At 40.2% G+C, this 69,025-nt stretch overlaps 1 protein-coding gene across 5 annotated transcripts; it reads left to right on the forward strand.

The window, feature by feature from the left end:
• The first annotated feature begins 35,703 nt into the window (after positions 1-35,703).
• Positions 35,704-48,750, forward strand: LOC110607328 (sister chromatid cohesion 1 protein 4). 5 transcript variants are annotated; one of them, XM_021746414.2, is made up of 15 exons: positions 35,705-36,681; positions 37,274-37,535; positions 38,019-38,116; positions 38,222-38,271; positions 38,611-38,660; positions 39,806-39,917; positions 40,090-40,969; positions 41,069-41,506; positions 41,612-41,756; positions 42,661-42,797; positions 43,391-44,478; positions 44,820-44,853; positions 47,128-47,236; positions 47,889-48,018; positions 48,360-48,750. In XM_021746414.2, exons 1-15 carry the CDS (start codon positions 36,558-36,560, stop codon positions 48,456-48,458), a joined length of 3,756 nt encoding a protein of 1,251 aa, XP_021602106.1. In that variant the 5' UTR covers positions 35,705-36,557; the 3' UTR covers positions 48,459-48,750. The 5 variants fall into 5 exon arrangements, 4 of the variants coding, with proteins under 4 accessions (XP_021602106.1, XP_043805887.1, XP_043805888.1 ...); XM_043949952.1 differs by lacking the exon at positions 35,705-36,681 and having other exon boundaries at positions 37,292-37,338; positions 37,430-37,535; XR_006348318.1 differs by lacking the exon at positions 44,820-44,853 and having other exon boundaries at positions 35,704-36,681.
• Positions 48,751-69,025: the final 20,275 nt, after the last annotated feature.

The following is a 69,025-nucleotide window of genomic DNA, read 5'->3' on the forward strand; positions in this document are numbered from 1 at the left end:
TCATACGTTGAGTTGGTTTACATGAACATCATAAAACAGCTAAGATCATGTATTCAAAGGGATAACAATACTCTATGGTCAAGCACACCTCTAACATCCATAAGCCTCATTACATTACATGTCTATACTGTACTTTTACATAACATCATATTCATTTATCATGTCCACACTAGCTATTATATAGACAAGACTTCATTACTCTTGCTGACCTCCTAGTCTACTCTGTACCTGCAAACCTGGGGGTTAAGGGAGAGGGGTGAGCTACTAGAGCCCAGTGAGCAGAATAATAAAAATATTATATTAATATTTCATGCTTTCATGGAATGCATCACATCACAAACATATCACATCAAGGATGAACTTGTCACCAATAGCCCTCTACATATCCAATAGTGCCAGAACGTAGAATGGGTCCTGGTCTTTCTCTTACATAGCATAACATAACATTCCAATGTGCTAGAACGTAGAATGGATCCTGGTCTTTCTCTTACATAGTGCCAGCGAACGTAGAATGGGTCCCACTGGTCTTACATTCCGTACCGTACATATCACATCGTCACATCATAGATCGAGGGCTATGGATCATTCAATATTCATCCACATCAACAACAATAAAGTATGCAATGCAACATATTTGTGAATTCTAATGCAAACAACCTAGTATATCTCATGGCATTAATGACGCGTGAATCATGCTAAAATGTCCATTATTTGCTTTAAAACATAATGAGTTATTCCACTCACCTTTGGATAGCTCTGACCAGACACTGGGGCAACAGACTCACTGCTGGGGTCCTCGGTTCCTCGGGTCCGAACCTACACAGGTGGACTCAAATGAGGGACCAAACATACATGATCATGACTCTAAACTAATCCCCAAAAACCCCTTAAAACATCTTAAAACAATCATGCAAAACATGCAAATGAAGGTTGAACAGGGCACTTTCGGCGGCCGAAAGTCCCTCCAGAGCCGAAAGCCAGACAGGTTCAGCGGCACCTTCGGCGGCCGAAAGTGCCCTCCAGAGACGAAAGTCTCTTTTCGGGGGCAGGCTCCGACAACCGAAAGGCTGGCCTCCCAAGCAGGTTCGGCGGCCGAAAGTCCTTCGGCTGCCGAACCTGGTTTCTGCCAAAGGGCAGAAACTTGGCTCCTCATGCACATTTGCCTCCCAAATCCATCCAAACATGCATTTTTCCTAATCTACAACATACATACTCAAGCATACAAGTTCCTAGGGGCTTCAAACTATCTTAAACCCCATCTACAACACATCAAACATCCATATTGTCCAAAAACATAACATAAACCCATAAACCTAACCATAAGCTAAACATGCATTCTATCCCATAGATCTAATTAAAACTTACTTAAAACATGCCATAAGCTCAAGATCGGCCCTTACCTCTTGAAGATCGAGAGGAGAACGACCCTAGCTCGGAAAATGGGAGAGAGAGAGTTCCTTGAACCTCCAAGCTCCAAAACTTGCTCAAATGCTCAAAATCTTCAAAACAAGGGTAAAACTAATGAAAATCGAGAAAGATTTGAAGGAAGGAACCCAAAACCAGCGAGGGATGGCGGAGAGCTCACCTTGGCCAAAAATGGGGAGAAAAGCTCGCCCGTTTTCTGCTAAGGGACCCCTTTATAGGTGGCTGGCCAGGCCACGTTCGGGAGCCGAAAGTGCCTCCGCATGCATGCCATGTTCGGCGGCCGAACCTGGTTTCCCTCACTTATGCTTTCGGGGGCCTAAGGCACACCCGAAACGCATGCATATTCGGCGGCCGAACCTTAGTTTTCCTCCAAGGTTGTTTTCATGCAAAAAATCATTTTCTTTCATGCTTAAAACATAAAACACATTAAAACATTTTATGAAAACATAGTTTTACCCTTCTAGAGGTCTCCGACACCCGAGATTCCACCGGACGGTAGGAATCCTGATACCGGAGTCTAGCCGGGTATTACAGTTTCGGCCGCCGAAGGTGCCACCGAACATGCATGAGTTTTGGCTCTGGAACCACTTTCGGCCGCCGAAAGTGGCTGAGTTTCGGCTCTGGAGGGACTTTCGGCCGCCGAACCTGCCGCCGAAAGTGCCCTGTTCAGCCTTCCTTTGTATGATTTCTATGATTGTTTTAAGGTGTTTTAGGGGATTTTTGGGGAATAGTTTAGAGTCATGTTCATGTATGTTTGGTCCCTTATTTGAGTCCACCTGTGTAGGTTCGGACCCAAGGAACCGAGGACCCCAGCAGTGAGATAGCTGCTTCAGTGTCTTTTCAGAGCTAGCCTGAGGTGAGTAGAATGACTCCTTATGTTTCAAAGCAAATAATGAAAGTTTTAGCATGATTCACGCATCATGAATGCCATGAGATATATTAGGGTGCTTACATTAGAATTCACGAATATGTTGCATTGTATATTATGTTGTTGATGTAGATGGGTATTGAATGATCCATTAGCCCTCGTATAATGACAGGATAGGATATGATATGGTATGGGATGTAAGACCAGTGAGGCCCATTCTACGCCCCTGGTATGATGTAAGAGAAAGACCAGTGTGGCCCATTCTACGCCCCTGGCATAATGGAATGTTATGTTATGTTATGTAAGAGAAAGACCAGTGAGGCCCATTCTACGCCCCTGGCACTATTGGAATGTGTAAAGGGCTATTGGTGACAAGTCCATCCTTGTGGTGATTTGCTTGTGAGGTGATGCATTTCATGAAAGCAAGAATTTTAATATGATGATTTATTATTCTGCTCACTGGGCTCTAATAGCTCACCCCATTCCCTTAACCCCCAGATTTGCAGGTACGGGATAGACCAGGAAGTCAGCAAGAGTAAAGTCATGTTTTATGTAATAGCTAGTTGTGGACATGAAAAAGACATTGTAATATTGTAATGTAAAGTATAGTAATGTAATGTAATGAAATGATGTACATTGAGGTTTAGAGTCGTGCTTGACCCTAGTATGTAAGGTTAATCCCTTTTGTACATGATCTATGAAATGTTTTATTGAGGTTTATGTAAGCCAAACTTAATGTATGATGTGTTACCCCATTGGAACATTTGATGAGAGCTCCAATGTGGGGTTTTATATTTATGAGTTTGTGCATGCACAGGTTAAGTTTGGTAAATGAAAGGAAAAGTTTAAAGTTTTATGTATATGAATGATCATGTATGGGATTTAACAGGTATACAGGATGTATGTTAGGCTTGCTACGGGTCCCGGCAGCCTTATGCCGATCTAGATCCTAGAGCCGGTAGCGGTCCGGTTTTTGGGTCGTTACAAATTGGTATCACAGCCCTAGGTTCATATGGTCGGACCTATGGTGTGTCGGGCTCATAGAGGTTATAGAAGGGGCAAGCACAATAGGGAAATCATGTCCACTAGGATAGGATGTAGAGTCATGTCTTGAATAATGATGTGAGATGCTATGATTTTATGCATGTGCATTGATGATATGCTATGTATGTGATGTATGTGATGCGGATTCATGTGTTTCCACATGAACCATATGATGCTAATGTTTTATGTGATGTGTGTTGTTTTTCAGTAAGCAAGATGAGAGGAACTCGTCGATCTGCACGATTGACTGGAGTACCACCTCAGGATGAGGGCACGGATGCCCATCCTCCTGCATTGCCTAGGGCAATGTCCTGCAGGTCTAGCAGGGAGAGAACGTCAAGGGACCCTAGAAGGTCTTTTGATGTGAGCAGAAGAGGAACAGTTCAAGGTGGAGTGTCAGAAGATGTGGGGGATGATATGGATGTGGATTAGAGGAGGGATGGCAGTCTTGGAGTGAGCATGTCTGAAGAGGGCATGGGAGAGTTTCAGGGAGACACTCAAGCCTCGGGGTTTGTTCAACCACCCCAATACCCACCCTTTTCACAGAATCCCGGGTATTCGATGGGAGGTATATCGGATTACCCCAGTTTTCACCCTTATCCTTCTCACATGCCATACTCACCTTTCTACCCACAGTACCCTATGTACCCACCCCCATCTTTCTATCCAGGTACAGCAAACCCTGACCTAGGGAATGTTGCACCTCCTCCACCAACAGCAGAACCTATGGTCCCAGAAGCCCAAGTACTTAAACCTAGCTCATTTGGAGGGAGCAAGGTCAAAATGACTAACTACTTGAAGTTGGATGCTCCTAATTATGAAACAGGTGATGATCCGTTCGAGTACCTCAGGACAGTCAAGATGATAACAGATGAGTTAGGAGCAGATGACAGTAGAGCCATTCAGATGGCTGGGTTCACACTGAAGTGCAAGAAGGCCCGAGAGTGGTTTAAAAACTATGTGAACCCAAGGTTGGATAGCCTATCATGGGAGGAGTTTGCTAATGAGTTTGCAGGATGGGGTTTCCCTGATAGCTCAAGGGAGTTGAAGATGATTGAATTCAAACAGTTAAGGCAGACGGAGGAGATGAGTGTAGATGAGTACACAGATAGGTTCTTGGAGCTGTTGCCGTTTGCTGGGCAAAATCTTGACACAGATCAGAAGAAGGCTAGGAGGTATATCATGAGGCTTCATTCCAAGTATTCCTCCTTGATCCAGTCAGCAGAGAGGGAAAGTTTTCATGCCATAGTGGATATGGCCTGGAGAATGGAGGCTAGTGCAATCATTGAAGGGAAAGTAAAACAGTCTGTGGCACAGCCTTCGGGTTCCAAGACCTCAAGTGGGGGAAGGTCAGATCCCTCTTTTTTGAGTTTAGCAGCTTCAGGCAGTAAGAGGTGGGGCAGTACCACCAAAAAGTCAAAGAAGAACAAGTTTTGGAACAAGATAAAGTCAGGTCTGGGATTAGGAGGTGGCTCGAGCTCAGGTGCAGACAGTGCAGTATGTATGAAGTGTGGGAAGCCGCACAAGGGAGTATGTCGGTTTGGGACGACAGCCTGCTTCAAATGTGGGCAGGAGAGACACATGGCACGGGAGTGTCCTAGAGCAGCTTTTATGGCACAGTCCTAGCAGACAACTTCTGGTAGTGTGGCTCAGCCAGTAGCTCCAGCCTCGACTCAGGCCAGTGGCAGAGGCAGAGGGAGAGGGGCAGCCTCTTCTTCAGCGGGTTTCAGGGGTGAAGGTCCATCAGCTCCAGCGCAGATCTTCACTATGACTCAGCAGGAGGCGAACACATCCAACACTGTGGTGTCATGTAATCTCATCATTGGTTATTCAGATGTATATCCATTAATGGACCCTGGTGCATCTCATTCTTTTGTTGCTCCGAGAGCAGTCGAGAGGTTGGGTTTGATGGTCTCTGGGTTGGAGTGTCCTCTCTGGGTCAGTGGGCCCAAGTGTGATCTATCCGTGGCAGAGTCAGTCTGCCGGTTTAGTCCTGTATTTGTTGAGGATAGATGCCTTCCAGCCGACCTAGTGGTTCTAGATTTGACAGATTTTGACGTCATTCTAGGGATGCATTGGCTATCTACCCATGGCTCTACCTTGGACTGCAGAGACAAGGTAGTCAGGTTCAGAGGTCAGGATGGGTCAGAGGTTGTCTTCAGAGGAGACAGGAGGGGTACACCTAGAGGTCTGATATCAACCCTACAGGCTCGTAGGTTGCTCAGGAGGGGTTGTCAGGGTTTTCTGGCTCATGTGAGAGAGCTGGATGGTCATGTTAGAGAGCCCGCCTCAGTGCCCGTGGTCAGTGAGTTTTTATATGTTTTCCCAAACGAGCTGCCAGGTTTACCACCTGCTAGGGAGATAGAGTTTGAAATTGAATTGAAGCCTGGAACTAGACCGATCTCTATCCCTCCCTACAGGATGGCACCAGCAGAATTGAAGGAGCTTAAGGAGCAGTTACAAGAGCTGGTAGATAAGGGCTTCATCCAACCGAGTACCTCACCTTGGGGTGCTCCAGTGCTGTTTGTGAGAAAGAAGGATGGATCCCTCAGACTTTGTATCGACTACAGACAGTTGAACAAAGTCACTACCAAGAACAAGTATCCGTTGCCTAGGATTGATGATCTATTTGATCAGCTAGCAGGAGCAGGTTGTTTCTCCAAGATAGATCTGAGATCCGGATACCACCAGTTGAGAATAAGAGAAGAGGATGTGCCGAAGACGGCATTCAGGACCAGATATGGGCACTATGAGTTCCTTGTGATGCCGTTCGGGTTAACCAATGCCCCTGTAGCATTCATGGATCTCATGAACAGAGTTTTTAGTCAGTATCTGGATCACTTTGTTATTGTCTTCATAGATGATATCTTAGTGTATTCCAGGAATGCAGAGGAGCATGCCCATCATCTGAGGTTAGTCTTGCAGACCTTGAGGGAACACGGCTTGTATGCCAAGTTCTCCAAGTGTGAGTTCTGATTGAGGAGCATTTCATTCTTGGGGCATGTTGTGTCATAAAATGGAATTCAAGTGGACCCCAAGAAGGTGGAAGCTGTAGCTAACTGGCCTAGACCCATCACAGTGATAGAGATCAAGAGTTTTTTGGGTTTGGCAGGTTACTACAGGAGGTTCGTTCAGGACTTCTCTAAGATTGCAGCTCAAATGACCAGACTGACTAAGAAGAATCAGAGGTTTGTGTGGACTGACCAGTGTGAAGAGAGCTTCGAAGAGCTGAAGAAGAGGTTGACATCGGCACCGGTGTTAGCTTTGCCTACCAGTAATAAAGACTTCACAGTATTTTGTGATGCGTCCCGTGTGGGACTAGGTTGTGTGTTGATGCAAAACGAAAGGGTAATTGCTTATGCTTCTAGACAGCTGAAGAAGCATGAGTTGAATTATCCTACACATGACCTAGAGATGGCAGCTGTGATCTTTGCACTCAAGATGTGGAGGCATTACCTTTATGGGGTTAAATGTGAGATCTTCACAGATCATAAAAGCCTGCAGTACATCCTGAGTCAGAGAGAGTTGAACCTGAGGCAGAGAATATGGGTAGAACTGCTTAGTGACTATGATTGCAAGATTCAGTACCATCCGGGTAAGGCGAATGTTGTGGCAGACGCCCTAAGCCGGAAATCACTTGGCAGTTTGTCCCATATTACAGCAGAGAGGAGACCGATGGTGAAAGAGTTTCATAAGCTCATTAATGAAGGTTTGCAGCTGGAGTTGTCTGGTACAGGTGCTTTGATAGCCCAGATGAGAGTGACACCCATGTTTCTGGAGCAGGTGGCTCAGAAACAGCACGAGGACCCAGAGTTAGTGAAGATTGCCAGGACTGTTCAGTCAGGCAAGAACGAAGAGTTCAGATTTGACAGCAAAGGGATCCTCCGCTATGGGAATAGATTGTGTGTACCAAATGACGTGAGTTTAAAGGGAGACATTACGAGGGAAGCTCATAATGCCAAATACAGTGTTCACCTTGGAGCCACCAAAATGTATCAAGATTTGAAAAGAGTTTATTGGTGGCCAGCTATGAAGAGAGAAGTGGCACAGTTCGTGTCCGCCTGCGAAATATGTCAAAGGGTGAAGCTGGAACATTAGAAGCCGGCTGGAATGCTTAACCCACTACCGATTCCATAGTGGAAATAGGAGAATATCGCTATGGACTTCGTGGTGGGGTTATCGACGACATCCAACATATTAGACTCCATATGGGTGATTGTGGACAGACTGACCAAATCTGCTCACTTCATCCCTGTAACGAGTGGCTACTCTGTGGATAAATTAGCGCAGGTGTTTGTTGATGAAGTGGTCCGGTTGCATGGGGCTCCTGTTTCAATAGTGTCTGATAGAGGACCCCAATTCACCTCCAGGTTTTGGCAGAGTCTGCAGAACGCTATGGGTACCAGGCTAGATTTCAGCACTGCTTTCCATCCTCAGACGGATGGACAATCAGAGAGGACCATCCAGACAATAGAGGATATGCTCAGAATGTGTGTGCTAGATTTTGACGGTTTTTGGAGGCAGTATCTACCTTTGGTGGAGTTTGCCTATAATAACAGCTATCATGCTAGCATAGGAATGGCTCCATATGAAGCTTTGTATGGAAGGAAGTGCAGGTCACCTGTCTGCTGGGAGAAAGTTGGAGAAAGGGCCTTGGCAGGGCCTGAGCTAGTAGAGATCACCAGCAGAGTGGTGCCCATGATCAGAGAAAGGATCAAGACTGCTGTGAGCAGGCAAAAGAGTTATGCAGATATCCGCAGAAGGCAGGTAAAGTTCCAGGAGGGGGATTTGGTATTGCTCAAGGTGTCTCCTATGAAAGGGGTGATTCGGTTTGGGAAGAAAGGTAAGCTAGCTCCACGGTACATCGAACCCTTCGAGATCTTGCAGAAGATTGGGAATGTATCGTATAAGTTGGACTTACCTGCTTCTATGGAAAGAATCCATCCAGTTTTTCATGTTTTCATGTTACGGAAGTTCATGTCAGATCCGGGCAAGGTTCTTAGTGAGCCTGATGTGGAGATCCTTGGAGATCTCACCTATGTTGAGCAGCCAGTATGGATCCTAGACACCCAGAACAGAAAGTTGAGGAACAAGGAAATCCCAATGGTGAAAGTCCTTTGGAATCACCACAACATCGAGGAGTGTACCTGGGAGACACGGGAGTCCATGCTCCAGCAATATCCCCATCGCTTCTAAGGTTAGTGTTATGTATTTTGTATGTATGTTTATGTTTTATGCTATGCATGTGTTGTTTGGTGAACATTCGGGAACGAATGTTCTGAAGGGGGGGAGAATGTAATACCCGGCTAGACTCCGGTATCGGAATTCCTACCGTCCGGTGGAATCTCGAATGTCGGAAACCTCTAGAAGGGCAAAATCATGTTTTTATAAAATGTTTTAATGTATTTTATGGTTTTAAGTGAGGAAGAAATTGAGTTTTGAATGAAAAAGACCATGGAGGGAAATCCAGGTTTGGCCACCGAACCTCATGTTCGGCCACCGAACTTGCATGAGTTTTGGAGGCACCTTAGGCTTCCGAAGGTGGCCTGGCCAGCCCCTATAAGAAGCCCCATGGCCGAAAATTGGTGAGTTTCTTCCCCATTTCCGGCCAGAGGTGAGTCCATGCCCTCCCATGGTTGATTTTGATGATTTTCCTCAAATCTTTTAAGTTTTAACAAGTGTTTACTTGGTTTTGAAGAATTGTGAGCTTAGGACAAGTTTTTGGAGCTTAGAGACCCAAGGAGCTAGATCTTTCCCATCTCCGAGTTGGATCGCCTCTCCTCTCGATCTTCAAGAGGTAAGAGTAGATCCTCACCTCTTTTCATGTTTTGGTTAAGTTTCATGAAGGTTCATGGGGTAGAAATGCATGATTAGGTTAGTTGTTTAGTGTTAAGGCTTATGTGCTTGTATGGTTAATGTGTGTTGTATATGTATGTTTGATGTGTTTTGGTTAGGGTTTAGGCTAGTTTTGAGACCCCTATAAGCTTATGTATGTGTGTATGCATGTTTTGAAAGTGTTGGATTTGAGTTAGAAAGTGTTAGGAGGATAATGTGCATTAGGGCTGAGTTCTGCCACTGCTGGGAGAACTCAGGTTCGACAGCCGAAGGGACTTTTCGACCGCCGAACCTGCCTGTGGAGGCAAGCCTTTGGCTGCCGAACCCTACCCCCGAAAGTGGACTTTCGGCTATGGAGGGGAGTTTCGGCCGCCGAAGGTGCCGCCGAACATGCATGAGTTTCGGCTCTGGAACCACTTTCGGCCGCCGAAGGTGCCACTGAAAGTGGCTGAGTTTCGGCTCTGGAGGGACTTTAGGCCGCCGAACCTGCCACCGAAAGTGCCCTGTTCAGCCTTCCTTTGCATGATTTCTATGATTGTTTTAAGGTGTTTTAGGGGGTTTTTGGGGAATAGTTTAGAGTCATGTTCATGTATGTTTGATCCCTCATTTGAGTCCACCTGTGTAGGTTCGGACCCGAGGAACCAAGGACCCCAGCAGTGAGATAACTGCTTCAGTGTCTTTTCAGAGCTAGCCTGAGGTGAGTAGAATGACTCCTTATGTTTCAAAGCAAATAATGAAAGTTTTAGCATGATTCACGCATCATGAATGCCATGAGATATATTAGAGTGCTTGCATTAGAATTCACGAATATGTTGCATTGCATATTATGTTGTTGATGTGGATGGGTATTGAATGATCCATTAGCCCTCGTATAATGACAGGATAGGATATGATATGGTATGGGATGTAAGACCAGTGAGGCCCATTCTACGCCCCTGGTACGATGTAAGAGAAAGACTAGTAAGGCCTATTCTACGCCCCTGGCATAATGGAATGTTATGTTATGTGATGTAAGAGAAAGACCAGTGAGGCCCATTCTACGCCCCTGGCATAATGGAATGTTATGTTATGTTATGTAAGAGAAAGACCAGTGAGGCCCATTCTACGCCCCTGGTACTATTGGAATGTATAAAGGGCTATTGGTGACAAGTCCATCCTTGTGGTAATTTGCTTGTGAGGTGATGCATTTCATGAAAGCATGAATTTTAATATGATGATTTATTGTTCTACTCACTGGGCTCTAGTAGCTCACCCCATTCCTTTAACCCCCAGGTTTGCAGGTACGGGATAGACCAGGAAGTCAGCAAGAATAAAGTCATATTTTATGTAATAGCTAGTTGTGGACATGAAAAAGACATTGTAATATTGTAATGTAAAGTATAGTAATGTAATGTAATGAAATGATGTACATTGAGGTTTAGAGTCGTGCTTGACCCTAGTATGTAAGGTTAATCCCTTTTGTACATGATCTATGAAATGTTTTATTGAGGTTTATGTAAGCCAAACTTAATGTATGATGTGTTACCCCATTGGAACATTTAATGAGGGCTCCAATGTGGGGTTTTATATTTATGAGTTTGTGCATGCACAGGTTAAGTTTGGTAAATGAAAGGAAAAGTTTAAAGTTTTATATATATGAATGATCATATATGGGATTTAACAGGTATACAGGATGTATGTTAGGCTTGCTACGGTTCCCGGCGGCCTTATGCCGATCTGGATCCTAGCGCCGGTAGCGGTCCGGTTTTCAGGTCGTTACAGAAACTAACCCCAGATAGAATGTCAGTGCCATTATCTTGAGAAGTGGGAAAGAACTTCAAGATACCAGATTCGAGGAAGAGAAGCAAGTTGCACAAGAGCCTGCGTGAGAACTAATTGATTCAGAAGCCACCCCTGCGCAAACTGAAACAACTCCTGCGCAACACTCATCTGAGCCAGCTAGCCGAGCCCCGTCTGAAACATCTCCTGTGCAAAAGACTGATCAAAAGGTATGTTTTCACATTCCACCTCCTTTTCCAAAGAGATTTGAAAGGACACAAAAAGAAAAGGAAGAAAATGAGATCCTTGAGACTTTCAGAAAGGTGGAGATCAACATACCTCTGCTAGATGCTGTCAAGCAGATTCCTAAGTACGCAAAATTTCTGAGAGAGCTTTGCACCAATAGAAGAAAGCTTGCTGAGAGAGAGAAAGTAAGTGTAGGTGAAGTTGTTACAGCTGTTATTAAAAGAGAGCTCCCTACTAAATGCAAAGATAAAGGTATGTTTGCAATTTCTTGTAAAATAGGGAATGTTAGCATTAAGAAAGCTATGTGTGATCCTGGAGCATCTATAAATGTTATGCCTCTTTCAATCTATAAATCTCTGAATGCATGTGCACTGAAAGACACAAGAGTTGTGATACAATTAGCTGATAGATCTGTGGTACATCCCATAGGTGTTCTAGAAGATGTGTTAGTTCAAGTAGATGAACTTATCTTTCCTGCAGAATTTTATGTGATTGATACTAAGGAAGATAGTTGCAATGCTAGTTCTAACATCCTTCTTGGACGTCCTTTCTTGAGTACTGCTAGGACTAAGATTGATGTGCATGATGGTACTTTGACTATGGAGTTTGAAGGGGAAGTCATTAAATATAATGTCTATGATGCTATGAAATATCCACATGATATGTCCCCTGTTTATGGTCTTGATATTGTTGACTGCTTGAGCCAGGAAATTTTTTATGAGAATCAAGATTGTATTCTGAATGATGATCTTTGCAGGAATAAGAGCCAGAAAGAACCAAAACTGAAAGAGACAGTCTGTAGCATCCAACAGGTAGTTTGCAGTCAAGCACAAAATGAAGGAAGCTCAGTCGCACGACTTTAGAAAGACCTTGCGCAGACTGAAGCCACTGCCTTTCGGCCGCCGAACAACACCGTCTTTCGACCGCCAAACACCACCGTCTTTCGGCCATCGAACTCCACTACCTTCCTGCCGTCGAACCCTTCACCTCAGCTCCCATCACAAACTGAAACCATCTTCAGCGTAACTCTTCAGCCTCCAGCCCAGGCAAGCTCTTCTAGTCCGCCTTTGCAGTCAGATCTTGCACAGAAGGAGACTTCTGAAACCGTTTCTGCGCAGACATCTTTGCAACAACTTTCGAAATCTGAAGAATGTAAGAATGGCCTCCTTGAACAAATATTCCTTGCCCAATCTGATGAACCATGCTACGCAGACATGGTGAACTACCTAGCTACAAGTAACTTACCTTCTGACATGCCGAAGCACACCAAAGATAAGATAAAGAAAGATGCCAAATACTATGTTTGGGATGAGCCATATTTGTGGAAATATTGTGCTGACCAAATAATAAGGAGATGTATTCCAGACCAAGAAATAGCTTCTGTACTTACTTTTTATCATTCATATAGCTGTGGTGGACACTTTGGTCCAAGAAAGACTGCTCATAAAATACTTAAAAGTGGCATGTTTTGGCCCACTATTTTTCGAGATGCCTTTCTATTTTGCAGATCATGTGCTAGGTGTCAACAAACTGAAAATCTGAGCAACAGAAATCAAATGCCACAGAACCCCATCATGGTTGACAGAGCGGTTGTCGAAGCCGGTCAAAATAATCAATTCATTTATCAACAATATAAATACTGTAGATAGTGGTGAAAGGATCGAATCCACAGGGAATTGATACTTACCTATCTTTCTTGTCAAGACCAAATAAACAAACAGAAAATAAATAGACAATGAAAATAAAGTGCAAGTAAAGTAAAAAAAAGGGATTTTGAGATTGATTCAATTAATCTAATGGTGAAAGCAAATAAATAAAGCAAATAAAAATAAAGAGGAAACAATAATGATAAAAGCTCTAGTTGAAGATTTAGATTCACTTTAGTTGATAGGATTGATCATTGACTCATATGTTCCTTTGTTGATTCAATAAATTGGCCATGGAGATTGAAGAAGCTTCTCACATCCATTGTCTCTCTTTAAGATTAAATCAATTAGGGAAAGTCCTCCAATTAATTACTAATTAACAATTGCCAAAGAACGTCTTTGAGCCTTAGGCCTTTTACAATAGTCAATTGCATAAAGATATAGAGAGAACCAATTCTAGTCACCCACATGCATGGAGACAACACTAGATCATGCGATTTCCTTGGTGATGCACCAAGTGTTCTTATGGTTGAATAAATTAAGCAATTTCGGACTTAAAATCACTCAAACCAACAATATATTACCTTGCAACAAAGAATCAATGGAGATCTTAAATAACAAAGCAATAATGTCCTTAAGCATGAAATCACAAGAATACTGAATAACAAAAGATAAACAATGTAGTCCAAGTCTCTCAATCCACAATACAACTAAAGTTTCACTTGTTCTTCAACTAGAATGAAAGATTTCAACCTCTCATGGCTGAAACAAAAATAAAAATAAAAGAAAAAAAAAAAAGAAAGGTAGAAGAAGAGATGTGAATTCGTAGGTGTCTCCCAAGGGGAGTGTCCGACCCTGTAGAGGCTTCTTATGTGGCTTTTTATAGTTGAAAAGTGTTGCCCTAGGTCATACTTACTGCCCAAGAGGTATTTTCTGCCCAAGATGTGTTTGAAAAGGAAAGAATCGCGCTTTTCGGCTTCAGAAGGAAGGCTGCGCGAAAATGCACTGCTGAAGGAAGTTGGTGCGCGCGGTTTGGTCTCAGAAAGGGAAGGAGGCGCAGATTGTGCTTCCTAAATAAGTTTAGATGCTGACCTTGCTTCCTAATTAGTGTAGAGGCTGCCCAAGGTGCTGCCCATGTGCAACTTGCTGCCCAAGTTGTTGCAAAAGAGGAAAGAATCGGACTGCAAGGCTTCAGAAGGAAGTTGGCGCGCAGATTGCCTTCAGAATAGGAAAGGAGCGTACCTTGTGCTTGAAAAGGAAGGAAGAGCGATCCAAGGCTGCCAATAGAGGAAGAAAAGTCGTGGCTTGATGTTCATAAGGAAATATGCACGTACTAAGGCTTTCAGAAGAGGAAGGACGCGCGGATCATGCTTCCAGAAGAGGTGGCGCGCGCATGGATTGCAAAAGAGGCAGGAGAATGCAGTCATTAATGTGCAGAAGTGGAAAGATATATGTCCAGTCTTTCCTTTTTAGGTGGAGCCTTCATTTGAATTTTAAACGTTGAACGCAGAAGAGGCAAGTGTGCCTTGATGAGACCTTGCTGCCTAAATTGGAAGATTTGACTGCTGCAGTACGTGCACATCTTTGAATAAGGAAAGAAAGATCTGCGATTCGAAATTCAAATAATTTCCTGACTGAGCTTTCCTTATTTGCTTTTGCCTCTGCACTTTCCTCATTTGAAGGCTTTCCTTTTCTGAAAACTTGCCTTATTTGAAAACTTTCCTTTCTTGGCACATGTTCTAAATAAGGCAGGAAAGATTCTGCAGTTCGAATTTCGGATAGTTTGCTGACTGTGCTTTCTGACTCTTTCCTTATTTGGCACTTTCCATATATGAAAACTTTCCTTATTTAGAACTTTCCATATATGAAAACTTTTCTTTTCTGGAACTTTCCATATTTGGCACTTTTTGGCAGTTTTAAGAGCATTTTCTCCAGATTGTCTCTTTACACCTAATATCTGCAAAACATGGTTAAAACCACAAAATTAGGTAGAAAAGGTGTAAATAAACAACAAGATTATCATGATAAAGTGGGCTAAATTATGCTCTGTCAAATACCCCCACACCTAACCTTTTGCTTGTCCTCAAGCAAACAAACACAGTCAAACAAACTCTCTTTACTTTGATCCTTTATGTCCACTTAAGCTCTTACTCTAGACCCCTATTTTGAAGCATTGCAATAAAGAATATATGCATCAAGGTTACTCACCTCTTTCCTTGTTTCCCTTTACTTACCATGGCTAGGATTGGTTTTCCTCAAGAGAGAGATCATACATGCACGAGTTCTTGTTCAATTAAGACATATTCTAGCTTTCAGAGTGACTTGCCCTTACCTCGAAGTACTTTATTCAGCCTTTTTGCACTTTAAACTTGCTTGAAAAAGTCACCAACCTTTTGACGTGAAGGTACATATTGGTGATACCCACCCCCAGTTACTCAGTTGGTCACCTGTCCAAGTGGCTACTAGCTCTGTTCATAGTCTTTTGACCATTGGAACAGTTTTCAATTTGTGCTCATGAAGTCTAGGCCTTTTCTGAATTTCTTTTTCTCAATTATTTGGGCAAATCAACACCAATTGCTAAAACAAGTCATGTTAAGTTCATTCACACATCAATCAATTCATTCTCTCAAATGAGTGTCATCAATATATTTTTCACCATGGCAAGCTCAAAGATTCAATTCAAAAAGCAATTCCCAAACATGAATGTATCTCATTGCAATTGATTCAACCTAGGTTTAAAGAGTCATCACATCAATGGGGTCATGAAAAGAAAGCTCATCCAACATAGTTCATCAATTTGAGTAAAGCAATCAAAAAGAAGAAGACTGTGGTTGATCAAACACAAACTGAAAGGAAAACTGAGAAGAAAACGCAAACTAAAAGAAAAAAAAAACTAAAAGGAAAATGCAAACTGAAAGGAAAAATGTGTCTAAAGCAAAAAATTAAAAATTTCAGAGATCCGCACCCCCACACCTAAATCATGCATTGTCCTCAATGTATAGAAAACATAAAAGAACAAAGGAAACTGAGTACTCCCCTGGTGTGGTGTTGTATGGTGCGATCCACTTGGCAAGTTGCCTCAAGTAATTGGGGGAGGAAAAAGGGTCCCAACAGAATTGAGAACAAAGTGTAGCATGCCTTTTGCTTTGGTCATATCCCATCCTCTTTCTTTCATGTACTCATGAAGTAACATGATCAGTTTCTCTTCTTTCAGATGAGGTGTGCCTCTTGCCCTTATGTTTTCATTTTTGAGATGATTGGGCAGCACTTTGAACTCCAGTTCATATTTCTCCATGGGTAGCTGCAATTTAGTACTAAATTCAGGCAAAACAAACTTTACCTTATCCGGCGGTTTGGGCAGGCATAGATCTGCATGCTCCTTTGGTTTTGGATCTTGGATTTCCTCTTGTTCATTGTGTGCATGGGCTTTCTGCGATGGAGGAATGGCTGAATTGGATTCAGTTTGCTCTTTCTGTGCAGGACTTACCTGAAAGGGAGGTGGAAGAGGACTGTTCTGCATTGGAAGCTGAAGTGAGAGGTTTGGCGGCCGAATGGTGGTGAAGTTCGACTTCCAAAAGGTGGTGAAGTTCGGCAGCCGAAAGGTGGTGGTTTTAGTCTGCGCAAGGCTGATCTGCGCACCAAGCTGAAGTGGTGCGATCTGCTCCTGTTCATTCTGCACATGGCTGCAGTCCACCTGTTGGATGCAACAGTCAGTTTCTTCCAATTCTGGCTCTTTCTGGGTCTCTTTCCTGCAAAGATCATTATTTAGTATATCGTCTTGATTTACATGAAAAACATCTTTACTCAAACAATCAGTGATATCTAAATCAACAACAGGTTCTGTTTGATCAGTTGGGTTGAGCAAACAGTTTTCTGGTTGTGCCTCTTCAGCAGCTTGTTCTTGTACTTGCCAACTTTCATCATCTGTCTCACCATCTTGGAGCTCTTCCTCTTTTCTTACCATGTCTGCTCTCCATTTGGCGGCTATTCGATCCCCTTCCTGTTGGAAATTATGCAAAGTCTCCAACATCTTATAAAGATTAGTTCTGGTATCTTCTGGTATTGCATATCTCGGCTGTCCATAGAATCTTTCACATGCATGTACTTGTTGGAGTTGTTCTTCAAAAGCTTGTTCAGCTTGGTCTATAACAAAACTTCTCATAGCAGCGATTTGTTCGTAAAGTTCCGCTAGGCGAAAAGTTGTACTTACCGCGTCTTGTTCTATGGTTAAATCTTTCAATAAAGATGTTAGAAAAGAAAGATCAGATCTACTTACCTCATCCATGATTCAGATGTGCAATTGAGATGTTTCAGAAGATGGTTCTGCGCAGAGTGCTCTCTTTTTTTTTTTTTTTTTTCCAGATCTGGTCCTGAAAGAAAAACAAATGAGTTAAATCAATTCCCCGGCAACGGCGCCAATTTTGACAGAGCGGTTGTCGAAGCCGGTCAAAATAATCAATTCATTTATCAACAATATAAATACTGTAGATAGTGGTGAAAGGATCGAATCCACAGGGAATTGATACTTACCTATCTTTCTTGTCAAGACCAAATAAACAAACAGAAAATAAATAGACAATGAAAATAAAGTGCAAGTAAAGTAAAAAAAAGGGGTTTTGAGATTGATTCAATTAATCTAATGGTGAAAGCAAATAAATAAAGCAAATAAAAATAAAGAGGAAACAATAATGATAAAAGCTCTAGTTGAAGATTCAGATTCACTTTAGTTGATAGGATTGATCATTGACTCATATGTTCCTTTGTTGATTCAATAAATTGGCCATGGAGATTGAAGAAGCTTCTCACATCCATTGTCTCTCTTTAAGATTAAATCAATTAGGGAAAGTCCTCCAATTAATTACTAATTAACAATTGCCAAAGAACGTCTTTGAGCCTTAGGTCTTTTACAATAGTCAATTGCATAAAGATATAGAGAGAACCAATTCTAGTCACCCACATGCATGGAGACAACACTAGATCATGCGATTTCCTTGGTGATGCACCAAGTGTTCTTATGGTTGAATAAATCAAGCAATTTCGGACTTAAAATCACTCAAACCAACAATATATTACCTTGCAACAAAGAATCAATGGAGATCTTAAATAACAAAGCAATAATGTCCTTAAGCATGAAATCACAAGAATACTGAATAACAAAAGATAAACAATGTAGTCCAAGTCTCTCAATCCACAATACAACTAAAGCTTCACTTGTTCTTCAACTAGAATGAAAGATTTCAGCCTCTCATGGCTGAAACAAAAATAAAAATAAAAGAAAAAAAAAAAGAAAGGTAGAAGAAGAGATGTGAATTCGTAGGTGTCTCCCAAGGGGAGTGTCCGACCCTGTAGAGGCTTCTTATGTGGCTTTTTATAGTTGAAAAGTGTTGCCCTAGGTCATACTTACTGCCCAAGAGGTATTTTCTGCCCAAGATGTGTTTGAAAAGGAAAGAATCGCGCTTTTCGGCTTCAGAAGGAAGGCTGCGCGAAAATGCACTGCTAAAGGAAGTTGGTGCGCGCGGTTTGGTCTCAGAAAGGGAAGGAGGCGCAGATTGTGCTTCCTAAATAAGTTTAGATGCTGACCTTGCTTCCTAATTAGTGTAGAGGCTGCCCAAGGTGCTGCCCATGTGCAACTTGCTGCCCAAGTTCTTGCGAAAGAGGAAAGAATCGGACTGCAAGGCTTCAGAAGGAAGTTGGCGCGCAGATTGCCTTCAGAATAGGAAAGGAGCGTACCTTGTGCTTGAAAAGGAAGGAAGAGCGATCCAAGGCTGCCAATAGAGGAAGAAAAGTCGTGGCTTGATGTTCATAAGGAAATATGCATGTACTAAGGCTTTCAGAAGAGGAAGGACGCGCGGATCATGCTTCCAGAAGAGGTGGCGCGCGCATGGATTGCAAAAGAGGCAGGAGAATGCAGTCATTAATGTGCAGAAGTGGAAAGATATATGTCCAGTCTTTCCTTTTTAGGTGGAGCCTTCATTTGAATTTTAAACGTTGAACGCAGAAGAGGCAAGTGTGCCTTGATGAGACCTTGCTGCCTAAATTGGAAGATTTGACTGCTGCAGTACGTGCACATCTTTGAATAAGGAAAGAAAGATCTGCGATTCGAAATTCAAATAATTTCCTGACTGAGCTTTCCTTATTTGCTTTTGCCTATGCACTTTCCTCATTTGAAGGCTTTCCTTTTCTGAAAACTTGCCTTATTTGAAAACTTTCCTTTCTTGGCACATGTTCTAAATAAGGCAGGAAAGATTCTGCAGTTCGAATTTCGGATAGTTTGCTGACTGTGCTTTCTAACTCTTTCCTTATTTCGCACTTTCCATATATGAAAACTTTCCTTATTTAGAACTTTCCATATATGAAAACTTTTCTTTTCTGGAACTTTCCATATTTGGCACTTTTTGGCAGTTTTAAGAGCATTTTCTCCAGATTGCCTCTTTACACCTAATATCTGCAAAACATGGTTAAAACCACAAAATTAGGTAGAAAAGGTGTAAATAAACAACAAGATTATCATGATAAAGTGGGCTAAATTATGCTCTGTCAATGGTCTGTGAGGTATTTGATGTGTGGGGCATAGACTTCATGGGCCCATTTCCCCCATCCTTTGGATACACATACATCATCCTTGCAGTGGATTATGTGTCCAAATGGGTGGAAGCTAGAGCAACAAAGACTGATGATGCCAAGGCAGTAGTAAACTTTGTGAAGACCAATATCTTTGCCAGACATGGAGTACCAAAGGCAATCACCAGTGACAGAGGGACCCATTTTTGCAATAAGATGGTGGAGAACCTTCTCAGAAAGCACAATGTCATATATAGGACATCCACAGCCTACCACCCTCAGACAAATGGGCAAGCTGAAGTGTCCAACAGAGAAATCAAGGCCATCCTTGAAAAGATAGTATCTCCCAACCGAAAGGACTGGAGTGCACGTTTGGAATATGCTCTATGGGCCTACAGGACAGCTTACAAGACCCCCATAGGTATGTCTCCTTACAGATTGATCTATGGAAAAGCTTATCACCTTCCAGTTGACCTTGAACACAAGGCCTATTGGGCTATAAAGAATTGCAACATGGACCTTAAAGAAGCTGGACAACATCGCAAGTTGCAACTGCAAGAGTTAGAGGAAATAAGACGAGATGCATATGAGACTTCTTGGAACTACAAAGCAAAAACCAAAGCCTCCCATGACAGTCAGCTTTCAAGAAAACAATTTGAGGTTGGTGATAAAGTCTTACTCTTTGACTCTCGTTTGAAATTGTTTCCAGGGAAGCTACGGTCTAGGTGGATTGGACCATTCATTGTAGAGCATGCTTACCCACATGGAGCTGTAGACATTCGTAGTATAGACACAGGAAAAATCTTCAAGGTGAATGGCCATCACCTGAAACCTTTCTATGAAGGATTTGCAGTACAAGTAGTGGAAGAAATTCCACTACATCAACCATCTCAGTCAACCTAAGTGGATCGCACTATGCACACCACACCCTAGGGGAGTACTCAGTTTTCTTTGTTCTTTTATGTTTCTTACACATTGAGGACAATGCATGATTTAGGTGTGGGGGTGCATATCTCTCTTCTTCTCTTCTTCTCTTCTTCTCTTCTTCTCTTCTTTCTTCTCTTCTTCTTCTTCTTTTCCTTTCAGTCTGCGAAAATTTTTTCCTTTCAGTTCAGTTTTTGCGCCAACTTCCCTTTCAGATTTGCGATCCAATGCTTGATTTTGTTTTAGTTCATGCGATTTTTGCTTTCAGTTTTCTTTTAGTTTGTTTTCATTTATGCTTTCAATAACACACACACAACCACAACCTTCTTCTTCTTTTTTATTTGCTCTACTCAAACTGATGAACTATGTTGGCTGAGTTTTTCTTTTCATGACCCATTGATGTGATGACTCTTTAAACTTATGTTGAATCAATTGCAGTGAGTTATATTCATGTTTGAGAATTGCCTTTTGAATTGAATCTTTGAGCTTGCCATGGTGAAAAATGTATTGATGACACTCATTAGAGAGAGTGAATTGAAATTTGTGTGAATGAACTTAACATGACTTGATTTAGCAATTGGTGTTGATTTGCCCAATGCATTGATTAAAGAAATTCAGCAAAGGCTTAGACTTCATAAGCATAAATTTTAAACTGTTCCAATGGTTGAAAGACTATGAACAGAGCTAGTAGCCACTTGGACAGGTGACTAACTGAGTAACTGGGGGTGGGTATTACCAATATGTACTTTCACGTAAAAAGGTTGGTGACTTTTTCAAGCAAAACTTAAGTACAAAAGGCTGAATATGATACTTCAAGGTAAGGGCAAATCACTCTGAAAGCTATAAAAAGTCTTAACTGAATGAGAACATGTGCATGTATAGGCTCTCTCTTGAGTAAAACAAATCCTAGCCATGGTAAGTAAAGAGAAACAAGGAAAGAAGGTAAGTAATCTTCATGCATATGTTCTCCACTGCAATGATTCAAAAGAGGTGTCTTGAGTAAGAACTTAAGTGGAAATAAGGATCAAGTAGCAAAGAAAGCTTGTTTGACAATATTTATTTGCTTGAGGACAAGCAAAAGGCTAGGTGTGGGGGTATTTGATAGAGCATATTTTAGTCCACTTTATCATTATGTTCTTGATGTTTATTTGCATCTTTTCTGCCTAATTTTGTGGTTTTAATCATGTTTTGCAGATATTAGGTGTAAAGAGACAATCTGGAGAAAATGCTCTTAAAACTGTCAAAAAGTGCCAAATATGGAAAGTGCCAAAAAAGGAAAGTTTTCAAATAAGGAAAGTGTCAAAAAAGGAAAGTTTTCAAATAAAAAAAGTTTTCAGAAAAGGAAAGTCCTCAAATAAAGAAAGTGCAGAAGCAAAAGCAAATAAGGAAAACTCAGTCAGAAGATTATTTGAAATTCAAATCGCAAATCTTTCTTTCCTTGTTCAAAGATGTGCACACACTGCAGCGTTTTCCATCTCCATAACTAATCTATTGAATCAACCTAAAGAACATAAGTTTCAATGATCAATCCAAACAATCAAGGTGGATCCATCTCTTCAACTAGACTTTCTCATATTGAATTTCCATTTTATTTTTCATATTCTGCTTATTTAATTGCTTTCAGTAGTTGCTAATCAAATCAATCTCAAAACTCCCCATTTTACTTTACATGCACTTTTATTTTATTTGCTTTGAGTTTATTCGTTCTCAATGCGTTCTCTTGGTCCTGATAAGGAAGGTTGGTAAGTTTACAATTCTCTGTGGATTCAATCCTTTACCACTATCTGCAGTAGTAATATTGTTGATAACCGAAAAGGTTATTTTTTACCGGCTTCGACAACCGTGAGTCAAGGATCCATTGCAGACAAAACACCTAGGGAGATGAGAGAGTTGATTTCCACCCTTACAGCCTCATCTAGGCAATATGGAGAAGAAAAGCAACTGCAGAGAGGAGTCAATGAAGTAAGTTCACCTACTATTTCTTCTTAGCTTTCTGAACTAACATCTGTCATGAAAAATTTTGCCATAGAATTTGCTCAACAAGCTCAAGCATCCCAGCCACCTAGGCCATGTGGGATTTGTGCATATGTAGGACATCCAACTGATCAATGTCCTACTCTTCAAGAAGACAGCCAGCAAGTGAATGCCATTGGAGGATACAACAGTCAGGTAAGACATGATCCATATTATAACACTTACAATCCAGGTTGGAGAGACCATCCCAATTTCAGCTATGAAAGGGCCAACAACAACAAGAATTATCAGAACTATCAAAGGAATCAAGCCTAACCAGCACCTCCAAGTTCCAACCAGCAACTTGAGAAGATGATGGAGACATTGGAAAGTTCTATGTAAAGCATCCAATAGCACCTAGGACAGCTGGCCGCATTTATGAGCAAGTCTAAATCCCAAGGTAAGCTCCTTTCTCAAACTGAAACTAATCCCAGGCAGAATGTGAGCGCTATTACATTGAGAAGTGGAAAAGAGCTTCAAGATACCAAATATGAGGAAGAGAAGCAAGTTGCGCAAGAGCCAGGGGTTTCAGCTGAAACCATTCCTGCGCACCACCTCCCTAAGCCAGCTGGCCGAACTCCACCTGAAACCATTCCTGCGCAGAAGAGTGATCAACAGGTAAGTTTTCAGATTCCACCTCCTTTTCTAAAAAGATTTGAAAGAACACAAAAAGAAAAAGAAGAACAGGAGATTCTTGAGACCTTCAGGAAAGTGAAAATCAACATACCTCTACTAGATGCTATTAAGCAGATTCCCAGGTACGCAAAATTTCTGAAAGAACTATGTACCAATAGAAGAAAGCTTGCTGAGAGAGAGAAAGTAAGTGTAGGTGAAGTAGTTACTACTGTGATTAAAAGAGAACTTCCAATCAAATGTAAAGATAAAGGAATGTTTGCTATTTCTTGCAAAATTGGGAATGTTGAGATAAAGAAAGCTATGTGTGATCTTGGTGCATCCATAAATATTATGCCTCTTTCCATCTACAATTCTTTAAATGCAGGTGCACTGAAAGACACAAGAATTATGATTTAATTAGCTGACAGATCTGTGGTGTATCCAAAAGGAGTGCTAGAAGATGTTCTAGTGCAAGTAGATGAACTTGTCTTTCCAGCAGACTTTTATATGATTGACACAAAGGAAGACAACTGTAGCACTTCTTCAAACATCCTACTTGGACGTCCTTTCTTGAGCACTGCTAGAACTAAAATAGATATGCATGATGGCACTCTCACCATGGAATTTGAAGGGGAAGTAATCAAATACAATGTTTATGATGCCATGAAATTTCCCCATGATATGTCCCCTGTTTATGGTCTTAATATTATTGATTGCTTGAGTCAAGACATCTTTAATGAGAATCAAGATGAAATGCTAACCAATGATCTTTGCAGGGAGACTGACCAGGTAAAGGTGGAAAGCCAGAAAGAGCCAGAATTAAAGGAAACAATCTGCAGCATCCAACAGTTGAGCTGCAAACAACCGCAGGAAGAACAGAATCAGATCGCACCACTTCAGAATGGTGCGCAGAAGGACCTTGTGCAGTCTCTTCAGCTTGAGTCGCAGGTGAGCGTGCCTCTTCAGCTTCCACTTCAAGTAGGTCCTGCGCAGGAAGAAAAGGCTGAAACCAGTTCAGCCAGACACCCCATTCAGACAAACGTTTGTCCCCCCATGCAGCAGTTTCTAGAATCTGAAGAATGTGAGAAAGACCTCTTTGAACAGATTTTCTATGCCCAAACTGATGAGCCATGGTACGCAGACATGGTGAACTACCTAGCCACAGATAACTTGCCTTCTGACATGCCAAAGCACACCAAAGACAAAATAAAGAAAGATGCAAAATATTATGTTTGGGATGAGCCATATTTGTGGAAACATTATTCTGATCAAATGATAAGAAGATGTATTCTAGACTAAGAAATAGTTTCAGTGCTTACATTTTGTCATTCATATGTTGTAGTGGACACTTTGATCCAAGAAAGACAGCACATAAAATTCTTGAAAGTGGCCTGTTTTGGCCCACTATTTTTCGAGATGCCTTTCTATTTTGCAGATCATGTGCTAGGTGCCAACAGACTGGAAATCTGAGCAATAGAAATCAAATGCCACAGAACCCCATCATGGTCTGTGAAGTATTTGATGTGTGGGGCATAGACTTCATGGGACCATTCCCACCATCCTTTGGATACACTTACATCATCCTTACAGTAGATTATGTGTCCAAATAGGTGGAAGCTAGAGCAACAAAGACTGATGATGCAAAAGCAGTAGTAGACTTTGTGAAGACCAACATCTTTGCCAGACATGGGGTACCTAAGGCGATCATCAGTGATAGAGGGACTCATTTTTGCAATAAGGTAGTGGAGAACCTTCTCAGAAAGCACAATGTAATTCACAGAACATCCACAGCCTACCACCCTCAGACAAATGGGCAAGCTGAAGTGTCCAACAGAGAAATCAAGACCATCCTAGAAAAGACAGTGTCCCCCAACTGAAAGGACTGGAGTGCACGTCTGGAAGATGCCTTATGGGCATACAGAACAGCCTACAAGACTCCCATAGGTATGTCTCCTTACAAATTGGTCTATGGAAAAGCTTGCCATCTTCCAGTTGAACTTGAACACAAGGCATATTGGGCTGTAAAGAATTGCAACATGGACCTTAAGAAGCTGGACACCATTGTAAGTTGCAACTGTAAGAGCTAGAAGAGATAAGACGAGATGCATATGAGACTTCTTGGAACTACAAAGCCAAAACCAAAGCCTCCTTTGACAATCAGATTTCAAGAAAACAACTTGAGGTAGGTGAAAAAGTCTTACTCTTGGATTCTCGTCTGAAACTGTTTCCAGGAAAACTACGATCTAGGTGGATTGGACCATTTATTGTGGAACATGCTTATCCCCATGGAGCCGTAGACATTCGCAGTATAGAGACAGGGAAGATCTTCAAGGTGAATGGCCACCGCCTGAAACCTTTCTATGAAGGATTCGTAGTGCAAGTAGTGGATGAAATTCCACTACATCATCCCACTCAGTCTACCTAGTGACCGCACCATGCACACCATACCCCAGGGGAGTACTCAGTTTCCTTTGCTCTTTTATGTTTCTTATACATTGAAGACAATATATGAATTAGGTGTGGGGGTGCATATCTCTGAATCTCTCTTTCTTCTTCTCCTTCCTCTTTCAGTTTTGCGAAATTTCTTCTTTTCTTCTCCTTTCAGTTTGCGATTTTTCTTCTTCTTTTCCTTTCAGTTTATGCGATTTTCCTTTCAGTCTTCTTTGAGAGAATAGCTAACCACAGTTTGTTTTTTTTTCAAATTTTTTTCCTTTTTTTTGCTTTCAATAATGCAGACAACCACAATCTTCTTCTTTTTGATTTGCTCTACTCAAATTGATAGACTATGTTGATGAGCTTTTCTTTCCATGACCCCATTGATGTGATGACTCTTTAAACTTATATTGAATCAATTGCAGTGAGTTATATTCATGTTTGGAAATTGCCTTTTGAATTGAATCTTTGAGCTTGCCATGGTGAAAAATATATTGATGACACTCATTAGAGAGAATGAATTGAAAGATGTGTGAATGAACTTAACATGGCTTATTTTAACAATTGGTGTTGATTTGCCCAATGCATTGATATAAGAAATTCGGCAATGGCCTAGACTTCATGAGCACAAATTGAAAACTGTTCCAATGGTTGAAAGACTATGAACAGAGCTAGTAGCCACTTGGACAAGTAACCAACTAAGTAACTGGGGGTGGGTATCACAAATATGTACCTTCACGTCAAAAGGTTGGTGATTTTTTCAAGCAAGATTAAAGTGCAAAAAGCTTAATAAAGTACTTCAAGGTAAGGGCAAATCACTCTAAAAGCTAGAAAGAGTCTTAATTGAATAAATAATATGTGCATGTGTAATCTCTCTCTTGAGGAAAACAAATCCTAGTCATGGTAAGTAAAGGGAAACAAGGAAAGAATGTGAGTAACCTTCACGCATATATTCTTCACTGCAATGATTCAAAATAGGTATCTAGAGTAAGAGTTTAAGTGGAAATAAAGGATCAAGTAGCAAAGAGAGCTTGTTTGACTATGTTTATCTGCTTGAGGACAAGCAAAAGGCTAGGTGTGGGGGTATTTGATAGAGCATATTTTACTCCATTTTATCATGATGTTATTGAAGTTTATTTACATCTTTTCTGTCTAATCTTGTGGTTTTAACCCTGTTTTGCATATATTAGGTGTAAAGAGACAATCTGGTGAAAATGCTCTTAAAGCTGCCAAAAAGTGCCAAATATGAAAAGTGCCAAAAAAGGAAAGTTTTCAAATAAGGCAAGTTTTCAGAAAAGGAAAGTTTTCAAATAAAGAAAGTGCAGAAGCAAAAGCAAATAAGGAAAGTGCAGTCAGAAGATTATTTGAAATTCAAATTGCAGATCTTTCTTTCCTTGTTTAAAGATGTGCAGACACTTCAGTAGTCAGATCTTCCTATTTAGGCAGCAAGATTTCAAGAAGACGCACTTGCCTCTTCCGCATCCAGCATTCAAAATTTGAAATTCAAACAAAGGCTCCACCTAAAATGGAAAGGCTGGACAACATATCCTTCCCTCTGCACAAGCCTTGCCGCGCGCCCACCTTCCTTCTGAAGCGCCATCCGCGCACCTCCTTCCTTCTGAAGACCTTGCAACGCGATTCTTTCCTTTTCAGATACAACTTGGGTAGCAAGTACCTCTTGGGCAGCAAGGTCAGCATCTAAACTTATTTAAGAAGCACATAAGCCAGCCGAGAGCCTCTCTTCTGAACTCTTCATGCCTCTCCTTCTCGGATTGCACAAGGACCGACGCCCACCTCTTCTCTTCTTCTACCTTTCTTCTTTTCTTTTATTTTTTTGGTTTTGGTTCAGCCATGAGAGGCTGAAACCTTTTTATGTAGTTGAAGATTGGTTGAAACTTAAGTTTTTTTATGGATTGTGAGATCTGAACATAAACTGTTTGTCTTTGGTTTGTTCAATATTCATACAGTTTCATGCTTGATTCTATTATTGCTTTGTTGTTTTAATCAAATTGGCCACTTGATTCTTGATTGCAAGGTAATATATTATTAGTTTGAATAATTTTAAGTCCGTAATTACTTGGATTGTTCAAACATAAGAACACTTTGTATAAAAACTAAGGAAATTGTATGATCTAGCAACATCTCATGCGTTTGAGTAGTTAAGATTGGATCTCTCTATTTCTTCATGCAATTAACAGTTGTTTTGACGTCTAAGGCCTAAGGACGTTCCTTGGCAGCTTGTTAATTAGCAATTAATTAGAGGACGTTCCCTAATTGGTTTAATCTTAAGGAGAGACATGGTGGTAAGAAGCGTCTTCCATCCCCATAACTAATCTATTGAATCAATCAAAAGAACATAAGTTTCAATGATCAATCCAAACAACTGAAGTGGATCCAACTCTTCAACTAAACCTTTCTCATATTTGATTTCTATTAATTTTTACTATTCGCTTCTTTTATTGCTTTCTTAATTAGTTCAACTGAATCAATATCAAAACCCCTATTTTTACTTTTATTGCACTTTATTTTTATTTTTCTTTCAGTTAATTGCTTTCAGTTCTCATTTAGTTAATTCTCTTGGTCTTCTTAAGAAAAATAGAAAATTTTTCAATTCTCTGTGGATTCGATCCTTTACCACTATCTGCAGTAGTAATATTGTTGATAACCGGAAATGTTATTTTTGACCGGCTTCGACAACCGCGAGTCACCTGTTTATCATGATCTTTATGTAAAAGTTTTTATGATGAGTTATGTTGAACCAAGCTTGAGGCATGTGATGTTTACCATACTAGAGCATTTGATGAGGGCTCTAGTGTGGGTTTTATGTATACAGTTTATGGTGCATGCACAGGTTGAGCTTGGTATATGAAAAGTTTAAATTTTTATGAAAATGTATGATCATGTATGGGATTTTATCAGGTACGCAGGAGGTATAGTAAGCTTGCTACGGGTTCCGGCGACCTTAAGTCGATCTGAATCCTAGCGCCGGTAGCTGTCCGGTTTTCGGGTCGTTACAGCGAGAACAAAAAATGAAATTGTCTAAGGTATGGCATTTGTTCCAATGAGATTATCTCTCTAAATGTTGTGTATAACCAGGCTTATTAAAGACCTCGTGAGCCAAAGACAGACTGACCTCATACAAATAAGAAACACCTACGGAATGAAAAACTCAACCTGATGCTGAGTCCTTAGTTCAGGCCAGCTCAATTTGTAAAGTCATGAAAGAAGCAATTTAATTTAATTAAGTGAGTTGAGGATTTGTTAAAAGTAAATATTGTCAAAAGCCTTCTTTATTATGTTAAATTAGAAAAACTTCATAGATCCAGCAGAAGAAAAGAGTAGCCTTAAAAAAAATATAGGCAGCTCGGCAAAGCCATAGAGCAATAGGAATGGAAAATAATCTAAGTATAGGAAAAATACAAGCCAAGGTAAAAATATCATCTATTATCAAGAACATACATACACTCAAACATCAAAACAGAAAAGCAAAAAGTAAAAAAGGTAACACAAATAGGAGAAAAAGAAACCACTATTTTCATTTAGTCATCTATAATTACAGGGGTAAAATCATGCTTAGAGGTTCAACCGCAGTAATTACAGTGTTATTTATATTATCTACATTGTGAGCCTCTTAGAGTCCAGCACTCTCCATTGCCAATCCAACGCCATCTGCCGGTGACCCAGTTTCTTCCTCCTTAGGCCCAGTACCTTCCTTTTGAGGCCCAACTGGCAAAGAAGGAGCACCTTGGGCAATGGGTTATCATCCTCCCCATAGCGCACGTTCTCACCGTCAAAGTTAGTTTCAAGAGCTCGGAGCTGAGCTAGTGGGGTGGAGGGGCATCCATGGTTGCCTTCAGGCCTTGGTTGAACCCGGAGGCAAACATACGGAAGGCCTTGTTCCAAATTTCCCCCTTCATCACGTCAGAAGCCTTGAACTCCGCAAGTCGTGCCTCACAAGCCTCCTCGATCTTGGCCTTCAGCTCAGAGGAGTCCTTGTAATGTTGAAGATGATCCTCATAGGCTTGCTTGATCTCATTTTTTAACTTTGAAGAGTCCTTGTACTCCTGTAGGCATCTTTGGCAAGCCTGATCGATCTTAGCTTTCAACTTAGCAGAGCCCTTGTACTCCTGCAAGCGCTCCTCACATGCCAGTTGGACCTTGTCCTCAGTAAGCTTGGCATCCTCAAGCAGGGCAGAACACCTCCCCTCCAGAGCCTTAACCTCTTGGCAGAGCTATTGTTGTTGAAGCTTTGATTCCTCTGCTGCCAAGGTCAGACCTTTCAGGTCTTCGATGCACTTGCTAAGCTCCTGCTCAAGGACGAAAATCTGAGCTAGGGCCTCTTCCCTCTGGGATGTCACCGTCTCAAATGGGCCTGGACATCATCATGATCTGCTCTGGCTGCCTTACATTGACGCCAGGCCTCATCACGCTGAACCACGACTTCATCCCTCTCTCGCTGGGCTTCCTCCATAGAAGACAGCTGAGCCAAAGCCTCATTGCGGTGAGACTCTGCTGTAGCTGACCTTTCACCAGCTTTTATGACATCTTCTTGAGCCCGGGCCAACTCACTCCTAAGGGTCTCTAGATGGCCTTGGGCGGAAGCGAGCTGACTCCTGGCATCACTTGTAGCTGCGAGCTTGTCCTCATGGTTGCCTTCCTCAATTTGGCGATCCACTGAGCTCTGGAGTGACTGGTCACGAGCGTCGATCTCCATAAAGACACCCATCACCTGGCAAAAAGAAGAGACAACAAAATGAATTAGAAAAACAATGGGAATAAAAAAATAACCCAAAACAGGAGAAATAGCTCACCATGAGGAGCATCTCTATAATCGCATCTCCAAGTTCCTCTCGAGTCCGAGAGCGAAAAGCCACCTGCTCCCGAGTAGAGCAAGCTAGAAGGCTGGTGAGAGCAAGTAAATGTGGGTCTGAGGCATCAGTGATCCCACCGAACATTCTCTCACGCAGCAGCTCGGCAATAGTGGTCGCAATGGACTGGGGAGTGATTTCATCAGCGCTCAGGATCTCGTTATTGGGTGCAGAAGATAGTAGCTCCACATATGCTTTCTTCTTCTCGGTAGGAGGGAGAGCTGGATCAAGCTGCTTAGAGACGCGAGCCTTCTTCGGGGCTGAAGCCACAGCAGGAACCTCCGTAGGAGGAGCTCGCCTACCAGTGGCCTCCTTGAGAACAATGCCATCACTGGCAGTGGTCTTCTTAGAACGAGGAGCAATAGAGACGGCCTTACTCTTGGCCCCATCCTTAGAGGCGCCCTTGCCAGCTGGGACGACCTCGCCTCCACCCTCAGAAGCACCCTAGCTAATTGGGACGACCTCGGTTCCACCCTCAAAGGTGCCCCTGTCAGTTGGGGTGACCTCAGTGCCGCCCTTGGAGACAACTTCAGCATTAGAAGTGACCCCGGTCTCCTTCCTTGAAGCTCCTTCAGCAGTAGCAACTACCCCAACCTTCTCTTGGAAGCCATCCTCTGGGGAGTCCTCAATGACAACAGGCTCTCGGGAGGCTGGTAGAGAGGCAGATTTAGATCAGGGGGTAGCAGGTGACTTGGATGAACTGGAGGTTCGGCTACGACTAGGCCCTTTGGAAGCGCTAGAAGGGGAGTCCTTGGAGATCGGCACCAAAGCGCGAGAGGAAGCTGGGGCAGGAGGCACAATCCGATCAGCTGCCCTAGGGGAGATAATGTGGGCGACCTCCCGGGTGGCGTCAGCTATGGACATGCTAGCACGGAAAGCGTCCAAGGCAGCCCTCATGCTCTCTCGGGATAGAACAAAGTTCTTGGGCGGCTTGATCTTGTCCATGGGGAGGTCGGAAGCTGCAGAAAACAAAAATAATTAAACAAGTTAGGGACATGTTCAACAAAAGGCAAAAATAAAGGAAAGATAGGACCTGAGCTAACAAGTACCAGCTTCCCGGCAATCCTGAAGACTGGACACAAACATACATTTCTCGACATCATACTTTCACTTAACAGAAGTCAATCTGAGAAGGCCGATCTGCTCAGAGAGGGTCAGTTGAGGAAGGTCGTTGCAACTTGGAGGTACATCCCTCCAAGGGAGGTCGACTTGCCACGACACCCCGGGGCCTCCCTTTAGCTCTACAATGGTGAACCCCTCGGCCCAACCCTTGATGGAGTCTTTATGCCCCGAAAAGATGGATAGTCCCCCTCGAGGGGCAAAGTAATAAAAATCCTGGCTAGTCCAGATTAGACGGAAGAAGGTGGAAAACAGGGCAGCCGTAGGGTTAAAACCCCAACTGAGACTCACTGACTCGAAAGAACACACAAAGAGAATGGAGTTGGGGGCAAGCATACGAGGGGTAATCCCAAAGTAATGGAAGACCTCAACGAAAAATGGAAAAAACGGGAAAGTTAGGCCAAACTCCCGTTGTGTGACGAAGAAAACCAGACTGAGGTCTCACTGAGGATCAACAAGGCCAGAGGGAGGAGAATCAGGAAGGACGATTCTCTCATTACGGTGAGGAGCCTTAATACGATAAAGGGGGGTATCCAGGTATTCTCGAGAAAAGAAGGTTGACAGAGGAGAAGGGATAACGTTAGATTCCTGGTTTAGGACATCGGGAAGCCTGGGACCATCCATTGCAGTGTAGAAGACATACCTTGAAAATAGCTCTGAAGAGAAACAAAAGTGTTGGAGCACACAGAGAGCAGAGGGAGAAGAAGAGTTCTATAAAAGATTTGAGGTTTTGAATTTTGAAAACAATAAAGTAAAGAAGAGATGTTTTGATGGAAGCCGTCATTGAGCCGCGCAGTCATAATGAGACCTAAGGATTTATCCCCTCACCAGTCATGCCATAACTGCTGAGGAGGTAAAGGGGCAATTGATGATCGCTGGGTTTCGCCACCCCAGGGTAAGGCCGGGCCCAAGAAGACAGTACTGGCCCTAAGCCCATGAAGTCTTTTCTAAACGACCGGTCTAGCATCTCCAGCCCTAACCTAGGCACATGGGGCAGGCCTGGTCGCCCGCGAGCCTAAGTCCAGTAAGGAAAAGTCTAGCCTGGTGACATGACATGAAGAAGGATAGTAGGCTTAGTCACTTCGCAGCCCTACCCGCATGCGCACCGGGAGAATTAAATGGCCGTTTGGCATAGAGAGGGGGTCTGACATTTTCGTACGTACGAACCCGCGTGACATAGACAGGTGGCACTGTAGCAGAAAGACCATTAGGCGTCACTAGCACACAAAAGGAAAGAAATAAAAGGGGAAGGAATACCTTTCTCTTTGGTCTAAGCTCACACAACTACTATAAACCCTATTTTCTGGATCTCAGGGCATCATTAATAAAATATTATGGAAGGTTTTTTAAATAAGGTGATTTGAAAGAGGAATGAAAAAGAAATAAAAGTTTAATAATCAAATTGAAAAGAAGAAGAAGATGGAGGATATGGTAAATGTGTTTTCCAAATTTACTTCTCATGCCTATTTATAGGCATACAAAGTCGGCTTAACTTGCTGACTTCCTTAAGTTGGCTATTTCTCCTCTTTTTTAAATTTTAAATAAAAAATATCTAATAATCCCCTGCATAATTTAAAAGAAATATTAAAAGAAAATTATAAAGATATTTTAGCAGTACATTATGGACTTAAAAGTGTTCATTGAGCAAGTGTCTTCCGAACTTAAAATTATACTTAGTATACATAAATCTCCATATGAAAGAATATGAGTGAACTGACGTCTTGAACTTTGAGCTCAGATTTTGATAAAAGACAAAGACTGCATGGTTATTACAGTTTCATATAGATGGCGCTTTAATCAGTCATATGCCCGTATCTATTCATGAGTATCTGAGTGTCTTTAGAAAGGTGCCCAATCTTTCATGTAGCGACCCACTATCACATTTATGCTGATTTCCTTCACAGGATCCGAGTGCTTCGTTTATTTCGAAAGGAAGGATAAAAAACTAATCCGTTAGACTCAAGGAAGATACTATTCCGGACTGATGGTGCTGCTTTTTCAATGAACACCCTCTATGGTATCCACACGAACGTCTTTTACCATTCTAGAGTGCTAGCTCTCTCAAAGATGGATAAGCTATGTGCTTTTCCAATCTGCAGCTCAAAACGATTTCTCCAAAAAATGTTCCCCGGCAATTCACAGCAAGAATTTTATACGTTTTAAGTCTTTTTGTTTTCCCACAATTCTTTTCGCAAAAGAGTTGTGTTTATCACACACTATTACAATCTCGCAGATATTCAAATATCTTACATGACAGTTTATTTTGATAAGGAAAATTGAATTTTTTTTATCTGTAACAGTTACAGATAAACTACAAATCTTTTAAATATTATTATCTTATAATAATAATTAATATTAATAATAATAACATTTTTATTATTACTATTAATTATACTAATGGGCTTTTAGCCCATTAATATAGCATATCAACAATGTTCTTTTGTGTGTGACCCAATAGGCTCACATTAATGGGCAATAAGTCCAGTCCCACCGGACCCATAAATTATAAGTGGTCTCTAGTAAGACATTATGACTACTCAACTAATATGAGGATTAATAGTCCGATAAAATCTAATTAAATAGAATATGTATTAATCCCTTTGTCACACGATATCTAGTTTGAACATAAGTTATGGTCAATGTCAAACTTATAATGTTCAAACTTGTGATTTCTCGATCTCTAAGTAGACTGATAAAATCAAATGATATTAATCACACTATCAATTCATTTGAGCACGGCCATACATTTTTCAGTCTCACTTATCAAGAGACCCAGAAGATATCTCTCTCAAAGAGAGAGACAAATTCTATCTTGATTGTTCAATATCCTCTACATAATTTATGTTATACTCAATCATAACCTTTATAATTGTCTAATTAAAGACAATGTTTGGTTATGTCAAAACATAACAGTGTTTATGTTGGAAACTGTGACAATCTCAAGTCAAAGGATTAAGATATAACTACTTTGAGATTCACTTATGACAATAATCCATGTAGTTATCTCAGTGCGAGTCTATCCAGTATTTTGTTCTCTAACAAGTATCTATGATTATTGAATTATATCAACATATACATAATCATCTCATGATTATCAATCAATAATCATATTAGTTATATTTTATTATTATGAACATAATATTAAGTAACCAGAGATGTTAATCATCATTATGTAATATGCAATCTCAAGTCAAATGATTAAAATATAATTACTTTGAGATTCACTTATAACAATAATCCATGTAGTGATCTCAGTGCGGGTCTATCCAATGTTTATTCTCTAACAAGTATCTATGATTATTGAATTATATCAACATATACATAATCATCTCATGATTATCAATCAATAATCATATTAGTTATATTTTATTATTATGAACATAATAATAAGTAACTAGGGATGTTAATCATCATTATGTAATATGCAAACAAATAATAATGATGGTAAAACCTCTTTTATTAATAACTAAAACGACATACAAAAAGGTCCAAGATAATGCCTTAGAGCAAATAAACTAATACAAAACACATATAGACCGATGACAGAGACTAGCGAATATTGAAAGAGAATATTGGACTTCTACAATCTTTGCCCTCACAATACTCATATTTATCTTCAACAAAACATTTTCTCCACCTGTAGTGTCTCTTCCCTCCCACTGGTTGTTTGGCATACGATGGCTTCTTCTTGATTTCTGATGGTGGCGATTGGCAAAGATTGTAGAAGTTCAATATTCTCTTTCGATGTTCGCTAGTCTCCGTCATCGGTCTATATGTGTTTTGTGTTAGGGTATTTGCTCTAAGGCATTATGTTGGAGAGGCAAAGTTTAAATTTGCTATCATGGGATATTGAAGATGCTTGAATCTATTAATATTTTATATTGCAGGAATGGATTTTTGCAATGGAGATGTTCATGATTTGTTTTAATGATTTGCGTAACCGAAAATAAGAAGTTTATGATGGTTTGTATTTATTTGGAGATGTTTTAATATTTAATTACTCATAATGAAAAAGAAAAGAGTGGGTATTTTCTTTATTTGATTTTTAATTAATAAAAAATTGATAAAATTATAAATGAAAAAATTTTAAATTGGATAAATTTAAAGTTTAAAAATTTAAAATTTTAATTTTAAAAATAAAGAAATCGAAACTGAAATTTTAAAATTTAAAATTAAAATATGATTTATTTAAAATTTAATTACATTAATAAATTTTGCTACATTCAAAATTATTATTTATAAAGTTATTTAAATCAATCAGCTCAGTCAAGTGATATTTTATTTTATTTTATTTTATGTTTTTGGTTAACCAATCGTCAGTTGAGTGTTAAATATTCCAAAAACAAAAAAATCTGAAACAAACAGCGCATCCCCTCTCCTTTCCTCTCCTCGATTTTAGTCTTTTCCTTTAACCATTTTGCCTCTTTCCTTACAATTTTTTTTTTTTCTTTTTGTTTTTAGATTCTCCAATTCTCACGCACACTCTGTCTGATCCCTCGCTCGAAATTTAAATTATACGCTTCACTTGGAACTTCGTTTCCTTGTCTGCTCCTCCTTCCTTCTTCTTCCTCTATGTTTCTTCCCCGCACCGTCCTTCCTCCGCAGAAACTAGGGTTTCAGTGTTTCACTTCTCCGCTAATTTTTCCTCCTCCTAATTTCTCAGATTGTTGGATTCCGTCGAAATGAAGCGCCTCTCTTTTGTTATCGAGTATCTCAGCTGCTGTGGTAGCTGACCAAATATTAGGTTCTTTGCTTCTTGCTGCTTTTTGGCGTTTTCTTCAGCTCTCTCAAGTCTATTTTGGGTCGCAACTGGAATTTTCCGCTTCTTTCTACAGAATTCTCGCTTGTATTCAAATTAGGGTTTCGATGCCGAATTGCATCAAGTGCCTGTATTTGCTGTTTTTCATCTCCATTCGATGTCCCCCCCAGTTTAGAGTCTCTTTGGGAGAATTTGGAGGAAGTTGTTGTATTTAATTTAGGTTGCTGTGTGTAAATTAGTTTTTTCAACTTGGTTTTTTCAAGTTCTAGGTTGTGGAATAAGGTTGTTTTTGAAGCTAATTGCTGCTGCTGTTGTTGTTGTGAATTTGGGGTTTTCTTAGCTTTTTATCTATCGATGGATTTTATTTGTTAGCGCAAGTTTTCGCAAACTCTGGAGATAGCGTGTTGTACGAAAACTGAGATTTTTTATTTTCTACATAAGATATGTTTTATTCACAGTTCATATTAGCCAAGAAAGGGCCATTAGGGACAATATGGATAGCGGCTCATTTAGAGAGAAAGCTTCGAAAGAACCAGGTCGCTGACACTGATATTGGTGTCTCTGTAGGTAAGTTCTCATTAAGCTTTTTGCGCTTTTTGTTTACCATATCCTTTCCTTCTGCTTAAAAAATGAAGGTGGGTAAACCAGTCCCGTGATATAGAGAAGCATAAAAGTTCCATTGTGGCAATTGTCTTATACTGATCGTTTTTTTCTGATTATTTTTCCATGGGGAAATTGGAGCAATAAAGTAACGTTGTTTAGGTCATTGCTACAAACAAATGAAAGTTAAGAAATGATTTGTAATAAAGTGTCATACTTATCCTTTACCAAGGTAGTGTTTTATCTCCTGCAGTCTGAGTCTTAGCCTTGATTTACCCATGTAGTAAAGAATTTAGATTCAAATGCTTTATTATGTATGTACATAAGATTTTGCAATTGATTATTAAACAAACAAGGGCCACCAGCTTGCTTTCTCCCCCTGCGGTAATAAGACCGCCTGTTTCCAAAGCTCATGTCATATCCCAGCAAATAATTGTGATCTGGTAGCAGTGTCATTCTTTTTCTTACAAGTTAAAATTGTCACTGGTTCTTGTGCATCTTTTTTATTATTAACTGTTCCTCTTGACTCTTCTAACTCTTTTTTCCTGATCTCTCACAGATTCAATTCTTTTTCCTGAAGTACCTATTGCACTTAGGTTGTCCAGTCATCTTCTGCTTGGTGTGGTGAGGATATATTCTAGAAAGGTGAATTACCTTTTCGATGACTGCAGTGAGGCTTTGCTGAAGATAAAGCAAGCTTTTCGTTCTACTGCAGTTGATTTACCTCCAGAAGAATCAACTGCTCCATATCACTCCATTACATTGCCTGAGACTTTTGATCTTGATGATTTTGAGCTGCCAGATAATGACATTTTCCAGGGGTGAGTTCTGAAATCAGAAACTGTTGTCAGCTAAATTACCTTTTGTAGTTTATTGTTTCTGTTTATGCAGTAACAGTTCAAGAAATGTAATGACCATGTAAGGGTCTGTATCCTTACAGTTCCTATTTAAAAGGTCTCAACACATGTGAGCTATACTGCTTGGGGTAGTTCTCTCGTGTTTTATAAAATCCCCCTGCCCATCCAGTGGGTTATGAACTTGTGATCTCTTTGGAATTTCCAAGTTCAGACCTGTGGTGTTCACGTAGATGTTCATCTGCTAGTTGGTTTTTTTTTTTTTTTTTTTTTAATCTTTTTCCTGTTTTGACATTCATTATATACCTGACAATGGCAATATGGCCATCATTCAATTAATTGCTAGGTTATATCTTACCGTACGATATGGCAAATTCTTGGGGAAAAAACTTTTCATACTTAAGATCCTTTTTTTTTCCTTTTGTATCTTAACTTTTAGCTATCCTGCAGTAACTACGTTGACCATCATGTCAGTACAAGGGAGCAGATTACACTTCAAGACACAATGGATGGTGTTGTGTACTCATCATCGCAGTTTGGTTTGGATGGTTTGTGCAGTCTTTTCATGCCATTTTTTTGTGGTATATTTAATTACCTAATGATGATTATGCAATTAGTAATTCGATTTCTTATATGTCATAATATGATTTCAGAGCGTTTTGGTGATGGTGACGCTTCTCAAGTTGGTTTGGACCTTGAAGAGGTAATTCTATTTTGCTTGCTGGGTCCCGTTATCTCCAAAATCTTGTTGGAAGCTAATTTGAAATATAAATAATGAAATTTGGTTGATGTAATTGGAGTTCCCCTAATTGTTCAGTCCGTTGACAGCCTATACTATATGTTTTTGGCTTGAAAGTTTAGGAGCCAAATACACTGGCTCCCCTGTCCCATGGAGGTAATCCATCTGGTGATCCATGCACCAGTAAACAAGTTTCAATGTTTATGCATTATGGCTTTTATACAGTCACCCTTGATCATTCAGTTATTGGTATTGTACAAATTGTCATTTATTTAATTATGTTTCTGGCATGATTATTAACAGGACCTCTTCCTAGATAAGGTTGCAGCAACAGGGAGTGGTGAAGTTTCTGAGTAAGGCTTTCTCATCTGTGTCACTAATATCTGATTTGTTATTATACCATTCATTTTCTTGTCCTATTTTCTATTTTTTTTTTTTTTTGGGGGGGGGGGCAGGCGTTGGGGTGTAATTATATATTTCTATTATACTAGCCTTATTTGTTTTGTTCATTTTCAGATGGTAAGGAGAGGTTATTTTGACATGAATTATTCTTCTTCTTCTCACACACAGACACACACAGAGAGTTCAAAGTTATTTCAGATTAACTATGACGTATGCTCCCTTAATCAAGTGGATCTATATATATTGCGTTCTGGACCAAAAAGACCGAAAACCAAATTTTTTTAGTAACCGAATTGAACATATTAAAAGTGCTAACTGAATCTTCGGGTCGCTCAATAAGCTACAAGCATATAGACATTTTTCTCTGAAATTTCAATCTCAATCAATCAAATATCCAACAACAGATCTCAAGTCTCAACAAAACAAATGTTAAGAGAACAAATCTAGAAAAAAGAACTGAAATTAAATTGGATCATAATGAAGAGAGCAAATCCAACAAACCCAACAACAGATCAGGAGAAATAAATCTAACAATCAAAGTCCCAATCTGACAAGTAACCAAATTTCAAAAACCGAATAAATCAACAAACCTAAGATGTTGAGTTTCCTAAAGGAGGATACGCAGGAGATTGAACACAAATCAACAAACCCAAGTCAAGTGACCGTCTTGCTGCCCAACTCAGCGTGGAGGAGCAGGCTTAGCATGCAAAGGCTGAAGATGGAGTGCCACTATGAGCTTGAGAGGTGAGGTGAAAGATCATCATCCAATAGCTATATGAGCAGAATCTAAGTTTAAGAGAGGGATAATTGATGAGAGAGTCTGAGATGGGGAAGGATAGAGGACAATGAGGTGGCAGATCTGAGACTTGGATGAAAAGGGATAGAGGAGAGAAGGGATGGATGATTTATGAACTTGAAGAGAAACTGGTTATTTAAAACATAATAGTTGATCTTTTTTAGTTATTTAGAACGTAAAGAATTTCTGACACAGGATCCTTAAAATGATTTCTGGTACTTGGTCTGCTGATTGATTTTATTTAATTTTACTTATCATCAAGAATTTCTAATGAATCATGTTCATCTCCTATGATTGTAGAAATGATGCTTCAATGCCTGTTGAGCCAATACCACATCCAAAAATTGATACAAGTCATGAAGGGATGACTGAATCTTCAGAAGACATACCATTGAATGGTACTAGAGAAAAGGTTGATTTGGAAATCCAAAATATCTTATTGCTAAAGTCACTTAATCCCTTTGTTTCTTTGTTATTTTTTGTTTTTATGTTGGTTTTTATTCGACTTCTAGAAGTGATCATTTTCTAGTTATTAGAGAATAATTAATTCCTCAATTTGATGAAAAGGTTTTCCCTTGTGATAGATGGAAGGTTTTTCTGCAAATTTGGGAGGCGTTGACTATGCTCAGGCTCCATCTACCCCTGGGTTAATGGAAGAGCCAAATGTGTTCAGTGTCAAGGAAGGTCTGGTCTGTGAGGATCATTTAGAACCAGAAGATCAGAATTTAAGTGAATGTGTACGAATAGGGGCCTCTGAAAATGTCGCCACGTCAGACATTCATCATAGGGATGATGCCATGGATTTTTCTTTAGGTGGTCATTTCAATAGTAATTCTAGTGTGTGCATGCATGCTGAAGATAGCAGCCACCCTTCTGGTGAATTGGAGGTCAACCAAACAAGGATGGAGGGAGATTCTCTTTCTACTAAAGTGATTGCAGAATATGATCCAGTAGATGGGAATGTTGGTGTACTGGATGGTTTCAACAAGGTAGAAGATGCAAATAAAGTTGTTCTGTGCAATAATGAAGAGCCTGTCCCCTCTATAGATGGAAGTGGAGAGTGTGACAAATCCTTAGGAGTTAGGTTGCGAGAAACTGATGATGTCGAAATCACCAGAAACATGGAAGAATTACACTCAAATGGCAAACCTTTTGTGTCAAATCCTATCCACTCAAGGGAATCGCCTAGTGCTCCAAACTCTGTTAATATTGAAGGTCAGGGTTGTCAGGGACTTGAGGAAGTAATGAATGACAATGTTAATAATGAACCAATAGCAACTGCTTGCACAAGTGTGCTCCGGACATGCAGTTCCCGTTTAAGTGAGCCTGATATTGCATCTCATGATGTTGGTAATTCTATGGTTGCTTCTGACTTGCAATCAGTAGACACTGTACCATTGTCAACAGAGTTGCTTGAAAGGGAGGAAGGGTTCCATGCTTCTGGAACTTCCACTAAGGTGCAAGGTTTGTACCGCAAGCTATGTGGATGCAATTAGATGCTAATCTGTTTTCTGAACTTGTATTTTAATTAACTTGGCTGCCTAAATATTTTTACCTTTTTAGTTCAAGAGTGCCACAAGACTGATGTTGTGCGGTCAGAGGAAAATCGGATTTCTGAAGCCACTTTAAGTGGAGAAATTCTGGCTGATGGAGGAACACAAGAGGATCAACTGGACAAGGCAATCTCTAATGATAACCAGTGTGAAGATCTGAATAGTTCCTTGACTTCTGATTTGCCTGCACCTGAGAAGTTGCTTTTTGCCCCCCAGAGGCCTCTGGATAGACCACATGATTTACTAGTTGAGACACCTGATAAACAAGTCCAAGAGGAGGGTGATGAAAGTGGTGCAGGGACAAAAATTTCTGTGAGAAAACGAAGTCTTACTGAAAGCTCTTTGACTGTGCAAAGTGTAAATTCAGTTGAATCATTCAGCATGACCAAATCAACGAGAACACTAGATTCTATTCCTGATGATGATGACTTGCTATCTTCTATATTAGGTATCATGTCCTTCACTGGTTCCTTTAACATGCTAGGCTATTTGCTTTCTAATGTAGACTTCCATAAAAATATTATTGACCAGATAAAACTGTTTTCTTTTCCAGTCGGAAGAAGATCTTCAGCTTTGAAAATGAAGCCAACTCCACCTGTGCCTGAAGTACCACCTATGAAGCGTGCTCGGTCTTCGTCTCGACCTTCCACATTGAAGAGGAAGGTGCTAATGGATGATTCAATGGTTTTGCATGGCGAGTATGTCAACATTCTCATCTACCATCTCTCTTTATAAATCTTGAATATTTCTATTTTGATAATAAGTGTCTTCTGTCCTATCTTAATTGTTCACTAGTTAAGAATGTTGACAGGTAGGAACCTGCTATAAATGCTTTTATGGTGGGAAAATTGGAAGAAATTTATTAGTTTGAGGGTTCTGATTTAAGGAAGAAGGGGAACTGTATTAGAGCTGATTAGAGAAGAAGAGAAGTTTCTGGTTATTTTGATGCTGTGACTGCACCTGAAGCACTGTAGCAGCAGATTAAAAAAATAAGAGAGAAGGAAGGGGGGAAATAAATTAACCACCGAGCCTTTCAAATATAATATTTGGATATTTGTCAAAATCCCTAGAGAATTTCCAAGTTATATTACTATTTATATATTTGATAATTAATTCTGCTGCTAGGATTAGGAAATGGGAATCCCAAACTAGGAAGATGCCAAGATTAAATGCTATATAGGATATGAAGCAAAGAATTTTATCTTAGGAATTATATATAGTACTAAACCCTAAATTTTTTGGACATTTGATAATTAATCCTACTACAAGTGGGATTTGGAACACTCCTACAGACTGCTGAGCTCTAATTTTCCTAAACAGAAATTTGAGTTTTGGACTTAAGAATTAGATCAAGGTGTAATTTTCCTTGATTGCATAAATATTTGTGCTTCTGGTACTGGTGATCAACAGTACAGTACCCATGCAGGATCTGGCTGAATGATTTTTTCCTTTAATGTCCTGGTTCCACTGAAGATCTGTTCCAGTGCTAGTTTCCTGATCAATCAATTTTAGTGTTCTATTTTTATTGCATAATGTATCCTTAGATTTACTATATATCATCTTATTTTATAAAATATTAATGAATCACCTACTCCTTTGAAGTACTATACGCCAACAGTTGACTAACACTGAGGACATCCGTCGCATGAGGAAAAAGGCACCTTGTACATGCACTGAAATTTTGATGATTCAAAGGCAATTCTTGGAAGAGGGAATCTTTAGTGAACCAGTATTAACTGGTGAGTTAATTTTGCTAGAGCTTAAGTTTGCTTTCCTGCTTTATTGTTATTATATTTATCATATTTTTGTCATTTACCTTGTTTATATTAGCTGAAGCCTAAATGTAAACTTTCTCCTCCAATTGTTTTTGGTGAGCAGAGGTTGAGAGAATTATAGCTTTATGGGGTTGGGAGTTTGTGATTGTTGGGTCATCTTTAATATGCTTCAAGCCTCAAAGTAATTCATGCAGGACCAATGTTTATATTTCATACTTGGATAAAAATGACCTTAAGATGATGGTATTCTCTGTTGTATTTAGAAAGTTATATTGCTGTTTGCACACATGGTGTATATCTTAATAAGTTAGTCAGCCTATGCAATGGTGTTTGCCTTCCAATCCTATGGTCACATATGCAATGGTGTTTGCTTCCTCTCAATCCCAGCACTGTTGCAAGTCAGTTATGAACACAAATTAGGTTTGGTAGTGTAAATTCTATCAGACACGAACATACTCAAACACTCTTCTTCCCATCTACTATTGTCTTGTTTGTTTTTCACATGAAAAATCCATATTCTTATGAAGTTGTGTAGTTAATTAAGTTTGGTTTTTCAGGCATGTTAGCAGAATTGTCAGATTTGCACAGTGAAGCATTTGATTTGAGCAGAATCACGGTTTCTGAAAATGATGACAATAATAATGCTTCTTTTGAAGCATTGGATGATGAAGATTCTGCCAAGCAAAATGTTAACCAACATAGCGGCATTGAAGGATCCACAGAACCTGGTAGTTGCAGAAATGACTTGGATGGACAATTCTCTGAGACTCCCATTCAGAATGATAATCAGCAGGTTGAAGACCACTTTGGCTCCTATGATATTGGTAATCAAGAACACGTGAATTTTATCACAGATGCAGCTGATTATAGAACTTCAGAACATGAACATTTGGGAAAAATAAGCGAAATGGAAATTGATAAATTAGATGCTGAAGTTGCTGATGCCACAAATCATTCTGCTCAGGGGTTTGAGACACCCCAAAGAGAGCCACTGTCTGGAGATATTTTTGAAATGACAACTGGTACTCTTGATCAGTCAGACGTCATGGACAAAATGATTGGTTCAGATGATTTTATGCAGATGGATGCTTCAAACATGCCATCTGATAAGATTGATACACAACTGGTCGAGGAAGTTGCTTCCTTAAGGGACATGAGCAAAGGCAGAGAGCTTGATGGTATTGAATTTGTAGACCATTCTGTAGGGCAAATTATTGCAAATGGAACTGAATTAAGGACAGAAGGGATTCCCTTGGAGGAAAATAAAGCTGGTGTACCAACTGAAGTCAGGGATTTTCATCCAGAAGGTTGTGCACCTATTGATGATAATTTCAGTTCTGTAAATGTAGACCAGGCTATGGATGAGATTGGAAATGATAAGCATGGAGTTCTTTGTGAGATTGGAGGTTTGGTTGTGAGCTCAGGGCTTATCGATGATAAGGACCAAGTATCTAATCCTGACCAAATATCTAATCCTTTGTGCAATGAAGAATCTAAAATGGATTCTGTGCATCTGGTAGGACTTGGTGGAGATTTTAAAAGCACTTCCATGAATGGAGATACAGCATGCGAACAAGCTGAGCGTCAGAGCATCATGGATACAGAAAATACACAGCTTGACTGTGTTACAACTGGTGATTGTGGTGTAAGTTAGACTCTGATCTTATGTGTCTTTTGTTTACTTGTAAAGCATGTCCATTCCTGTAATCACTTTATAACTTCGCCCATCTGTCAAATTTTTGTATTCTTTTTAGCATTTGTGTCCCTTGGTCAGAAGGTATTCTACTGTATTGACTTGGTGATTGTTGGCTTATCTAATGGTGATTTTGACCTCTTTCTGCTCCCTCTCTCCACCCCCACCCCAACCTCCGGCAAAAAAAAACTCTTTCTAAAGAATATTGTTTTGGAGATGTCTTGTTATAGCAAGGTATGTATACTTCTTTCTAAAGAATCTGTCTTTGCTAAGTGTGTACTTTGTTGGTGCAGGATTTCCAAGATGATGCATTTGCAAATAACACAGGTTCACATCTTTGTTATTGCTATGTTTCTGATTTTTTTTTTTTTTTTTGGTGTTTGTGTATCTTTTTAAATATCATTGGCAACCTAATTGAATACATTTTCTCTCTATAATATGTTGATTGAACCACCTACACTGGAAAATGGAAATTTATTCTTTTGATGGCATATGCTATTCCAATAGTAATTGAGCTATCTCAAGCTGTGATTTTCTGATTGTCTGTACATGCATGCACAAATCCAAAGCAGTTGTATGCTTATCCCTATAGTAATTGTACTATCCATTCTTTTTTCTATACAAACATGACATATCCAAATCAGTTGCAAACAAGCATTAGCCCTTTTTGACGTTGATAAATTTACTAATAATAATCTATATATTTTAGAACCTGTTTTGGATATCATAGTAGTAGTTACTCAGTGTTTCAGTTTCATGGTAATTTTGTGATATTTAGTTTTGTCTGAGACAGTCGATTGTGCTATTTTGGATTCTGTGCTATTTTGGATTCTGGTGCTTTTTAAGTTTTATTATGCCACAAACATTTTAGAATCTGAGGGTGCATTTGATATGAGGGATGGGACAATGTGAGACAGGAGAGTACTAATAATTTTCCCTTCTTGTGATTGATTTAAATGATATTAGTTGAGAAAAATTCAAGTCACTTTGTTTGTCTTGAAATCTAGAATGATAAAAAAGATGGGAGGAGATAACATGAGAAAAATTTGTGGTTCGGCTACAAACCTCAAGGAAGGCCACTTTTTATTCACTTGTGTCTTAGCTTGATATGTACGAGTCTATATTTATATGGAAGATACAAGAATATATGGCATCACGTGGATGCTCCTTAATTCAATAATTAAAATTAAGCAATTATTTTACTGATCAATCACATGATTTTCTCCTAATCATGTCACATGAATGAAGGGAAAATCTCATAAATTCCTACAGTTTATAATATTTGACTTTTATAATTTTTATAGTATTTTTTTATAAATGTAAAACTTGGGATTCTTTTTGATTGGAACTGGACAAGTCCCATCAGAAGTAAAGGGATAGAAAAAGAGGAAAGGCTTCTCCCATGTAAGTGCACCAAAAACATGAGCGATAGTTGTTCTGTTCAAAAGACTAAATATGACCTAATAGTGAAATTAGTTGTGCTTTTCTAGTGGGAACCGTTGTAAGTACTAGGGGTGTGGTTGTTTGCAGAATTTAACATTTCCATTCGGAATCACTTTTCTGAGGAAGTAGCTTTCCAAGGAAGTGTTTGGTTGGATTATGAGAAATTAAAATAAATAGAGATTGGCACAACATTGCTAATCTAAATAAATAAATTCATCATAATAACCAGACTGATATAAAATTTACTACTTCCTCTGTCCCAAAATAATTCACTTTCTTTTTCTGTTATCCCAAAATTGTAGTCTCATTTCATAATGTAATTTTTTGTAACATGTATAATTAATATTACTTGAGTTTTTATATACTGAAAGTAATCTAACATGTATAATTAATATTACTTAAGTTTTTATATACTGAAAGTAATCTACTAAAATCATTAATTATGAATGTTTTTGAACAAAATTATATTCGATCTTTATAACTTTTCAAAAATACTAGTCTTCATTAAGAATTTACTCATATATTCTGTAATTAATTACCAAAAGCCTACTCCGAAAGGGAGTATCTACATTATCACTAATGTGCTCTTCCTTTATGTTAATTATTTCAAACAACACATTTAATTAGGGATATGCAAGAAAATAATAGTAGAAACCTACTCCAAAAGGGAGTATCTACATTATCACTAATGTGCTCTTCCTTTATGTTAATTATTTCAAACAACACATTTAATTAGGGATATGCAAGAAAATAATAGTAGAAAAAATTTAGTTAAACTTACATAACTATCTAGTATCTGCGCATAAACTGTGTAAATAGAAGTTAGATTATTATTTTGGGATCTTAGGGAGCAAAATGTTGAACAAATACCATTTTGTCTGTTTAAAATATATGATAAAAAATTTTAAAAAGTTTTGAAGTATGTGATCAATTATTAAAAAGCAATTAAATATTGGAAACTCTTATAGCCTATTTATTTTCTGGAACTTTGTTGGTAAGGCTTGAGGAGAATAATTAATTTAGTTGTCTTTTTAAATATTATTACAAACAGGAGTATTTGCATTGACAGACACGCACATATTTCATAGAAGCATCTTTTCCTGATATTATACAATCAAAATTTCTGAAATTAATATGATCATTGGGCCCTTTATGCAGAGTTCTTGAATGTTGATGATGATGAAATAGGTGAAGACTATGAGGAAGGCATGCCAAATGCTGAAGATACTCGTGTTCTTGACAATAGTGGGTGGTCTTCTCGCACCAGGTATGTATGATTTGTGTAATTTGGCTTACCTAATATAACATGTTAGCATATGGTAGGCTGTTCTCTTATCTCTATTTTGGGTGCATCCCCAAACATCAATCTGTTTGTGGGCATAGGAAACCCTGTTTCTGTACTTTCTCTGGCTTTTGGCAGCTTTCTCTCTCACAGATGAAAGTTGAGCCTGTAATTATCTTGCTACAATCTCTTTTTGAAGCATCTTCTTATACCAAATGATGCCAAATTCTTTTGGCTCTAAAACCAAACATGTCAAGTTGCTCGAGTCTTTTGGTTTTGACTAGTTTTGACTCAATGTTGCATGGTTGCATAGCTAATTGGAGGGAAGCATGTCGATGTTCTGGCATTGTTTGAGAAGAAAACTAGGAACGATTCATCCCTTGTTCTTTTTTTTCTTTTTTCTTTTCACTATTCATCCCCTTGTTCATTGGAGCAAGTTATTGTCCTTGATATCTTTTTTTACCGAGTTCTGATTATGGTACAAAGCTTCTCTTAGTTCTGGTGACAGGGATCATTTCATAACCTTCCTGGCTAACCAATCATGTTCTCATTAGTTTTTATTAAATTCACTTCGTTTACAAATTTTTGTTCTCTTGTTAACCGTTGTTTATGTTATTGTGTGGTGACTTTTGGGCAGAGCTGTTGCCAAGTACCTTCAAACGCTATTTGATAAGGAAGCAGGACATGGAAGAAAGGTCCTGCCAATGGATAGTCTACTAGCTGGTAAAACCCGGAAGGAGGCATCAAGAATGTTCTTCGAGACCTTGGTATGGTCCTTGAACACAGAGTTTAACTCCATCTTTTTAATTTTTGATCCTGTAGCTGTCGCCCTAATATGTTTCAAAAAGTATCCTATATTAAATGTAGATAGTGGGACAGGCTTTGGGCTGGAGAAATATTTCAATAGAAACGATATGCCTTTTTTTAAAAAAAAATTAAAAAGGGATAATAATACATGAATTTAAGCCATGAAAAGATAACTGAGAAACAAATATGATATAAATGAAGAATTTATTTATTGTTTAGAAGGGAAAACAATCAGGATGATTGTTTCCTTCCTAGGTTCCAATGTTGGTGGTGTAATATTTTCCTGATTTGCAAATTGCAGGTACTTAAAACGAGGGATTATGTCCATGTTGAACAGGCGAAGCCTTTTGACAATATCAATATAAAGCCACGAGCAAAGCTAATGAAATCAGACTTCTGACCTCCTTAGGGAGGGGCTGATGCATTTGAAAAGTCCATGTAGTCCTAGCTTGGATGACGGTTGGGAAAATCTGTCCTTTCTTTTTTAATTATATATATATGGTTATTAGATTTTTCCCCCCTCCAAATTGCTTATATTAATATTATTGTTTATGTAACTTGTAGATGAGTAGTGGGTAGGGCTGCACCTCACCTATGTTGATTATATAGAAAAATGGTGTAATGCAAGATCATATGTGAAAATGTGTAAAATATTTACCATTTGCAAGTATAGATGCTAATTTAACTGTTTACCGCTATAAGAAATAATTATATCCAACTTTTAAGTGAAATACAGCACTATAATTGTATTTAATATTACAATTACGGAATTTGATAAACTTATCCGCTATAAGAAATAATTCTATCCAACTTTAAGTCGATTACAGCACTATCATTGTATTTATTATTACAATCACTGAATTTGATAAACTTATCCGCTATAGGAAATAAGTATATCCAACTTTAAGTCAATTGCAGTACTATAATTGTATTTATTATTACAATTACGGAATTTGATAACGTATAAAAGAGAAGCTGGGTCATTAGAGGCACGAAAACAAGAAAAAAGAGGACAAATGGAAAACGGTGCGGAGAAGGGATCAATGAAACGGTGTGGATTGGCAAATAAAATGTGAGTCTCAAATCAGTTACTCAACGCGGGAAAGTTTGTTTGAGGAGGTTGAAGTTGTACTCTATTATAAGAGAAATGCACTAGACTCTGTAAACTCCAAAACTTTTAATTCTTTCGATTATTTTAGCTTTTGTACATGGTATCAGAGCACTTGGTTATTTGAAACTTGATTACTAAGCAATGGTTATTTGAAACTTGATTACTAAGCAAGTAGTTGCAAGTAGGGCTAAACGAGCAATTGCTGCAGAAGGATCTCAATCACAAAAGGATTAGATGCAGCTTTACAACATTGATTCCCTCGGAATGATTTTGGCAAGCATATAGTTGAATGGAAACAACTACCTCCAGGGTGAGTAGATTTATGATGATTGCCTTAAAAGCCAAAGACAAGCTAAAATTCGTCAATGGCAAATATACTAAACCAAAAGAAGGATTTGAGAAACTGGAGAAATGACTAAAATCAGACAGTATGGTCATTTCTTGGATTACTTAATTCCATTTCTAAAGAAATCATGGAAGCCTTTCTATACATAACAACTGCCAAAGAATTGTGGAATGAGTTGACACAACGGTTCGGGAACAGCAATGGCCCGCAGCTTTATCATATCAAAAGGGAGATTAACTCATTGATTCAAGGAAATATGACTACAATGGTGTATTTCAATAAGTTAAAGAGCCTCTGGGATGAGTTAATTTGTTTGAAACCCTTCCCAACTTGTTCTTGTTGCGCATCAAAAGAACTGGCAGAAATGGATGATAATGATAACAAACTCATTAAGTTCGTGATGGGACTAAATAGTCATATGATGGAGTAAAGAACCGGATATTGCTCATGGATCCCTTACAATAGTAAACAAAGCATACTCAATGGTTCTGAGAGTTGAGGAACAGAGGTAGATAAACTCATTAACAAATGAGATTCTAGAGAATTCGATGGCTATGATGGCTAACAATTGTAATCTAGCTAGGAACAATGCAAACATTGGAAATAGATACCAACCAAAGAGGAAGGATGGAAGTAGGAAGGAAGATAGGTTCTGTGACAATTGCAAGATAAACAGGCACACAAGGGAGACGTGCTTCAAGATCACAGGGTACCTTGATTGGTTCAAGCAGAAAAGGAATGGCAGGCAAAAATTTGCAAATTTGTCTCAGATGACTGAAAGGGAGATAGATAATACACTAACTGGTGATCTGAATGCTGCTGATGCTCAAAGTGGCCAACTCTCTTCCATAACTCAACAGGAGATCACGAGGACTGTGAAAGGCAAGATGCCAGGTGAAGTCAATTGTGTGGAATATGCAGGATTTGCGGGTGTGAGCATAAACTCTAAGTTTAACTCTTATATAACTGATAGCGATTGGATCTTAGATAGTGGGGCAACAACTCATAGGTGTTTTGACAAAAAATCTTTTATCACCTTGATCAAATTCACCCCTCCAAACCCTCTATTGCTTCTAAATATGATCCTGCATATCTATTCAATACATGGCACCATCAAGTTATATGAGAACTTCTTAAGAATTTGCTGTACATACCTTCCTTCAGACAATCTATTATCAGTCGGTGCACTTACCAAGTTGGCAAGCATTTCAGTCATCTTTATTGCTAACCATTGTGTTCTATAGGACCTATGAACTAAAACACATAGTTGTTGTGGGCAAGATCGACAAAGGACTTTACAAAATAAACTCATCCCCATTCCTTGTTACTTTTGCTTATAAATCCACTGTTAATAGTGTAATGAGTGAATGTACTGAGGCTTTAAATGCCAAATTAAATAAAAATGGATCCTTGTTATGGCATTCAAGATTTGGACATGCATCTTATTGAAACATATACCAAATCTTAAAATTTATGATGAACATGATGAATTTCAAATTTGCCCTTTAGCTAAACAAACGAGGCTTCCCTTTCCTACTAACACCTCAAGCAGCCCTCATGCCTTCCACTTGATTCACATGGACCTATGGAGACCTTACAAAACCCATACACTCAATAGAGCATGTTATTTTTTTAACTTTGGTCGATGATTACAATAAAGCCACTTAGATATTGTAACAACCCAGGAACTGGCCCGCTACCGGCGCTAGGGTTCAGATCTACTTAAGATCGCCGGAGCCCGTAATAAGCCTACTATACATCCTATTACACCTGATATAATCCCATACATGATCACACGAACAATAAAAATATAACTATTACATGAACCAAGACTCGACCTGTGCATGCATCATAGTTGAAAACATAAAATCCATACTAGAGCCCTCATCAAATGCTCTAGTATGGTCAACATTACATGTCTCAAGATCAGTTCAAACATAACTTATACTTAAAAACTTTTACATAAAAGGATCATGAAGCAGAGATTATAAGGAAGAATCCGGGCAAAGCACAATTCTAATCCACAAATTAATACATGTCCACAGCTATACTATTACAACAGGCTATACCAGCAACTTAGCCGACTTCCCGATCTAACTCTGATCCTGCAAACCTGGAGTTAGGGGAAAGGGGATAAGGTACAAGAGCCTAGTGAGCAGAATATAAAAAAAACAGTTCAATAAAACATATGATCATATGAATACGTCACAATATAAACAATTCACATCAAGATGGACTTGTCACCAGTAATTCTCTACAGATTCCAATAGTGTCCAGTCCATGATGGGTGCTCCTCAAGACTTTCTTTTAAACATAACATAACCATAGTGCTAGGGGCGTAGAATGAGCCTCGACCTGGACTTCTGTATCCATCATAACATATTATAACGTACTCGAGAGCTAATGGGTCATCCAACATCCATCCACAACAACAATAAATCATGCAATGCATCGTGAACTCTAATGCAAAATAACCTAATTACATATACATGGCATTCGTGATGCATGAGCATGCTTAAAAAGTTTGATTCTTTTAAATAATGATTCAATTTAGTTCTACTCATCTATGGCTAATGCACGCCTAATACTAAAGTAGTTATCTCATTGCAAGCCTCTACGGTTTCCCAAGTCTGATCCTACACAGATGGACTTAAATGAGGGACTAAATATAACTTTCACAACACTTAAAATAACTCTCCAAGAAACCCCTAAAAATACATAAGAACACTCGTAGGAAACAAGCAAAAAAAGGCTGAATAGGGGACTTTCGGCGGCAGGTTTGACGGCCTAAAGTCTCTTACAGATCCGAAGGCCAAAACCTTCGGAGGTAGGTTAGGTAGCCAAATGGCTGCCTCCACAAGAAGGTTCGACAGTCGAACTTTGCTTCAGCGGCCGAACCTGGATTCTCCAACAAGGTAGAACCTGATTCTGCCTTAAACTTCAACCATCAAAACACAATAAAACTCATATGCAGAAGCCTCAAAACAACCATGCACATCCTAAAACACAAGAAACACTTAATGCTAACCTAAACTTCCATATGCATTGAACAAAACTACTCATTATATAGACATTCTAGGTTCAAACATAAAAGGAGAAAAGACACCATCCTTTGCATGCATTCTCAAAACAACAACTCTAGCAACTCTAGCAACTCCAGCAACACATAACTAACATTGAGTCCAAAACAAAAGGGTTTAGAGAAGCCAGACTTACCTCTTTGAAGGAATACAACCACAATAACAAAGAGGAGGTTTTGGGGAAGGAAAAGGGATGAACTTAGAAGATCCCAAGAGCTAGAACTTTGAAACACAACTCAAACTTCAAAACAAAAGTAAAAACTCATGAAGAATCTGCTTAAAAGAAGCATTATGAAGGAGAGGGCCAGGAAAACTCACCTCTGCTCGAAATGGAGAGAAAGTTCTCTCCATTTCGGGAAGAGCCCCTTTTATAGGTAGCTCGAGAAACCACCTTTGGCGATCGCACTTGAAAGTTCGGTGGTCGAACCTTAAAACCTTTACAAAACTCTTTTTTTTTAAACACGTTTAAAAATGCTTCAAATTCATTTTATAAAAGTCCTATTTTACCCTTCTAAATATTCCAGTTTCGAGATTTCAAATTCCGATGGAGATTCCATCAGGAAGTTGAAATTTAGACGCTAGAGTTTAGACGGGTATTACAGACATATCTCTTATTAAACAAACACCAAGTCCATTCTGTCCTCAACCAATTTCTAAAATCCATCAAGACTCAGTTTGGTACTCAGGTCAAGGATATCAGATTAGACAATGGTGCTGAGTTTATCAATTACAATTGTCATCACTTGTTTATTGAGCTTATTATCATGCATTAGAAAACCATTGTTTGCACTCTACAATAGCATGACAAAGTGGAAAGAAAGCACAAACACTTGGTACAAGTCGCCAAAGCTCTCTTACTTCAATCCAGATCACCTTCATACCTTTGGGGAGATGCAATACTGAATACTACTCACATTATAAACAAACTGTCCACTACCACCCATACACTGCCACCCATCAGTGGAAAACTCCATATGAAAGTTACATCAAACACCATCTAACTACATCTCCCTAAGAAGCTTCAGATGCCTTTGCTTTGCCACTAATATCTCTCCTCACATATACAAGTTTGAACCCAGAGCCACGAAATGCATCTATCTGAGACACGCCACAGGACACAAGGCATTCAAATTACTTGACATCAATACACGTCTGATACTAATATCCAGAGATGTTAACTTCCATGAAGAAGTATACCCTTTTCTGGAAAAGCAATCTTCACAAGCCATGAAACTACCTTTTAATGATAGTGAATCTCTTCCAGAAATCAATGTCCCAGAACCTTCAGCAAACTAATAAATCGATTCAAAAAATCCCAATAACATAGAAAATAGTGCTCAAATAGACACCCTAGTACCAAGGAGTAGCAAGAATAGACAACAACAACCCTCCTGGTTAAATGACTTTGTTTCATTTGCTTACTCCTCAAACTCAACCCCTCAATCCCTCACTTCATCCACTCATATCTCTTTTAATTCAAAATAAATGGATTTTGTTGCCTTACTATCTCTGAATCAGGAACCTCAGTCACATGAGCAGCCTAAACAGGAACCAAGGTGGGTGGCAACCGTGGAAGTTGAACTAAAAGCACTAGAAGAAAACCATACCTGGGACCTAGTTCCTTATCTACCATATAAGAAATCCATAGCTTCCAAGTAGGTGTATAAAATCAAATACAAGCAAGAAGGATCAGTAGATCATTTCAAAGCCAGATTGGTGGCCAAGGAATTCAATCAAATGGCTGGGATAGATTACACAGAAAATTTTGCTCCTGTTACCAAGATGGTGACAGTAAGACTCTTCTTGGAAATTGATGCATCTAAAAGATGGCCCATTCATCAGTTGGACATCAACAATGCATATTTTCATGGATATATCGATGAAGAATTGTACATGTTGCCTCCCTTCAGTTATAGCCAAACCCAACCAAATCAAGTTTGTAAACTCAACAAATCTCTGTACAGACTAAAATAGGCCGGTCGTCAATGGAACAAGGAATTCACAAACCAAGTTCTCTAATATAGGTTCACTCAGTCTGCAAATGATCACTACTTGTTTATTAAACATTCCTTTAATCAATTTTCAAACTTTAATTATATATGTGGATGATGTTTTGGTAACAGAGACATGTGAAGCAAATATTCTGGCCACCAAGCTATTCTTGGATGCTCAATTTACCATCAAAGATTTGGGTCCTGCCAAATTTTTCCTTGGCCTACAGAATGACCATTCTTCCTCTGGGAGATATTCCAGTCAATGCAAGTACATTCAGGTTATCATAAGGGATGTCAAACTAACCAATGCAAAACCTACTACCACTCCACTACCAAGAGGCATGAGGCTAATTTCTAATGATAACAGTCATCCTCTACCAAATCCTGAACGATATTGCAGGCTCGTAGGCCGTTTAGTCTATCTTAATCTCACAAGATCAGATGTTACTTTTTCTATTCAACAACTCAGTCAGTTTATGCAACTCCATATCAATCACATTGGGATGCAACACTTCAAGTCCTCTAATATCTCAAAGGTTGCTATAATCTTGGCCTATACTACCCATCCATTAATTCTACCACAATTTAAGCCTATTGTGATTCTGATTGTGCGATTTGCTCCGAGTCGCAAAAATATGTTACAGGCTACTGCATATTGTTGGGCAAAACTCTCATCTCCTAAAAGTCCAAGAAGCAGTCCATAGTAAGCAAATCCTCTACCGAAGCAGAATATCATAGCATGGCAACAATTGTCTGTGATTTACAATGGATATCATACTTGCTACGAGACTTTCACATGTCTCTCTCCACCCCAATCCATTTATACTGTGATAACAAAGATGCTCTTTATAGCACTACCAATCATGTATTCTATGAACGTACCAAATAAATTGAATCGACTGCTACATTGTCTAGGATCAGTTTATCAAAGGTTTTGTCCAACCCATGCACGTCCCTTCAAAGCTTCAACTAGCTGACATCCTCACAAAGTCTCTCGGAGGACTGTTATTCTCCTCCATCTCCAAGCTAAGCATGGTTTCTCCTTCCCATGCTTCAGCTTGAGGATGATAAAATATAAAGAGAAGTTGGGCCAAAGGCACAAAAACAAGAAAAAAATGACAATAGAAAACAGTGCATAAAAGAGATTAATGAAATGGTGTGGATTGGAAAATAAAACGTGAGTCTCAAATCTGTTACTTAACACAGGAAAGTTTGTTAGAGGAGGTTGAAGTTGTTGTATTCTGTTACAAGAGAAATGCACGTGAAGAGTTCTCCAAGTCTCTCCAGCTCCTTCTAATTCATTGTTCTTGATCTTTCTAGAATCTCCCATTCTCATATATATATATAAACTATAAACTCTTCCATGGATATATGAAAAACTTTCAATTTTTTGAACTATTTTAGCTTTTGTACAAATATGAAAATGTACTCACGTTACCTAATTTAGATTTATCATTAATCATTATAATATTGTAACTACTTTTTTTTTCAGAAAAAAACACTTTGATTTAATGTAGATGATCCTACACTTCCACCTTAAAAAAATAAAAATAAAAAAATCACCCACAAAAAATTAGGGAGTACAAGTGAAATTCATGCATTTCAAGTTTTGTTGCAATTTTTAAAAGTTGTTTTTTTCGTTAGAATAGGTCAAAGTAAATATTTGCAAAATAGGGTTGAGATAAAAAAAAAATTGTTAAATTGAGATGAATTGTCACGTGGGCACAATTTCTCTTCACTGCTGGTTAGCAGCAAGGCTTACCGTTTTTTTTTTTAACCGCAAAATAAGATGCATGAATCTTGAAAATTTTTATACAAAATGTTATCTAAAATTTGAGCTATAGAGAATAACCAAATAGAATGAAAATATATCATGATACTTTGTTGAAAGATATTTTTTCTAATATTATAATAGAATCATGTTTTCATTTTTCAGTATAATACAATAAATATATTTTATTTTAAAAGTATGTTTTTATTTATAATATAATAAAATGTATTTTTAAAATAAAATTTATAAAGTTTTAATAATCTTATTTATAATATAATATTTAAAATAAAATAATTTTTATAATTATTACTTATAATATTTTATTATAACAACATACTTTATTACTTTTAGCAGAGCTCGAAAAATACTTCATTTTATATAAAAGCAAGTGAAAACAAGAACATACTTTATTGCAAGAGAAAAATTGTCTTATACAACTCTAAGCTACCGATATAAGGCAAAACAAGCCACACGTATGACACTAAGTATCATCACATATAGAACCAAACGACAGTAAAAGGTAAAAAATATATTTATAGTCCTATATGTGTACAAAACTATTTTACAGCTCTCCTCAAGTTGGATCGGGGGACGATGTCACAAGAGATAACTTGGAAGCCAGTTGGTGATGAAGATCAAAAGATGAAGGCTTGGTGAAGATATCTGTCAACTGAAGCTTGGAAGAGATGTGTTGCAGAGCAATTAATCCTTTTTAAAGCTGTTCATGAACCAAGTGGCAATCGATATCTATGTGCTTAGTCCATTCGTGGAACACCGGATTGACAGCAATATGGAGTGCAGTCTTGTTGTCATAGTGGAGAGAGACTGAAAGAGAGAGTGGGATCTGAAAATCCTGCAAAATAGAAGACACCTAAAGCAACTCACACACCACAGAAGCTAAAGCTCTATATTTTGATTCAGCAGATGAATGTGATACAGTGGACTGCTTCTTCATTTTCCTAGAAATGGGAGAACCACCCAAGAAAATACAAAACCAATCAAAGATTTTCGAGTATAAACACATGAAGCCCAATCTGCATCACAATATACAGTCAAATTAAGATCAATATAAGCATGAAAGTAAAGGCCCCAAAAAGATATAGCTTTGAGATATCTCAAAACATGGTGAGCTGCATTCAAGTGGGGTTCCCTGGGATGAGACATAAACCGAGAAAAATACTGTATTGCATAACAGATATCTAGCCTAGTGAGATTAATATACAATAATCTCCCATTCAGCCTTCTATATGTGTCTGGTGTGAAAAGTTTCTTTTCTGAATCAATTAACAATTGGAGGCCTTTAGGCAAGGGTGAGTTGGCAGGTTTTGTAACGACCCAAAAATCGGACCGCTACCGGCGCTAGGATCCAGATCGGCTTAAGGCCGCCGGGACCCGTAGCAAGCCTGACATATAACCTGTAAACCTGTATATTCCCACACATGATCAACAACATACATAAAAATTAAAAACTTTTCTTTCCATTCATACACCAAACTCAACCTGTGCATGCACTATACATAACATAAATCATAAATATTGATCCCTCTGTGGGATCTCATCAGTGCCCCCAAATGGGTGACATAACCTGTGTTGAGTTGGTTTGCATAAACGACATAAAAATCCAAGATCATGAATTAAAAGGGATAACAACATTCTATGGTCAAGCACACCTCTAATATCCATAAACATCATTACATAGCTATACTGTACTTTTACATTACATCGTTCTACGATTTGTCATGTCCACATTCTATCTATTACGTAAACAAGCTTTACTCTAACCGACCTCCTCTTCTATCCTGTACCTGCAAGCCTGGGGGTAAAGGGAGAGGGGTGAGCTAAAAGCCCAGTGAGTAGAACTATAAAACGTATTAACACTATGCTTCAATGAAATGCATCATAACACAGACAATTCACATAAGGGCTGGGTGAACTTGTCACCAATTAGTCCAAGCTAACTCTATGCCAGGCCGTAGCATGGGGTCCTGGTCTTCCTGTCATAACATACATTACTTACCATTGTCCCAGGGCCTCCTCTGGGCTCCTGGTCTTCGAGTCCCATAACCGTGCCAGGCCGTAGAATGGGGTCCTGATCTTTCCTTACTCTGTGCCAGGCCGTAGAATGGGGTCTTAGTCTTCCTGTCATGGACTAATTGGGTCATCCAACATTCACCCACATCAACAACAATCGATGCAATGCGGCATATTCGTGAAAACTAATGCAATCATCCTATTGCATAATCATGATGCATGAAACATGATAAAACATTTATTTTCTCAATTTAAAAGATTAAGTTTAGTTCCACTCACCTCTGGCTGACTCTGACAACACCGAAGCAGCTGAACTCACTGCTGGGGTCCTCGGTTCCTCGGGTCCGAACCTACACAGGTGGACTCAAATGAGGGACCAAACATACTAGAACATAACTATAAACTACTCCCCAAAAACCCCCTAAAACATCATGAAACAACCATAGAAAAACATGCAAAGGAGGCCTAGACAGGACACTTTCGGCGGCAGGTTCGGCGGCCGAAAGTCCCTCCAGAGCCGAAAGTCAGGCAGGTTCGGCGGCACCTTCGGCGGCCGAAACTCACAGACAGAGACGAAACTCATGCATGTTCGGCGGCACTTTCGGCTGCCGAAACTGCCAGACAGAGACGAAAGTCTCCTTTCGGGGGCAGGCTTCGGCAGCCGAAAGGCTTGCCTCCCCAGCCATGTTCGGCGGCCGAAAGTCCTTCGGCTGCCGAACCTGGTTTCTGCCAAAGGGCAGAAACTTGGCTCCTTTTGCACATTTCACCTCCCAACCTTCCAAACATGCAACAAACCTATTCTACAACACACATACACAAGCATACATGTTCCTAGGGGCCTCAAACCATTATAAACCCCATCTACAACACATCAAGCATCCACATTGTTCATGAACATACATTTTTACCCATAAACATAACCATAACCTAAACATGCATTCTAACCCATAGATCTACTTAAAACTTACTTAAAACATGCAATGAGCTTAAGATCGGCTCTTACCTCTTGAAGATCGAGAGAGAGACGACCTAAACTCGGAGTTGGGAGAGATTGGGTTCTTGAACCTCCAAGCTCCAAAACTTTGCTCAAAAGCTCAAATCTTCAAAACAAAGTTAAAACAAATGAAAATCTTGAAAGATCTAGAGGAAAAACATCAAAGATTGGTGAGGGACGGCGGAGAGCTCACCTTGGCCGAAAATGGGGAAAAAGCTCGCCCGTTTTCGGCTAAGGGACCCTTTTATAGTGGCTGGCCAGGCCACGTTCGGGGGCCGAATGTGCCTCCGCATGCATGCCATGTTCAGCGGCCAAACTTGAGGTTCGGCGGCCGAACCTGGACTTCCCTCACTTATGCCTTCGGGGGCCTAAAGCACTCCCGAAGTGCATGCATGTTCGACGGCCGAACTAGGGGTTCGGCGGCCGAACCTGAGTTTTCCTCCAATGCTATTTTCATGCAAAAACTCATTTTCTTTCATGCTTAAAACATAAAACACATTAAAACATTTTATAAAAACATGGTTCTTACCCTTCTAGAGGCCTCCGACATCCAAGATTCCACCGGACGATAGGAATCCCGATACCGGAGTCTAGCCGGGTATTACATTCTCCCCCCCTTAAGAACATTCGTCCCCGAATGTTCCTCAACTAGCACATGCAAGGCATACAACATAACATACACATAAAACTCATAAGAAACTAACCTTAGAAAAGATAAGGGTACTGCTGGAGCATGGACTCCCGTGTCTCCCAGGTGCATTCTTCCATATTGTGGTGGTTCCACAGGACTTTCACCATCGGGATTTCCTTATTTCTCAGCTTCCTGATTTGAGTGTCCAGAATCCGTACCGGCTGCTCAACATAGGTGAGATCCTCTTGGATCTCCACATCAGGCTCACTAAGAACCTTGCCCGGATCTGACACGGACTTTCTCAACATAGAAATGTGGAAAACCGGATGGATTCTCTCCATTGAAGCAGGTAAATCCAGCTTGTACGATACATTCCCAATCTTTTGCAAGACTTCAAAGGGTCCGATGTACCGCGGAGCCAGCTTACCTTTCTTCCCAAACCGAACCACTCCTTTCATTGGAGACATCTTGAGCAATACCAGATCCCCCTCCTGGAACTCTACTTGCCTTCTGCGGATGTCTGCATAACTCTTCTGTCTGCTTACAGCAGTCTTGATTCTTTCTCTGATTAAGGGTACCACCCTGCTGGTGATTTCTACTAGCTCAGGCCCTGCCAAGGCCTTTTCTCCAACTTCTTCCCAACAAGCAGGTGACCTGCACTTCCTTCCATATAAAGCTTCATATGGAGCCATCCCGATGCTAGCATGATGGCTGTTATTATAGGCAAACTCTACTAAAGGTAGATGCTGCCTCCAAGAACCGCCAAAGTCCAGCACACACATTCTTAGCATATCTTCTATGGTCTGGATGGTCCTCTCTGACTGTCCGTCTGTCTGTGGATGGAAGGCAGTACTGAAATCCAACTTGGTACCCATGGCATCCTGCAGACTCCGCCAAAACCTGGAGGTGAACTGGGGTCCTCTATCTGACACTATAGAAACAGGAACCCCATGCAGTCTGACTATCTCATCAACATACACCTGCACCAACTTGTCCACATAATAGCCACTCCTGACAGGGATGAGGTGAGCAGATTTGGTGAGTCTGTCCACAATCACCCATATGGAGTCTAATCTGTTGGACGTCGCCGGTAACCCCACTACGAAGTCCATAGCTATATTCTCTCATTTCCACTCTGGAATAGGTAGCGGGTTAAGCATTCCAGCCGGCTTCTGATGTTCCAGCTTCACCCTTTGACACACTTCGCAGGCTGACACAAACTGTGCCACTTCTCTCTTCATAGCTGGCCACCAATAAACCTTTTTCAGATCTTGATACATCTTGGTGGCTCCGGGGTGAACGTTGTATCTTGCATTATGAGCCTCTCTCATAATGTCTCCTTTTAGCCCTATGTCATCTGGTACACATAAAAGACTCCCATAGCGGAGGATCCCCTTGTTGTCAAATCTGAACTCGCTGTCTTTGCCTGACTGAACAATCCTGGCAATCTTCACTAACTCTGGGTCCTCATGCTGTTTCTGAGCCACTTGCTCCAGAAACACAGGTGTCACTCTCATCTGGGCCACTAAAGCACCTGTACCAGACAACTCCAACTGTAGACCTTCATCAATGAGCTTGTAAAACTCCTTCACCACTGGTCTCCTCTCTGTCGTGATGTGGGATAGACTGCCTAGTGACTTCCGGTGTAACGACCCCAAAATGGACCGTCACCGGCGCTAGGATTCAGGTCGGCTTAAGGCCGCCAGAACCCGTAGCAAGCCTGCTATACTCTCTGTGTACCTGTAAACCTCATACATGATCATACATTTTGTGTGAAAATAAAACTCTTTTCTGAACCAAGGCTTAACCTGTGCATGCACTATCTCTGTACTCTGTACTCATGTACTCTGTACTCTGTATCCCTGGCTAGAGCTTGCTCTAGATGGGTTAACTCATACCTGTTAAGCCTGGTTTTCACATACAGGAAAACATACATACATATACAGATCATGTACAAACCATACATCACTAGGTCAAGCAACAACTATTACATCTCTTTAATATTCCATGTCCACTCTAAGCTATTACAGATCTCTTTACTTTTCCTGTACTCTGCTGGACTGTCCCTGTACACTGTACACTGTACACTGAACCTGCAAAACTGGGGTTAAGGGAGTGGGATGAGCTCTATAGCCCAGTGAGTAGAACAGGAAAACATCTCAGTAAAATATGATCTCATGAAATGCACCATATCACAGACAAGCCACATCAAGAGTAAACCTGTCACCACCTAGTCCCAGTAACTCTGTGCCAGGGTGTAGAATCGAGCACCTGGTCTTCCTGTCATATATATATATGTGTATATAACACCTCTGTACTTACCATTGCCAGGGCGTAGTCAAAGGCTCCTGGACTTTGCTATACCTGCCAGGGCGTAGTCAAAGGCTCCTGGACTTCGCTATACCTGCCAGGGCGTAGTCAAAGGCTCCTGGACTTCCTGTCTGAGACTATTGGATCATTCAGCATTCACTCACATCACCAAATAATGATGCAATGCAACATATTCGTGAATACTAATGCAATCAACCTATGGCATAAACATGATGCATGAGATATGCTAAAAGCAGTTTGTGGTTCAATTAAAGGCATAAGGTTAGTTCCACTCACCTCTGGCTATCTGGACTGACTGACTCTGCAGGCTCTGACCCTCTGGAGCAGTACTCACTGCTGCTCTCTCTGGTTCCTCTGGTCTGTACCTATACAGATGGACTCAAATGAGGGACCAAACAAGCGTAGAAATAACTCTCTTAAACTTCCCCAAGAATCCCCTGAAACTCACTCAACTATCCATGCAAAGCATGCAAAAGAAAGCTGGACAGGACACTTTCGGCGGCAGGTTCGGCGGCCGAATGTCCTCTCCAGAGACGAAACTCAAGCACCTTCGGCGGCACCTTCGGCGGCCGAATCCCCCAAACAGAGCAGAACATGCAAAACAGGCTGTGGCAGCCAAGCCACCATGCAAGAGGTTCGGCGGCCGAATGAACCTTCGGCTGCAGAACCTGAGTTCATCCAGAACTCAGCTTCAACGGCAAACCATCTCCTCCTTCCCTTCAATCTCTCCAAACATGCATACCTCATCAACTCAACTCACATATACTCAAGTATATGTTCACAGGGGTCCAAAACTAACTAATAACTCCAAACAACAAATCAAACATAACACAGAAACATGTATACATGCATAACGCATCAAAACCCACTACTTCTCACTTACACATGCACCTCTCTCCCTTAACTTCCATAAAACCTTCAGAAAACACATAAACAGGTTCAAAAGCATTACTTACCTCCTGTAACCAGAAGCTGAACACTCTGAACTAAGGAAAACGGACCCACTCTCCTCAAACTCTCAAACTCACACAAACGGAGCTTTTTGCTTCACAACAGTCAAAACCTTGTGACTTATCAAAACACTCTGCAAGAGCTGCTCAACGCAGCAAATAAACCAGGGGAGACGTGGCCAAACTTCTAGCAACAAGTTGGACATAACACCTGTCCAAAATGCTGACTAAGGGATACAAAACTGCTGGCTAAGCAACTCAGCTTCGGCTGCCGAATCGCATGCAAAACCATGCAACATTCGGGGGCCGAACCTGAATTCGGAAGCCGAATATGGGGCACTTTCGGCGGCCGAACGTATCTTCGGCGGCCGAACTTGGCTGAAGTCTCCCTGAACTATTTTCTCGTCAAAACTCCAAACTATATAACTTACAAACCTTAAAACACATCAGAACACTTAGAAAACAATCCCAGCACCCCGGATTCCACCAGACAACAGGAATTCCGGTGCCGGACTCTAGCCGGGTATTACATTCTCCCCCCCTTAAGACCATTCGTCCTCGGATGGTCCTAAACCAAACACTAATCACAACAAAAGGAGGAAACGAACCTTAAAACAGATATGGATACTGCTGGAGCATAGACTCCCGCGTCTCCCAGGTGCACTCTTCTAGATTATGGTGGTTCCATAGAACTTTCACCATTGGAATCTCCTTGTTCCTTAGCTGTCTGATCTGCGTGTCAAGAATCCGCACTGGCTGCTCGATATAGGTGAGATCCGTATGAATCTCCACCTCAGGCTCACTCAGAACCTGATGCGGATCGGACACAAACTGTCGTAGCATAGAAACATGAAATACCGGGTGAATTCTCTCCATAGAAGCAGGTAAATCCAGCTTATACGACACATTTCCGATCCTCTGCAACACCTCAAAGGGTCCAATGTACCGTGGAGCCAATTTACCTTTCTTTCCAAAACGAACCACTCCTTTCATTGGAGACACTTTCAGCAATACCCAATTACCCTCTTGAAACTCTAACTGCTTCCTGCGAACGTCTGCATAACTTTTCTGTCTACTCTGAGCTGTTCTGATTCTCTCTCTGATCATGGGCACCATTCTACTGGTAATGTCTACTAATTCTGGCCCTGCAAGAGCCTTCTCTCCTACCTCTTCCCAGCAAACAGGGGATCTGCACTTCCTCCCATACAAAGCTTCATAAGGAGCCATCCCGATGCTCGCATGATGACTGTTATTGTAGGCAAACTCCACCAAAGGTAGATGCTGCCTCCAAGAACCGCCAAAGTCTAACACACATCGTCGAAGCATATCCTCTATGGTCTGGATGGTCCTTTCTGACTGTCCATCAGTCTGTGGGTGGAAAGCAGTACTAAAATCCAATCTCGTGCCCATCGCACTTTGCAGACTCCGCCAAAAGCGGGAGGTAAACTGAGGTCCTCTGTCTGAAACTATAGACACTGGAACTCCATGTAATCTCACTATCTCATCCAGATAGACCTGTGCCAACTTATCCACAGAATAGTTACTCCGTACTGGAAGAAAATGAGCAGATTTCGTGAGTCTGTCCACAATCACCCATATCGAGTCTATCCTGTTGGACGCTACTGGTAAACCCACTACAAAATCCATGGCTATGTTCTCCCATTTCCACTCTGGAATCGGTAATGGGTTAAGCATTCCGGCTGGTTTCTGATGCTCTAATTTCACCCTCTGACAAACCTCACAGGCTGTCACGAACTGCGCCACTTCTTTCTTCATGGCTGGCCACCAATAGACCCTTTTCAGATCCTGATACATCTTGGTGGCTCCTGGTGTAACGACCCCAAAATGGACCGTCACCGGCGCTAGGATTCAGGTCGGCTTAAGGCCGCCAGAACCCGTAGCAAGCCTGCTATACTCTCTGTGTACCTGTAAATCTCATACATGATCATACATTTTCTGTGAAAATAAAACTCTTTTCTGAACCAAGGCTTAACCTGTGCATGCACTATCTCTGTACTCTGTACTCAGGTACTCTGTACTCTGTATCCCTGACTAGAGCTTGCTCTAGATGGGTTAACTCATACCTGTTAAGCCTGGTTTTCACATACAGGAAAACATACATACATATACAGATCATGTACAAAACATACATCACTAGGTCAAGCAACAACTATTACATCTTAATATTACATGTCCACTCTAAGCTATTACAGATCTCTTTACTTTTCCTGTACTCTGCTGGACTGTCCCTGTACGCTGTACACTGAACCTGCAAAACTGGGGTTAAGGGAGTGGGATGAGCTCTATAGCCCAGTGAGTAGAACAGTAAAACATCTCAGTAAAATATGATCTCATGAAATGCACCATATCACAGACAAGCCACATCACGAGTAAACCTGTCACCACATAGTCCCAGTAACTCTGTGCCAGGGCGTAGAATCGAGCACCTGGTCTTCCTGTCATATATGTATATGTGTATATAACACCTCTGTACTTACCATTGCCAGGGCGTAGTCAAAGGCTCCTGGACTTTGCTATATCTGCCAGGGCGTAGTCAAAGGCTCCTGGACTTCCTGTCTGAGACTATTGGATCATTCAGCATTTACTCACATCACCACATAACGATGCAATGCAACATATTCGTGAATACTAATGCAATCAACCTATGGCATAAACATGATGCATGAGATATGCTCAAAGCAGTTTGTGGTTCCATTAAAAGTCATAAGTTTAGTTCCACTCACCTCTGGCTATCTGGACTGACTGACTCTGCAGGCTCTGAACCTCTGGAGCAGTACTCACTGCTGCTCTCTCTGGTTCCTCTGGTCTGTACCTATACAGATGGACTCAAATGAGGGACCAAACAAGCTTATGAGTAACTCTCTTAAACTCCCCAAGAATCCCCTTAAACTTACTCAACTATCCATGCAAAGCATGCAAAAGAAAGCTGGACAGGACTCTTTCGGCGGCAGGTTCGGAGGCCGAATGTCCTCTCCAGAGACGAAACTCAAGCACCTTCGGCGGCACCTTCGGCGGCCGAATCCCCCAAACAGAGCCGAACATGCAAAAACACTCGGGGGCAAGCTGTGGCAACTAAGCCACCATGCAGGAGGTTCGGCGGCCGAATGAACCTTCGGCTGCCGAACCTGAGTTCATCCAGAACTCAGCTTCAACGGCAAACCATCTCCTCCTTCCCTTCAACACGTTCTAACATGCATCCTTCACGTATTCAACACACATATACTCAAGTATATGTTCACAGGGGTCCAAAACTAGCTAATAACCCTAAACAACAAAACAAACATAACACATCAACATGTATACATACATAAATCATCAAAACCTACCATGAATAACCTAAGCATGCTTCTCCTTCCTTTCACTCTTCAGAAAACATATAAACAGGGTCTAAAACTGCCCTTACCTCTGGAAACAGGAAGATACACACACTGAACAAAGGAAAAACAGATCAACCTCTCTTCAAACTCTCAAAATCTCAAAAGCGTAACTTTTGTTTCTCTCAACTCTCAACACCTTTGCAAGCACCTCAAACTGCTGTAAGAACAACCAAAAACATGTACAGATGAGTCATAAGAGACGTGGTCATTCCATGGCAAGAATCTGAGGCCAACACTTGTCAAAAAACATGACTCAGCTCACTAGCCAACTCAGCTTCGGCTGCCCAATCGCATGCGAAACCATGCAACATTCGGGGGCCGAACTTGAATTTCAGAAGCCGAACATTGGGCACTTTCGGCGGCCGAACATACCTTCGGCGGCCGAACTTGGCTGAAGTCTCCATGAACTATTTTTTCTTCAAAACTCAAAACTATATAACTTATAAACCTTAAAACACATCATAACATTTAGAAAACAAAACTCCTACCCTTTCTCGAATCCCAGCACCCCGGATTCCACCAGACAATAGGAATTCCGGTGCCGGATTCTAGCCGGGTATTACATTCTCCCCTCCTTAAGAACATTCGTCCTCGGATGTTCCTAAAACACACAATTAACACATAAAACGGAGAAAACTAACCTCAAAACAAATATGGATACTGCTGGAGCATAGACTCCCGCGTCTCCCAGGTGCACTCTTCTAGATTATGGTGATTCCATAGAACTTTCACCATTGGAATCTCCTTGTTCCTTAGCTGTCTGATCTGCGTGTCCAGAATCCGAACTGGCTGCTCTATATAGGTGAGATCCGTATGAATCTCCACCTCAGGCTCACTCAGAACCTGATTCGGATCTGACACAAACTGTCGTAGCATAGAAACATGAAATACCGGGTGAATTCTCTCCATAGAAGCAGGTAAATCCAGCTTATACGACACATTTCCAATCCTCTGCAACACCTCAAAGGGTCCAATGTACCGTGGAGCTAATTTACCTTTCTTCCCAAAACGAACCACTCCTTTCATTGGAGACACTTTCAGCAATACCCAATTACCCTCTTGAAACTCTAACTGCTTTCTGCGAACGTCTGCATAACTTTTCTGTCTACTCTGAGCTGTTCTGATTCTCTCTCTGATCATGGGCACCATTCTACTGGTAATGTCTACTAACTCTGGCCCTGCAAGAGCCTTCTCTCCTACCTCTTCCCAGCAAACAGGTGATCTGCACTTCCTCCCATATAATGCTTCATAAGGAGCCATCCCAATGCTAGCATGATGACTGTTATTGTAGGCAAACTCCACCAAAGGTAGATGCTGCCTCCAAGAACCGCCAAAGTCTAACACACAAAGGTGAAGCATATCCTCTATGGTCTGGATGGTCCTTTCTGACTGTCCATCAGTCTGTGGGTGGAAAGCAGTACTAAAATCCAATCTCGTGCCCATCGCACTTTGCAGACTCCGCCAAAAGCGGGAGGTAAACTGAGGTCCTCTGTCTGAAACTATAGACACTGGAACTCCATGTAATCTCACTATCTCATCCAAATAGACCTGTGCCAGCTTATCCACAGAATAGTTACTCCGTACTGGAAGAAAATGAGCAGATTTCGTGAGTCTGTCCACAATCACCCATATTGAGTCTATCCTGTTGGACGCTACTGGTAAACCCACTACAAAATCCATGGCTATGTTCTCCCATTTCCATTCTGGAATCGGTAATGGGTTAAGCATTCCGGCTGGTTTCTGATGCTCTAATTTCACCCGCTGACAAACCTCACAGGCTGTCACAAACTGCGCCACTTCTTTCTTCATGGCTGGCCACCAATAGACCCTTTTCAGATCTTGATACATCTTGGTGGCTCCTGGGTGAACACTATACTCGCATTATGAGCTTCCTCATAATGTCTTCCTTCACACTGCCCCTATCTGGTACACAAAGTCGACTCCCATAGCGAAGGATCCCTTTGCTTTCAAATCTGAACTCTGTACTATGCCTGACTGAACAGTCCTGGCAATTTTCATCAACTCAGGGTCCCTCATGCTGTCTCTGAGCTATCTGCTCCAGAAACACAGTGTCACTCTCATCTGTGCTATCAATGCACCTGTACCAGACAACTCTAGCTGTAATCCCTCGTCAAAGAGCTTATAAAGCTCCATCACAACTGGTCTCCGCTCTGCTGCTATATGGGATAAACTGCCTAGTGACTTCCGGCTTAGGGCGTCTGCGACAACATTCGCCTTACCCGGATGATACTGCATCTTACAATCATAATCACTGAGCAATTCTACCCATCTCCGCTGCCTCAAATTCAGCTCTCTCTGACTTAAGATGT

This window comes from Manihot esculenta, chromosome 13 (assembly GCF_001659605.2).
Source record: "Manihot esculenta cultivar AM560-2 chromosome 13, M.esculenta_v8, whole genome shotgun sequence".
Classification (NCBI taxonomy): Eukaryota; Viridiplantae; Streptophyta; class Magnoliopsida; order Malpighiales; family Euphorbiaceae; genus Manihot; species Manihot esculenta.

Excerpts from the sequence above, each read along its gene's own strand:
- LOC110607328 (XM_021746414.2), top strand. The coding sequence starts at position 36,558 with ATGTTTTATTCACAGTTCATATTAGCCAAGAAAGGGCCATTAGGGACA. Across the intron at positions 38,117-38,221 it reads ATCGCAGTTTGGTTTGGATG|AGCGTTTTGGTGATGGTGAC; the intron begins GTTTGTGCAGTC and ends ATATGATTTCAG. Across the intron at positions 39,918-40,089 it reads TGAATGGTACTAGAGAAAAG|ATGGAAGGTTTTTCTGCAAA; the intron begins GTTGATTTGGAA and ends CCCTTGTGATAG.